This window comes from Sminthopsis crassicaudata, chromosome 6 (genome assembly GCF_048593235.1).
Source record: "Sminthopsis crassicaudata isolate SCR6 chromosome 6, ASM4859323v1, whole genome shotgun sequence".
Lineage (NCBI taxonomy): Eukaryota > Metazoa > Chordata > Mammalia > Dasyuromorphia > Dasyuridae > Sminthopsis > Sminthopsis crassicaudata.
Window position 1 is genome coordinate 111,242,603 of NC_133622.1, and position 72,089 is coordinate 111,314,691.

The following is a 72,089-nucleotide window of genomic DNA, read 5'->3' on the forward strand; positions in this document are numbered from 1 at the left end:
CAAAATATAATTGTATCTATATGTTTATACATATTTTAAGTCCCAAAGCATGTTGCTATTGGACTTTATCCTAATGGTGAAAATAAATGCCCTGTTCTGTATTAGAGATACTTCAGAATTGGGGAGTGTGACTACCTTGGCACTTATTCAAGCTTTAATTCATTTTAGATCTTGTAAGCACTTCAAGCCCTTTTGGTTTCTAGCTTCAAGGCTGGAAAAGATTGTTAAGACAATCTAAACTTATTACATGTTACTGAAACAGGTGAGGCAGAGGAACTTTGAAAATACATGAAAGAAGCTGAAGATCTCCACCATGACCCTATTAACAAATCTCTCTCTCTCTCTCTCTCTCTCTCTCTCTCTCTCTCTCTCTCTCTCTCTCTCTCTCTCTCTCTCTCTCTCTCTCTCTCTTACTATTAGCTCATTCTCAGTGGCATAGTTCCTTCCCTGTTAACTTGCCTGTTATATATTCTCCTTTTCATACCTTCCTTAATTTGTTTTGCTGCCAATTTGGATATATTTTTATTTTGCATATTTACCTTGTATTCACATATGTGCATATTTATATGTGTTCATTATAGAACTGGTATTTGGTGTGAAAGGGTTGTCAAACTTTAGACATAAATATATAAAGATATATTTCTCTAGCATTTGACACCAATATAAACATACACACAAAATAACAAAGTATTCTGTGAGGACTTGAAGGTGTACTACTGACTAAGAATTATAAGAAAGTCTTCCTAGAGAAGGCAGATTTTGAGAAGTTTTCAAAACTGGAAAAGTTGTTACATAGGTCAAAACAAAACAAACAAATAGAGAATCAAATTGATCTGTCCCACTGGGAATGCCTGTAGTTTCAGTTACAGATTTATTCTATGACTTCCAACTGAAGATGATGTGGTTCCCATGTTCAAAGAAGACACTCCTGACAATGGTCACATTATGTATATTTGCAGATTGAGACAGTTAATAATTCTGTGTGTGACCAGATTTTTTTCTTCTTATATGCATGAAAACATGATTATAGCTATATTCTTAGATTAAAGTCTATTGATATTTTTCAGGCTTTATATCTGATAGCCATTCTCTGAGTCATTAAAGAATAAAAATAAATAAAAAATAAAGGCCATAAGTTACCCCATATCTTGCTTTACATCATTAATATGTCTGTTTTAAATTTTATCCACCATTTTATGGCCATGATGTCTTTAGTTTAAAGACATGCTTCAATAAATCTTTACCGTCTTTTTTTCTACCCAAATGCTGATGTGCTGCATATAGTGTTATTCAATGAACCTTCAACCATTCACCTTCCATACATGCATACTCTCATATTGCCTAAAGAAAGTTTGTTGCACAGATATCACTTACATGCTGGTGGAAACCCTGCCACCTAATTATCTCCTTAGAAATCAAGTTTTGTAATTTGCTATTAATTAAGCACATCTATTGACAACACATGCATGCAATTTTGTAAGTTTTCCTCCTCAGATGTACTTGCCAAGACAAATCCAAGAACACAGTTACAAAATACTTCTCATACAAATAAAGTCAGATCTAAATAATAGGAAAAATATCAATTGTTCTTGAATAGCTCAAGATAATATGACAAAAATGACAATTCTGACTAAATAGATCTACTTATTCAGTACCATACTTTTTTTGGAAATTGAACAAGAGAATAATTGCTAATGAAAAATAGAAGCCAATGAAACTGACAATGGTAGAATGTAAAAATAATTTTAATGGTTTAAGTCAGTAGCATGAAAAACTGTCGGCTTCACACTCAAGATTTCCCAAAGGTGCCACAAAACAAGTTGTTCTTGAGTGATGATGAGATTTAATTAAAAAAAAATTACACGAGTTAATTAAACTGCTGAAATAACTTTTTTATTTAACAGGAAAAAATTGTGTAGGCTGTATTTGGGGAATGTTAAGAGGGTACATCAGGAAGTTATCCACTTTGTGATCTCTGAGATAAAATATCCTGACAGGCAGCTGTGACCTCAAAAAAAAAATTAAAATAAAGTATTCTAACTACCTCTCATATCAGTACAGCTGCATGTTCTTTTGTTTTGAACTTAAGAACAAGCTACAAAATCTGGTCTTCAAAAGTTAACTTATTACATGACAATACTTTGAAATATTGGTGATTTCAATGACACTGATTTTAAATCAACCATCTCTATCTCTAGCACAGAAGCTAGGTAAGCACTGCTCAGCTGCGGTCATAGGAGCTTATGATTAGCTTCAATTCCTGTCTTTTCCCAGCCATTCTTTATTTCCTTGAGTTTAGTTCAATTCTCACAATCATTGGCTTGCCAATATTCCCTTGCTTGCCAAGAAAAGTTACCAACTATAGTAATGTTCCTTGACACATATATCTATATTTCTATGTAGAGATAGATTTGTATGTTTGTATACACACATGCACACACATACAAACAAATATATATACATATATATATATATTTATACATATACATATATGATGTACATTAATGAACAAAAATAATGTAGAAGTTGTCGTTTAAATATGTTTTTGTGCTCATCTGATTTTTTAAATTGAGTGACTGAGTTTAAAATAAGTGCATACATGTACAGATTTGTAAAACATAAGATCTGTAAAGTATTTTGTAGTATATATATATATATATTGACCTAGGTGAAAGAGGAGATCCTTTGCCTCATTGCTATCTAGCTTTAATCACTGAATGGGTGCAGCATCAGTTAAACTGAGAAGTATTGGCCAAGGTCTCCCATTTCATTCAGGACCATCTCCAGTTATCTTGATCTTGACCTTGCACAATTCCACCCCCGACATAAATCCAATTTACTTGCATGTCATAGTCCCACTTCCCTGGTGTCATGGTCCTCTTTGAGAATGAAGTACAGACAATATTTGCAAATAAATGTATGAATTGAAAAGGTTAGGTGTGATTTACTAAGCTTTTCTTTTCATTTTCACATTCCTTATACTCATATGGAGAATCTTCTTTCCATTTCCTTCACTGAACAGCCCTAATTTAAGGAGGCAATGAGATTGTATTAATTAAATCAGAAAGACTAAGTTTGAAAACAGCAACATATCACTATTAGATGATATGATTTAATGGAATGACTTATATGTACATTTGAATTGTCATTTGAACCAAGCATGATACTAATATCATATCATGTTCTATATTTCCTTCTTGCTAGCTAATAGATTAATTTATTTGGAACAGCAATGTTTTGCTGTAAATACTTATAAAACATCCTTTGTGGGCATACATCGCTTGATATTAGCATTGCCTATAGATGTTCTGCCATGCAAAAAAACAAATATAAAAAATTTAAATTAACAATATAAAGGAGTGTTTTGATGAAATTCTTTTTGTTGACTTTTGATGGACTCTTTTTGCTGGTCTCAGTGTGTATTCTTTTACATCTTGGCAAAGAGGCAATGAATGAAGAAATGAAGGTAAGGAACGAGGTGTATTTTCAGACAGTTAATATTTTGATATATTTTCCTTGAATAATACATAGTTTTATAATTAAGGGCTTCTTTTTTGGGAAGGGAGAGAAAGTAAATGAGTAGTGATAGAAATTCCCCAAACCAGAAAGCAAAGAGCATCAACAAAATATATAGTGGAAAAAAATAGAAGAAGACACAAAATAAGTGATTTTTCAATTGTTAAATTTTATATGCAAAAATTAATGGTTTAGTCTTTTGATTTTAATATGATAAACATACTTATTTTGATATTTATTGTGATTTTTTAAAAAAGCAGTCTCATTCAAATAAGCAAAAAAACCACTAATTAAAAGTTTAAATTTTAGTTAAATATTCTATTTCCAAAATTTCACAAGCAGGTATAAGAATTAGATTAGTTTAAGGGAAAACATAAAAATGAGAAAATGGTGTTTTTCTCTAGGTGGAAGGAAAAAAAAACAGAACAAAAGAAAAATCTCTGTGTGTATGTATATGCATGCGTGTGTGTGTGTGTGTGTGTGTGTGTGTGTGTGTGTGTGTCCTGAAAATATCAATAGGAGTTTGTGTATGCAGTGGAAAAAAATTAACCACACTTTCTAGATGATACTTATGGAATTGTATTAAGAAGCACAAATTCTGGGAATAAGGAATTAGATAATAATAAGTGAGAGCACTGCTATATTCTGACGTGATCAAACCATATTGGGAAAAATATTAGTTGAGATAAATTTTAGGAATGTCAATGAACAGAAAGGTTAGCAAAAAAAGATTAAGCGAGTAAATGACAAACTTGATTATCTATAATAAGGAGGATAATTAGTCAAGAAAAGATAGACTGTATTTAGGGAGGATGGTCATTATCACTGTCTTCATTTTTGAAAGGCTGACAAGTGGAAGATAAATTAGTTCTAGTCCTAGAAAGGATAAATTTAATATTTGTGTAAGGGGGAACAAATCTTCCATTAAAACTATACAAAAGTGCTTTGTACTAACTCAAAAAATACAATAAAAATACAATATGATCAAAAACTGTTAAGTGTGTTGTGGGGGAAATTATTCTTTTTCAGGAGTGATTTTTTGATGCTCTCCATACAGTGATCCATGACATTTCAATTCTTATTTCTGGGTCTTTCTTTTGTAGGGGTGGGGTGGGGTGAAGGGGGGTTGTTTTCTGTGCCTAGTATGTAATCTTGTTTCACATGTAAGTCTTGGAATCAACAGCCATCTTCAAAATATGAGTCAAATGTTACCTTTATTTGAGAACTTTACTGACCTTGCTTGATCTTTGCCTCCCACAAAAATAAAGAGCAAAACAGAATAACTCCCCCACAAAGAAACAATAACAACCCTCCCCTTCCTACAGGAAATGACTCTCCCATGATTCTGTATCTATTTTGTATATACTTCTATATAAGGCAACTAGGTATTTTGAGGGGTAAGCCTAGAAGCAAAAAGATTCAAAAGGTATAAAACAACAGTAATGAAAAAAAATGAAACAACTGAACAACAATAACTGAACAATAATGTTTCTATGTATATATGTGCCTTGAGAATTTCACGTTTTTGTTTTTGTATAAGTAGCATCAAAATTTAAAGGTTGTAGGCAGCTAATTAATGCTTCTTCTTCTTCTTCTTCTTCTTCTTCTTCTTCTTCTTCTTCTTCTTCTTCTTCTTCTTCTTCTTCTTCTTCTTCTTCTTTTTGACTGAGGCAATTGGGGTTAAGTGACTTGCATAGGTTCACATAGCTACGAAGTGTTAAGTGTCTAAGGCCACATTTAAATTCAGCTCTTCCTGAATTCAGGACTGTTATTCTATCCAATGCACCATCTAGGTGCCCCTAGTTAACATTTTTTAATAGTTTTTATTTACCAAATATATGCATGGGTAATTTTACAACATTGCCAATTGACAAACCTTTTGTTCTAATTATTCCCCTCCCTCCTCTACCCTCCAGATAGCAGGTTGACCAATTCATGTTAAATATGTCAATGTTAACATTTCTTTTAAAAACATAATAATAATTAAAAAATGCAATAGTTTTCAGCACTCATCCTTGCAAAATTTTGTGTTCTAAAACTTTCTTCCTCCCTCCACCTCCCCTATCTCCTAGGAAACAAGTAATAGAATATATGTTCAACATGTGAAATTCTTTTAAACAAATTTCTACATTTATCATGCTGCATAAGAAAAATCAGATCAAAAAACAAAAAAAAAAAGCAAGCAAGCAACAATAATAACAAAAGGTAAAAATACTGTGTTGTGATTTGCATTAAGATCCCATTGTCTTTTGTATGCAGATGGCTCACTCCATCACAAGGCTATTCTGGAATTGGCCTGAATCATATCATTGCTGAAAAGAACCAAGTCCATCAGAGTTGACCATTACCTAGTCTTGTTGCTTTATATAATGTCCTCTTAGTTCTGCTCACTTCATTAAATTAGTTTCATTTTGGAAGAACAATAATATTCCAATAGTCATATATCATAACTTATTTAGCTATTCCCCAATTGATATGCATCCACTCTGTTTCCAGTTCCTTGACACTACAAAAAGAGCTGCTACTAACATTTTCGCACATGTGGGTTCTTTTCCCTTTTTAGTGATCTCTTTGGGATACAGACCCAATAGAGACATTGATGAATGAAAATGTATGCATAGTTTATAGCCTAGTTTTTTTTTTTTCATTAAAATAGGTTTTTTAATCATTCATGTTGAAAATACCAGAACTGAATAGAAAAAAAATTCCAAATACAGGAACCAGAAGAAGCACAAGGAGGTAATCACGAATGTGATATCATAAGGGACTTAATATTTATCTGTTTACATCCTATATGGGAAGATGATACTTGTCACTCAAGAAATTTTCCACATTTATGGTAGTTAGAAGAAACATATACAAACAGATGATGCAGGTGTGAGTTGAATATGAAGGGATACTGTCTAAAAAATGAAATTTGTTAGGGGTGAATGTACTGGGAGAAAGGGAAAAGAAGAAGTGGAATGGTGTAGATTATTTGGCATGAAAGAGGAAAGAAAAAGCTTTTACAATGAAAGGGAAAGGGGGAAGGAGAGGATAAATGAGGGACTTTACATTCATCAGAATTGGCTCAAAGAGAAAATAACACATACTTAATATTGGTATAAAAATCTAATTTATTGTGCAGGAAAGTTGGACAGGAATGAGATATGGGAATGGAGAAGAGTGTTAAAAGAGAGGGTATATTAGGTGAAGGAATAGTTAGTAACAAATACTTTTGGGGGTGAACAGAATAAAAAAGAGAGAAAATATAATAAATTTGTGGAAAATCCAGTTAGCAATAGTAATTGCAAAAATAATTTTGACGCAAGTTTCTCTGATAAGGTCTCATTTATCATCCATGCCTCAATTGATAAATGATCAAGATTTATAATCTTCACATATGGGATCACACAATCCCAAAGGATCTTCATGCATATTCTTTGATTTAACAATACCATTATCAGGCATGAATATCCAAAGGGATTTTTTTTAAAGATATATATATATATATATATATATATATATATATATATATATTTTATAGCAGCTTTCCTCAGGGCATTTAGGTTTGAACACCACCTTTTGAAGTAATTCAAACTTTTTTCTCTCCTTTTAAAAATAAATAAGAACATAGATGTTGAGTGAAATGATTTGTGCCACCTATGATGATAGTCATATAGGGATTAAGTTTCAAAGAGCTCTCAAAACTTGGCCTCTCTTTTGACTCTAGGTCTGGCATTTGCATTCCTATATGACTTTCCTCTGCAAAGAGAAATGGTGGAAACTTTAGCTGGATTCTTTTCAAAACTTCATTCTTTGTAACAGTTTATTTTCAGTGACATCCTCAGGAAGGGGGAGAGATGTTGTTAAGGCCTATGAGTAAAGGCAAAATCACCCTGGAGAAGTTTTCATACTCAATGCTATGTTCTGTGTAGGCTGATTCCCCTTTTACCTTTAAAAATGAAAAACAAAAAAAAAATTATCTTTGTAGATTAAAATAGAATAGATTAAAACTTTCATATAGTAAAAAGAAAAAAAAACAAAAAAAAAAAACACCGGTCCAGCCTCTTTTTTTCCTCCATGAAGTTCAAATCCATTTTCATATTAACATACTTACAAAAGTCTTTTGAAGACCACCAGATACCACACATGTGCATATGCATAACACAGTGTTATGTAGACATAGATATAATCTTAAATTAATTTATTTTTAAAAAATAATTCATTTACAGAAAAAAATTTAAATTCTCAGCTCTCTCACTCTAGCTCTTTTGTCACACATTGAATAGGGAAGAATTTAATATTAACTATACCTATGGAAACAAATTAATTTCCTTATGTCATGTTGTGAAAAAAAATTAAAAGAAGGGAAAAAAATTAACTTCAATCTGCATGCAGAATTCACCAGTTCTCTCTCTCTTGGGGCTTTTCATCATGACTTTTTGGGCATTTATTAATTTGAGTAGGTAAACATTTCATAGTGATCAGTGTTATATTATTGTTGTTACTGTTATTGTTCTGCTCACTTCACTTTGCATGAATTTAAATAAGTTTTTTGAGATTTTCCTGGAACCATTCTAATCGTTATTTCTTATATTCCAAAGGTTTTCCACCATTATTAACTACCAAAATTTGTTCAGCTATTCCCTAGTTGATGGTTATAACATTAAATTCCAAATTTTGCCACCACAATACCTGTTACAAATCCATTTTTTTTCAGTAGAAATAAATCCCTCCCAAATCTCTTTGGGATCCAGATCTTTTAGTGGTATTGCTGGGTCAAAAGGAAAAAATATAATTTTTAAAGCTCTAGGCATGGTTCACAATCTAGGTTATACTGTAGCACATTTAATATGTATAGGATTGCCTGTCATCTAGGGGAGAGAGTAGAGGGAGGGAGGGGAAAATTTGGAAAAATTGAATACAAGGGATAATGTAAAAAAAAAATACCCATGCATACGTACTGTCAAAAAAATTAAAATTATAAAATTAATTTTAAAAAGTGCATTAGTGTCCTTTTTTAAAAACAAGATTCTGTATTTGTTCATTTCCTTTTCTTTCTTGTCAACCAATCTTGTAAGTGTGAGGTGGTATTTCAGAGTTGTTTTAATTTGTATTTTTGTAATCAGTATTGATTTCTGAAAACTGCCTGTTCATATCCTTTGATCATTTATCAACTGAGAAATAGCTCTTATTTTATAAATTTAGCTCAGTTCCCTATGTATTTCAGAAATCAAACTTTGATCAGAGAAATACACTATAATTTCCCCCTAGTTTCCTATTTACTTTCTAATTAGTGCAATATTAGATTTGTTTGTGCAAAAATTTCATATAATAACAATTATATATTTTCTTCCCATGGATTTCTCCATAGCTTGTTTGGTCATAAACTCTTCCCATATCTATTTATATGACAAATTCATTTTCCCATGCTCCCCTAATTTGCCTAAACAATATTCTCTAAATTGTTTATCTATTTTAACCTTATCTTAACATATGGTGCAAGATGTTGGTCTATTTCTAGTTTTGACCAAACTGCTTTCCTTTTTCCTCAGATAATTTTTTCTTAGATAATCAATTGAATTCCTGTTCACTAAACTTGAATATTTTTATTTATAACACACTGTATAAATATTGTTATTTATCACTGTGTATGATAGATTATTAACCTATTCCACTGATTCACTACTATATTTCTTAGTAATTACCAGTTTGTTTTCATGACTACTGCTTTGGAATATAATATTCAATATTAACATAACTTTTTCTCATTGATTCCTTTTTTAGTTATTAACTTTTTAAATATTCTTGATTTTTTATTCTTACATATGAATTCTTTGGAAGTTTTCCTAATATGACATTGAATAAGTTAATTACTGAGGTAAATTATAAATTATATTAAATATATGCTTGACCTTCTCATGAGCAATTGGTATTTTTCCAATTGTTTAGATTTATTTTTATTTGTGTAAAAAGTGTTCTATAATTGTGTTTTTATATCCTTGAATTTATCTTTGCAGGTAGACTCCTGAGTATTTTAAATTATCTGCAGTTATTTTAAATGAAATTTCTCTTTTCCCTCTATTATTGCTTGCTGTAGATGGTAATATATAGAAATGTTGATAATATGTTTTTAATTTCTATCCTTCAATTTTGTTGAAATTATTAATTGTTGGGGGGCGGAGCCAAGATGACAGAGAAGATACACGTGAATTTGTAAGCTCCTTTCTTCCGTCATTAACAATTAGTTAAATCAGCCTTAAAAATAGTGCTGGACTGATAGAAACCACAAGGATTAGAAGCACAACATACCAGCTGAAGAGAATTTAAAGGTTATACAGAAAAGGTCCTCTCCTTCCAAAGGGAGGAAGAAAAAAGGCCAGCACAGACAGTTAGGTGCTAGCACACTGTGCCTATCAGGCTGGTGAGAAATCTGGAATTAGAGAAGCCACTGAGATAGAGGAATCTGGCCCAGATTGTTAGCTCTTCTCTGCTTATAAAACAGCAGTTCAGAAGAGATATCAAGGCACTTTAAAATTTAAAGCTAGATCTTAGAACCACCCCAATCCGAAAGTGATTTAACAAATCTTGGTATGACTGTGAAGCCACCTTCTCCTGTCCAGGGCTTCATCTTGGGGTACTTAAGAGCTTGAAGAGTAGGGAAACAGCCCAGAGAAAGGGAATTCCCAGAGAAGCAGAAACTTTGAAGTAGGGACCTTAGTTTCAGGCAGACACTTCCAGTTTGAGCGCAGGAGCTTTTCAATTCATCTGCTGATATCCCATCAAATGGAGATGGATAACAGACTGGATCAAAAGTCAGAACCCTAAAATATGTTGTTTACAGGAAACATACTTAAAGCAGGGAGATACATACAGAGTAAAGGTAAAAGGTTGGAGCAGAATCTATTATGATTTCAGGTAAAGCCAAAAACGCAGGTGTAGCCATCCTTATCTCAGATCAAGAAAAAACGAAATTGATCTAATTAACAGAGATAAAGAAGGAAACTATATCCTGCTAAAAAGTAGCATAAACAATGAAGCCATATCAATACTAAACATATATGGATCAAGTGGTATAGCATTTAACTTTTTAAAGGAAAAGTTAAGCGAGTTGCAAGAAGAAATAGACAGTAAAACAATAATAGTGGGAGATCTCAACCTTGTACTCTCAGATTTAGATAAATCAAACCAGAAAACAAATAAGAAAGAAATTTAAAAAATAAATAGAGCATTTAAAAAACTAGGTATGATAGACCTTTGGAGAAAATTGAATGTTGATAGAAAGGAAAATACTTTCTTTGCAGCAGTTCATGGAAACTATACAAAAATAGACCATATATTAGGACATAAATAACTCAAAATTAAATGCAGTAAGGCAGAAATAATAAGTGCCTTCTGCTCAGATAACAATGCAATAAAAACTACATTCAGCAAGAAGTTAGGGGTAAATAGACCAAAAAGTAATTGGAAACTGAATAATCTCATCTTAAAGAATGACTGGGTGAAACAGCAAATTATAGACACAATTAATAATTTCACCCAAGATAATGACAATGATGAGACATCATAACAAAATCTGAGGGATACAGCTAAAGCGGTAATAAGGGGGAATTTTATATCTTTAGAGGCTTATTTGAACAAAATAGACAAAGAGAAGATTAATGAATTGGGCCTACAACTTAAAAAGCTTGACAAAGACCAAATTAAAAACACCCAACTAAAAATCAAACTAAAAATTAAAAAGGAGAAATCAATAATATTGAAAGTAAAAAAAAAAAACTATTGAATTAATAAATAAAACAAAGTGTTGGTTTTATGAAAAAGCCAATAAAATAGATAAACCTTTGGTAAATCTGATTAGAAAAAGGAAAGAGGAAAATCAAATTGTTAGTCTTACAAAAGAAAAGGGGGATCTTTGCACCAATGAAGAGGAAATTAGGGAAATAATAAGGAGTTACTTTGCCCAATTTTATGCCAATAAATTTGATAACTTAAGTGAAATGGATGACTTCCTCCAAAAATATAGGCTTCCTAGATTAACAGAGGAGAAAATTGCTTAAATAATCCCATTTCAGAAAAAGAAATAGAACAAGCTATTAATCAACTCCCCAGGAAAAAAATCTCCAGGACCTGATGGATTTACATGTGAATTCTACCAAACATTTAAAGAACAACTAGCCCCAATGTTATATAAAGTATTTGAAAAAATAGGGTATGAAGGAGTCCTACCAAACGCCTTTTATGACACAGACATAGTACTGATACCTAAACCAGGTAGATTGAAAACTGAGAAAGACAATTATAGACCAATTTCCTTAAAGAATATTGATGCTAAAATCTTAAATAAGATATTAGCAAAAAGACTTCAGAAAGTCATCCCCAAGATAATACACTATGCTCAAGTAGGATTTATACCAGCAATGCAGGGCTGCTTTAATATTAGTAAATCTATTAGTATTATTGACCATATTAATAATCAAATTAATAAATACCATATGATCATCTCAATAGATGTAGAAAAAGTATTTGATAAAATCCAACATCCATTCCTACTAAAAACTCTTGAGAGTATAGGAATGAATGGACTTTTCCTTAGAATAATCAGGAGCATATATTTACAACCTTCAGTAAGCATAATATGTAACGGAGATAAACTAGAACCTTTCCCAGTAAGATCAGGAGTGAAACAATGTTGTCCACTATCACCATTACTATTCAATATTGTATTAGAAATGTTAGCCTCGGCAATAAAAGTCGAAAATAAGATTAAAAGAATAAGAATAGGTAATGACATAATCAAACTGTTCCTCTTTGCAGATGATATGATGGTATACTTAGAAAACACCAGAGATTCTAATAAAAAGTCATTAGAAATAATTCACAACTTTAGCAAAGTTGCTGGATACAAAATAAATCCACATAAACCCTCAGCATTTTTATACATCACCAAGTAAGTGCAACAGCAAGAGATACAAAGAGAAATTCCCTTCCAATCAAATGCTGAGAGTACAAAATATTTGGGAATCCATCTAACAAAGAAAAGTCTGGAATTATGTGAGCAAAATTACAAAACACTTGCCACAAAAATAAAGTCAGATTTAAATAATTGGAAAGACATCCAGTGCTCTTGGATAGACCGAGCAAATATAATAAAGAAGACAATACTCCCCAAACTAATCTATTTCTTTAGTGCTATACCAATTAGCCTCCCAACAAACTATTTTAGTGATCTAGAAAAATAACAACAAAGCTCATATGGAAAAATAAAAGGTCAAGAATTTCAAGGGAATTAATGAAAAAAAAGCCAGATGAAGGTGGTCTAGGTATATGTGATCTAAAACTATATTATATAGCAGCAGTCACCAAAACCAGTTGGTATTGGCTAAGAAATAGACTGGTCGATCAGTGGAACAGATTAGATACAAAGGACAAAAAAGGGTACAACTACAGCAATCTAGTGTTTGATAAACCCAAACATACCAAAATTTGGGATAAAAATTCAATATTTGAAAAAAACTGTTGAGAAAACTGGAAATTAGTATTCCAGTAATTAGATATTGATCCACACTTAACACCATATACCAATATAAGATCAAAATGGGTCCATGATTTAGGCATAAAGAATGGGATCATAAACAGTTTAGACGAAGAGAGAATAGTCTATCTCTCAGACCTGTGGAGGAGGAAGGAATTTATGACCAGAGGAGAACTAGAGATCATTATTGATCACAAAATAGAAGATTTTGCTTACATCAAACTAAAATGTTTCTGTACAAACAATACTAATTCAAACAAGATTAGAAGGGAAGTAACAAATTGGGAAAATATTTTTATAGTTAAATGTTCTGATAAAGTCTCGTTTCTAAAATATATAGAGAATTGATCCTAATTTATAAGAAATCAAACCATTCTCCAATTGAAAAATGGTCAAAGGATATGAACAGATAATTCTCAGATAATGAAATTGAAATTATATCCACTCATATGAAAGAGTGTTCCAAATCACTACTGATCAGAGAAATGCAAATTAAGACAACTCTGAGATATCAATACATACCTGTCAGATTGCCTAAGATGACAGGAACAAATAATGATGAATGTTGGAGGGGATGTTGGAAAACTGGGACACTAATACATTGTTGGTGGAGTTGTGAAAGAATCTGGCCTTTTTGGAGAGCAATCTGGAACTATGCCCAAAAAGTTATCAAACTGTACCCTTTGATCCAGCAGTGCTACTACTGGGCTTATATCCCAAAGAAATACTAAAGAGTGGAATGGGACCTGTATGTGCCAAAATGTTTGTAGCAGCTCTTTTCATAGTGGCTAGAAACTGGAAGATGAATGGATTTCCATCAATTGGAGAATGGTTGGGTAAATTATGGTATATAAAGGCTATGGAATATTATTGCTCCGTAAGAAATGACCAGCAGGATGAATTCAGAAAGGCTTGGCAGACTTCCATGAACTGATGATGAGTGAAATGAGAGAAGGAACACTGAGCATTGAATGTAAAATATTAACACTACTGTCTATTTACCCAGGTTACTTATACCTTCAGAATCCAATACTTAATGTGCAACAAGAAAATTGGATTTACACACATATATTATATCTAGCTTATACTGTAACACATGTAAAACGTATGAGATTGCCTGTCATCTAGAAGAGGGAGTAGAGGGAGGGAGGGGAAAATCTGGAAAAATGAACACAAGGGATAATGTTATAAAAAATTACTCATGCATATATACTGTTAAAAATGTATAATTATAAAATTAATAAAAAATACAAATTATTAATTGTTGCTGCAAGTTTTTTGTATTTATTTATTTTATATTTTAATATTTTTTATTTATCAGATATGTGCCTGGGTAATTTTACAACATTTGCAATTGCCAAACCTTTTGTTCTAATTTTTTCACTCTTTCCCCCCTCCCAAGATGGCAGGTTGACCAATACATGTTAAATATGTTAGAGTATAAATTAAATACAATATATGTATACATGTCCATACACTTATTTTGCTTTTCAGAAAGAATGAGACTTTGAAATAGTGTACAATTAGCCTGTGAAGGAAATCCAAAATGCAGGTGGACAAAATTAGAAGGATTGGGAATTCTACATAGTGGTTCATAATCATCTCCAAGAGTTCTTTTGTGGGGTGTAGCTGGTTCATTTCATTAGTGCACTATTGGAACTGATTAGGTTCATGTCATTGTTGAAAATACTCATATCAATCAGAATTGATCATCATATAGTATTGTTCTTGAAGTATACAATGATTTCTTGGTCCTGCTCCTTTCATTCATTCTTTTGTTGTAAGATTTTAAACTGATTTGCTATGCTTCTCTAAGTATTATATCATGAAAGTGCAAAGAGCAAGTGCTAGTTTCATCCTCAATTGCCAATCTTATTCTGCCTCTTTCCTTCTCTCTTTTTCTTTCTTTTTCTTTTTTTTTTTTTTGATTTTTTTATTACTATAACTAGAAGTTTTTAAAAGTCACTGAACAATACTGGTGATAATGGACATCCTTGTTTTACTCTTACTTATTGGAGAAAATGCTTGCTGATGGTATTAGTTACTACTTTTCATTTTAAGAAAATTTTCATTTATTTGTATATATTTTGTATTTTGTCCCTTTTCAAAGGTCTGTTTTGTAGCTGATCACTCTTAAGTCACACTCTTTTTTTTATCACTACCCCCTTTCACTTTTATTCTTTCCCTCCTAGTTTCCTATTAGGTAAAACAGATATCTATATCCAACTTAATTTGTTTGTATATGTGTACATTTCCCTTTTGTAATCAATTCCAACATTAGTGTTGGAACAAGTATTACCTGAAATCCAAGGCATTTTTGACCCATTGTAAAAACTCTATGTTACAGGTATCAGGTATGTGAGATAATTTTCTCCATTTTTCTTGTCCCTTCCCCCTTTTCCCAGTACCTTTTTATTTGTCCTCTCTTGGTATGTTTGGAGTCATCTAAACATTATTGACTCACACAAATGTCATCTGTCTATGTAGACTCCTTCTGACTGCCCTAATAATGACAAAATCTATTTTACATTTATCACTTTTTTACAAAGTAATGAAAAAGATTTTAATCTTTCAAAACTCTTATACTTTCTTTTTTATGCTCACATTTTGATGCTTCTGCTGAATCTTCTATTTGAAAATTGTATTTTCTGGTATTTTTATTGGGATTGCTTCAAATTCTCTATTTCATTAAATGACCATTTTTTTTTACCTTGAAGAATTATGTTCATTTTTGCCCATTATATGATTCTTGGTTATAATCATTGCTCCTTTGCCCTCTAGAATTTCATATACTGTCTCTTCCAGTCTTTTAATGCAGAAGCTTCTAACTATGAGGGAATTTGAATTGTCTGCTCTTGCTGCTTACGAGATCTTTTTCTTGAACTTAGAGCTCTGAAGTTCAGCTACATTATTGCTGAGGATTTTCATTTTGGAATCCTTTCTTTTTTATTAATTTTATAATTATAATTTTTGATAGTACATATGCAGGGGTAATTTTTTTACAACATTATCCCTTGAATTCACTTTTCAAAATTTTCCCCTCCTTCCCTCTACTCCCTCCCCTAGATGACAGGCAATCCCATACATGTTAAATGTGTTACTGTATATCCTAGATACAATGTATATGTGTAAAACCAATTTTCTTGTTACACAATAAGAATTGGATTCCGAAGGTGAAAGTAACCTGGGTAGAAAGACCATAGTGCAAACACTTTACACTCAATTCCAAGTGTTTCTTGTACTGTTTCTGTCCATCATTGATCAACTGGAACTGAATTAGATCTTCTCTATGTTGAAGATATCCACTTCCCTCAGAATATATCTTCATAGAGTACCATTGGTGAAATGTATAGTGATCTCCTGGTTCTGCTCATTTCACTCAGCATCAATTCATGTAAGTCTCTCAAAGCCTCTCTGTATTCATCCTGCTGGTCATTTCTTACAGAGCAATAATATTCCATAGCATTCATATATCATAATTTACCCAACCATTCTCCAATTGATGGGCATCCATTCATTTTTCAATTTCTAGCCACTACAAAAATAGCTGCCACAAAATTTTTGGCACATACAGGTCCCTTTCCCTTCTTTAGTATTTTTTTGGGGGGGATATAAGCCCAGTGGTAGCACTGTTGGATCAAAGGGCATGCACAATTTGATAACTTTTTGGGGATAGTTCCAAGTTGCTCTCCAGAATAGCTGGATTCTTTCACAACTCCACCAACAATGTATTAGTGTCTTAGTTTTCCCACCATCCCCTCCAAAATTCATAATTATTTTTTCCTGTCATCTTAGCCAATCTGACAGGTATATAATGATATCTCAGCGTTGTCTTAATTTGCATTTCTCTTATCAGTAGTGATTTGGAACACTCTTTCCTACGAGTGGAAATAGTTTCACTTTCATCATCTGAGAATTGTCTGTTCATACCCTTTGATCATTTATAAATTAGAGAATGGTTTGATTTCTTATAAATTAGAGTCAGTTCTCTATATATTTTGGAAATGAGACCTTTATCAAAATCTTTAACTGTAAAAATATTTTCCCAATTTGTTACTTCCCTTATAATCTTGTTTGCATTAGTTTTGTTTCTACAAAAGCTTTTTTAATTTGATGTCATCAAAATTTTCTATTTTGTGATCAATAATCTCTAGTTTTTCTTTGGTCACCAAATCCTTCCTCCTCCACAAGTATGAGAGGTAAACTATCCTATGTTCCTCTAATCTATTTATGATCTCATTCTGTATGCCTCAACCATGGACCCATCTTCATCTTATCTTGGTATATGGTGTTAAGTGTGGGTCCATTTCTAATTTCTGCCACACTAATTTTAAGTTTTCCCAACAGGTTTTTTTTCTAACAATGAATTCTTATCCCAAATGTTGGTATCTTTGGGTTTGTAAAACACTAGATTGCTATAGTTGTACATTATTTTGTCTTGTGAATCTATCCTTTTCCACTGATCCACTAGTCTATTTCTTAGCCAATACCAAATGGTTTTTGGTGACTGCTGCTTTATAATATAGCTTTAGATAAGGTACAACTAGGCCATCTTCATCTGATGTTTTTTTTTTCATTAATTTTCTTGAAATTCTTGACTTTTGTTCTTCCATATGAATTTGGTTATATTTTCAAGGTCATTAAAACAGTTTCTTAGGAGTCTGATTGGTATAGCACTAAATAGATTAGTTTAGGGAGTATTGTCATTTTTATTATATTTGGTCAGCCTATCCAAGAACACTTAATGTCTTTCCAGTTATTTAAATCTGAGTTTATTTTTGTGGCAAGTGTTTTGTAATTTTGCTCACATAATTCCTGACTTTTCTGTGGTAGATGGATTCCCAAATATTTTATAGTCTTGACCATTGTTTTCATTGGAATTTCTCTTTGTATAACTTGCTGTTGCATTTTGTTGGTGATGTATAAAAATGCTGAGGATTTATGTGGATTTATTTTGTATCCTGCAACTTTGCTAAAGTTATGAATTATTTCTAATAACTCTTTATTAGACTCTCTGGGGTTCTGTAAGTATATCATTATATAATATATAAAGAGTGATAGTTTGATTTCCTCATTACCTACTCTTATTCCTTTCATTTCTTTCTCGAATCTTATAATAGAGACTAGTATTTCTAATACAATAGTGAATAGTAATGGTGATTGTGGGCAAACTTGTTTCACTCCTTATATTACTGGGAAAGGTTCCAGTTTATCCCCATTACATATTATGCTTACTGACGGTTTTAAATATATGTTCCTGACTATTTTAAGGAATAGTTCATTTATTCCTATACTCTCAAGTGTTTTAGTAGGAATGGATATTGGATTTTATCAAATGCTTTTTCTCCATCTATTGAGATGATCATATGGTTTTTGTTAATTTGATTATTAATATGGTCAATTATACTAATAGTTTTCCTAATGTTAAACCAGCCCTGCATTCCTGGTATAAATCCTGCTTGGTCATATTTTATTATCTTGGGGATGATTTTTATGACATCTTTTTGCTAATATCTTATTTAAGATTTCAGCATCAATATCCATTAAGGAGATTGGTCTACAGTTTTCTTTCTCAGTTTTTGATCTACCTGGTTTTAGGTAACAGACCATGTATGTTTCACAAAAGGAATTTGGTAGGACTCCTTCATCTCCTATTTTTTCAAATAGTTTATATTACATTGGGGATTCTAGTTCTTTAAATGCTTGGTAGAATTTAAATGTAAATCCATCTGCTCCTGAGATTATTTTCTTAGGGAGTTGGTTAATAGCTTGTTCTATTTCTTTTTTTTGAAATGTGACTATTTAAGCTATTTACATCCTCCTCTGTTAATCTAGGAAGCCTATATTATTGGAGGTAATTATCCATTTCACTTAAGTTATCAAATTTATTGGCATAAAGTTGGGCAAAATAACTCATTATTATTACTCTAATTTTGTCTCCATTGGTAGAAAGATTCCCTTTTCATTTTTCAGACTAACAATTTGATTTTCCTTTTTCTTTTTTCTGGTCATATTTACTAAAGGTTAATCTATTTTATTAGCTTTTTCATAAAACCAACTCTTAGTTTTATTTATTAATTCGACAGTTTTTTTTTTTTTTGTTGTTGTTGTTTTTGTACTTTCAATATTATTGATTTCTCCTTTTAATTCTAGAATTTCACATTTAGTATTTGGTTGGGTTTTTTAATTTGGCCTTTTCTAGCTTTTTAAGTTGCAGACCCAATTAATTGATCTTGCCTTTCTCTATTTTTTTCAAGTAAGCCTCTAAAGATATAAAATTTTCTTTTATTACCGCTTTAGATGCATCCCACTTATTTTGGTATGATGTCTCATTGTTAATATCTTGTGTGAAATTATTAATTGTTTCTTTAAGATGACATTATTTAGTTTCCAATTACTTTTTGGTCTATTTACCCATAACTTCTTGTTGAATGTAGTTTTTATTGCATTGTGATCTGAGAAGAAACATTTACTATTTCTGCCTTACTGGATTTAATTTTGAGATCTTTATTTCCTAATATATGGTCAATTTTTGTATAGGATCCATGAACTGCTGAGAAGAAAGTATACTCCTTTCTGTCACCATTCAGTTTTCTCTAAAGATCTATCATACCTAATTTTTTTAATGTTCTATTTACCTCCTTAATTTCTTTCTTATTTGTTTTGTGGTTTGATTTATCTAGTTCTGAGAGTTTAAGTTTGAGATCTTCCACTATTATTGTTTTGCTGTCTATTTCTTCTTGCAACTCTCTTAAGTTCTCCTTTAGGAATTTAGATGCTGTACCACTTGGTGTATATATGTTTAGTATTGATATGGCTACATTGTCTATGCTACCCTTTAGAAGAATATAGTTTCCTTCCTTATCTCTTTTAATTAGACCAATTTCTGCTTTTGTTTGATCTGAGATAAGGATGGCCACCCCTGCTTTTTTGACTTCACTTGAATCTAATAAATTCTGCTCCAGCCTTTTGCCTTTACTCTGTATGTATCTCCCTGCTTTAAGTGTGTTTCCTGTAAAAAAAAATATATTGTATGGTTCTGACTTTTGATCCAGTCTGCCATCCACCTCCACTTAATGGGAGAGTTCATCCCATTCACATTTACAGTTAAAATTACTAATTCTGTATTTCCTGCCATCATATTATCCCCTGATTATGATTTTTTCCCTTGTCCCCCCTGAATCCTTCCCCAATATTAAACTTGTGGGCCCCATTTGTATCACACAGCCCTCCTTATTTTTTATCGGTCCCCCCTCATTTTAAGTCCCTTCCCCTTTCTTGTACTCTTCCCTTATTACGCTTTTCTTTTTCCCTTTTCTTTTCCCCCCTTTTAATGAAGTGAGAGAGAAGTCTCTGAAAAAACAAATATGTCAATTATTAACTATTTGAGCCTACTCTGATGAGAGTAAGATTCACACAATGTTCTTCCCCCTCTCTTAATTCCCTCAGATATGGTAAATTTTCTTTGCCTCTTCCTGGTATGTAGTTTCCCTCTTTTCATCTCCCCTTTTCCCATTTTCTGATACTATCCCCTGTCCCTTTCTACTTCCCTTTTTTTAAATGTTATATCAGTAAAATCAAATTATATATGTGGAATTTCTGTATATCCACAACAAAAATACAGTTCTCAAGATTTCCTTTTATCTTTTTCTGCTTCTCTTGAGTCTTGTGGTTGGAGATCAAAGTTTTGTTTATATCTGTTTTTTTTGTTTTTTTGTTTTTCTTAGAAACAAAATGAATTCATGTGTTTCATTAAATGTCCATCATCTTCCATGGAAGAAAATGTTAAACTTAGCTGGGTAGTATTATTCTTGGCTGCATTCCAAGTTCTTTTGCCTTTCCGAATATCATATTCCAGGCCCTTCAATCCTTTAATGTGGATGTAGCCAGATTTTGAATGACCCTTATTGTGGCACCTCGATATTTAAGTTGCTTTTTTCCTGGTCTGCTTGCAATATTTTTCTCCTTACTCTCATAGTCCTGCAGCTTAGCCACAATTTTCCATGGAGTTTTTTTTTTTTTTTTTTTTGTTTGTTTGTTTGTTTTTGGTTTTGGTTTTTTGTATTTTTTAGGGTCTTTTCCAGAAGGTGTTCCATTAATTCTTTCAATGCCTATTTTCCCTTTTGTTTCTATTATCTCTGGAAAATTATTTTTGATGATTTCCTGTAAAATAGAATTTAGGCTCTTTTTTTCATCATAATTTTTTGGAAGTCCAATGATCTTCAGATTATCTCTCCTAGATCTATTTTCCAGGTCTATAGATTTTCCCAGGACATATTTGAAGTTATTCTCTAGCTTTTCATTTTTTTTTTTTTTTTGATTTTGCTTGAGTGATTCTTGGTGTCTCAATGAATCATTCATTTCTATTTGTTCAGTCCTGATTTTTAATTAGTTATTTTCTTCATTCACATTTTTTAGTTCTTTTTGTATATGTCCAATTGAGTTTTTAAATGAATTATTTAGCTCTGTGGAATTTTTTTCCATTTCACTAATTTTTATTTTTAGTGAGTTTTTTTCTTTTTCCAATTCACAAATCCTACTTTCTTGGGAATTCTTTCTCTTTTCCAATTCAGAACTCCTAATTTCCTGTGATTTTTTTTAACCTTTTCCAATTGTTTTCCTGCATTTCCTGTGAATTCTTTATCTTTTCCAATTCAAATTTCAGGACGTTGTTAGTCTCTAGCATAGTTTCTTTTTAATTTGCCCTCTTTTCAGGTTTTTAATAATTTCTTCTAGGAGAGAGTTATGTAATGCTGGCTAGGTAACATTCCCCTTCAGGTTATTATCTGGAGACTGTCTGCTTTCAGCCTCTTCAGGGTTAGAAACCTGCTCTTTTTCTATATAGAAGGTGTAAATAGTTCTCTTCAGTTTCTTACTCATTTTTAAAAACTTGTGGGATCTGCTTCCTGATTAAGGGGTTACCAGCTTTATCTACAGAACAGACATATGGAAGGCAGCTGTCTTGTGATTGGGCTGGAAAGGTCCAGGGTGCTCTGGGAGATAGTTCCTCCTCCCAGCGGAAGTGATTCAGTGCCGGGCTGTGGATGTGCCCAGTGAAGAACCCCTGCTGTGTAGCCTAGCGACTGCCCTAAGGCTAGAGGCTGAACAGTGAAATCGTCACAATCCCAGGCCAAAGTCTTCATGATGCTGTGAATATTAGCAGCTGCCTGGCAAATAGCCCTGGCACACAGACTGGAAGTGTCTCTCCCCCGGGAAGCACAGTAGCTGCTGTGGGAATTTCCCTGCTGTGGAAGTTCCACTGCCTCAGGCCAAGCCCCCCCACAGTGAGATTAGAGGCTGCCCTGGGCTGTGTCTTTCTCCCCCCCCCCCCCCCACTGCCTTGCAGGTTCTTAATTGCCCCAAGGAAAAGCCCTGGACAGCAGAAGGTGTACCATGATCTGTGCTGACTCACTTCTTGTTTGAGGGATCTATATGCAGTTTCTGGTGGGTTTTTTATTTTTTTTTCTTTCTTTTTTTTTTTTTTGCCAATGAGACATTTTATATTTTCTATTTTTTAAAAAATTAAACTTTGTTTTGTTGGCGATTTGTTTTATTGTTTTGAGATGCCTTTTTTGTTTTTGTTTTTTGTTTTTTTTTTGTTGTTGTTGTTGTTTTGTAGTTTCTACTTTCCCATTTCTAATTTTTAGGGAACTATTTTCTTCTGTGACCTTTTGTCCTTCCTTTTCAGTTTGGACTATTCTACTTTTTGAAGAGTTCTTTTATTATGTTTTATATTTTTATCATTTGAGTAATTCTGTTTTTAAGGTTTTGTTTACTTCAATATAGTTTTATGTTCTTTTATCAAGCTATTAATTTTTTTCATAATTTTCTTGCATTACTCATATTTACCCAGTTTTTAAACCTCATTCTTTAACTCTTTCAGAATTTATTTTTGTATATGTGTACAATTTCCATATTTTCTTCTAGGCTTTGCTTGTACTTATTTTCACATTGTCATCTTTTTCTGTTTTTTTTTTTTTTTTAATTTAATTTTTTTTTTTTCTGATCTCCTCTGTCATCATAGCAGTTTTCATGGGCAAGGTGTTTTTTGTTTGTTTTTCTTTTATCCTATTTTAAAATTATGAACTTTATGTTAAAATTGGTCTCTATTCATTTGGCTTTGGGGAAGCTTTGTGTAAAAGGATGAAACTATGAAAAGGTTAACTTGAATCAGACAACCAAACACTTAAGGCTAATTATCTATTCCATGAGATAATGACTCTATTAGCATATGTTTTGCATAAATGGCTCTTCTCACTGCTTGGTGCTTTCTCAGTGTTTGGTAATAAGATAATCATAGGCAAAGATTAGAGGGTGGGGTGAGACAAGTCAGAGTTACTTTGCAGCAGGCAAAGGAAGAGAGAATTTGGGGCTTTGGACTTGAGAAAACAGGAGCCTCTCCTTTACTTGTTCTCCTAAAGACCAAGGACTTTATTTTACCCTGACTCTGGGTGATCCTGAGGGATCCAGGGAGCTATCCTGGACTTAACATTTGGCACCCAATGTGTGAACCAAGGACCCTAATTTCACTGAACAAGTCCCTGTGTGAGTGTGAATATCTTAATAGCCAAACAGGGAACTTACTTTGTTAAGATCTAAACTAGAAACTCTCATTTTCTAGCTGAAATGGGGCAGATATTAGGAAAAGATTCTCTCTCATCTCCACCCCCCCCCAATCCTACCCTGAAGGATATCTACAGGAAGCATACTCAAACTGATAAAGAGGCAAAGTTTGATTGTAACTTGGGAACAGATTGATGGACTTGTGGATACATTAGAATGCATGTCCCCTTGGTTCTTCAAGGAAGAAGAAATAGAAGCAGATAATTGGAAACTAGTAGGAGATTAACTATGTGAATATTACAATGATAAAAGTCCTGATACAATTTCTTTCATTAGTTCCCTTGAAATTCTTGTCCTTTTGTTCTTCCATATGAATTTGGTTGTTATTTTTTCTAGTTCATTAAAATAGTTTCTTGGGAGTCTGAATGATATAGCACTAAATAAATAGAGTAATTTATGGAGTATTGTCATCTTTATTATAATCGCTCGGCCTATCCAAGAACACTTAATGTCTTTCCAATTATTTAAATCTGACTTTATTTTTGTGGCAAGTATTTTGTAATTTTTCTCATATACTACCTGAATTTCCTTTGGTAGATAGATTCCCAAATATTTTATGCTATCAACAATTATTTTCAATTTAATTTCCCTTTATATCTCTTGCTGTTAGATTTTGTTAGTGATGTATAAACATGCTAAGGATTTATGTGGATTTGTTTTGTATCCTGGAACATTGCTAAAGCTGTCTATTATTTCTAATAGTTTTTGAGTAGAGTCTCTGGGATTCTCTAAGTATACCATCATATCATCTGCAAAGAGTGATAATTTGGTTTCCTCATTACCTACTCTAATTCCTTTAATCTCTTTTTCCGAAGTTAGCATTTCTAATGCAATATTGAATAATAACGGTGATAGTGGACAATCTTCTTTCATTATTGATCTTACTTGGAATGGTTACAGTTTATCCTTATTATATATAATACTTACTGATGGTTTTAAATAAATCCTCCTGACTATTTTAAAGGAAAGTTCATTTATTCCTATACTCTCAAATGAATAGAGACCAATTTTAACATAAAGTTCATAATTTTAAAATAGTATAAAAGAAAAAGAAATAAACAAAAAATGAGGCTTAAAAATTGGGTAAATATGAGTTATGCAAGAAAATTATTATACCAAAAAATACCAAAAATTATGTTTTTATTAGCAATGGATGTTGGATTTTATCAAATGCTTTTTCCTGCATCTATTGAGATGATAATATGGGATTTGTTAATTTTGTTAAAACTGAAGGAATGAAGAAATATTTTGCATCAAGTGTAAAGGGCTGAAACTATGAAAAGGTGTGCTTTAATCAGACAACTGAGCACTTAAGGCTAATTACCTATTTGATATAACACAATGACTTTATTAGTGTATGTTTGGAAAAATGGCTCTTCTCATTGTTTGCTGCTTATTCAATGGTTGGTGTATACAGATAAATGTAGGCAAGGATTAGAGGATGGGGTGAGACAAGGCAGACCTCATTTGGCTGCAGGATTAAGAGGTGAAAGATGGAGATTCTGGCCACCAGAATTGAGAAGAGATATTTGGCAAACCTTCTGGCAGTTTGACTGTTTCTTTAACTTCTCCACCTAAAGACCAAGGACTTTTACTTATCTTGAGTCTGGCTGATTGAGATGCCTTTAAGGAGCAAGCTTGGACTTAATATTTTGGCACCCAAAGTGAACAAAGGACCCTGATTTCACCGAAGAAGTCCCAGTTACCAGGAAATATGGTGAGTATTTTAATAAACAGGGAACTTTGTTAAGAGCTAAACTAGTAACTCTCATTTTCTAGCTGAAATGGGACAGATATTAGGAAAAAAATCTCCCCCATTGCCATCCCCAACCAGACCCAGAGGGAGATCTATAGGAAGCACACTTAGACTAATTAAGAGGCAATGTTTGATTTTAACTTGGGAGCAGATTGATGGACTCATGGATATATTAAAATGCACATTCCCTTGCTTCTTCAAGGAAGAAGAAATAGAAGCAGGTAATTGGAAACTAGTAGGAGATCAGCTATGTGAATATTACAAAGATAATGGTCCTGATCCAATTTCTAAGGAAACATTCTATATGTACAACTTAATACAATTGGCCTTAAAAAATCCTGCAAGTTCTAGAAAAAAATAAAAGTTTTAAGAACAGCCAGATGAGGAAGTGTGAGGAGAAAGAAGAAGAGAAGGTGGAGATCAATGGAAATATCGCCAGAGGGCACTGGGAGTTAAATGAACTTGAAGGGCCTAGTGATTCTCACTCTCACAGCCCAACTTCAACTCCACCTACATTGGAGCAGGTTGTAGACTGTCCCCCATCCACTTCACTTTCCTTTGTAGAGGGAGGAGTGAGAAGGGCAGTGATATCACCAGCCCCTCCTCCCCAGCAATCATCCCCTTTTATGACTGGATTACAAAAGGCACTACTTAAAGCCAAAAAGGAAGGGCAGAATTGGCTAATTTGACAATAGAAATGTATCCTGTGATTGAACAGCTTAACTCTTCAGATCAAGAAAGGAGAAGATACACTTCTTTTGATATAGAAATCATCAAAGATCTGAAAAAGGCTTGCACCCTTTATGGGGCTACATTCTTTTATGTTAAGATGTTATTACAGAATTTGGCTTATGGAATTTTAAGCCCTAGTGACTGGAAATCTGTAGCAAGGACATGCTTAGAAGCTGGACAAAACTTGTTGTGGCTTTCTGAATATGGTGAGCTCTGTAGGATACAAGACTAATGAAATAGGCAAACTGAAGTTAATACTCCAATCACCTATATATGTAGGTTCTTATGCAGACACTAACAGGTGTGGGTTCTTATGAAGATACTTCAACACAGATTAATTACCCCCTATTAGTATATGAGCAAATTGCTTTTGCTGCTACCAAAGCATGGGGTTTTATCACAAGTACATAGGACACAGGAGAGGTCTTTAAAAAAAAAATAGCACAAAGGCCAAATGAACCCTTTACTGATTTTGTGGGAAGTCTTCAGACAGCTATCAGAGGAACTATTGGTAAAATTAAGACAACTCTGAGACATCATTACACACCTATCAGATTGACTAAGATGACAGGAACAAATATCGATGAATGTTGGAGGGGCTGTGGGAAAACTGGGACACTGATGCATTGTTGGTGGAGTTGTGAAAGAATCCAACCATTCTGGAGAGCAATCTGGAATTATGCCCAAAAAGTTAACAAAATGTGCATACCCTTTGACCCAGCCATACTACCACTGGGCTTATATCCCAAAGAAATACTAAAGAGTGGAAAGGGACCTGTATGTGCCAAAATGTTTGTGGCAGCCCTTTTCATAGTGGCTAGAAGCTGGAAGATGAATGGATGTCCATCAATTGGAGAATGGTTGGGTAAATTATGGTATATGAAGGTTATGGAATATTATTGTTCTGTAAGAAATGACCAACAGGAGAAATACAGAGAGGCTTGGAGAGACTTACATCAACTGATGCTAAGTGAAACGAGCAGAACCAGATCATTATACACTTCAACAATGATACTGTACGAGGATGTATGTGATGGAAGTGGATATCTTCAACATAGAGAAGAACTAATCCAATTCCAATTGATTAATGATGGACAGAATCAGCTACATCCAGAAAAGGAACACTGGGAAATGAGTGTAAACTGTTATTTTTACCTTCTGAATCCAATTCTTCCTGTGCAACAAGAAATTCAGTTCTACACACATATATTTTATTAGAATATACTGTAATATATTTAACATGTATAAGACTGCCTGCCATCTAGGGGAGGGGGTTGGGGGAGGAAGGGAAAAAATCTGAATAGAAGTAAGTGCAAGGGATAATGTTGTAAAAAATTACCCATGCATATGTACTGTCAAAAAAAAAAGTTATAATTATAAAATAAAATTAAAATTAAAAAAAAAATGTTGGCGTAGAGACAGAGTGAGAAAACAGAGTGGGAGAACAAGACCCAATACCCCATGTCCAAAATGCAACAGAGGCTTCCATTGGGCATCAGAATGTAGACTGATTCAGGGAAACAGGATCAGTGGCCAGCCCCAGGGCCCAAAACAAAAAAATACTTGGGGAATGATGGCAGCCAAGGCTACACCCAGAGAGTCTTTAGAAGTTCAGTACAAGACCAATCAGCCAAGAAACAACCTGATGAGAGAAAAATATTACATAAGAATTACATAATCAATCAACCAGGAAGCAACTTGATGGAAGAAAGGGATTACAATTGGGGAGAATAGAGTTGTATGCAGCTGGGACTAATGAAATACTCCCTGGAGAAGTGGAATCTCCAGCCTATGGATCCCTTGTCTCCAGGGACAGTAGGCTTGACCATTTCACCTCCTGAGAGTACTTACAAAACAGTGTTCATCCATACACTAATGTGGGAAACTGGGGAATGTGTAGATAATATCCCTATCACTAACACAGGTAGACAATGTGTGACTTATCAACCAGGAGAAGTAGTAGCATCAGGTTTAGTGATGCAGACTCCTAATAGGCAATCTGGTGATAGTTGCCCAGATTCTGACTCCAAGCACAGAATTCAGGAATATTCTAAACAGCAGCTGTGACAGCTGTCTAACCTATGATCATTATCTATATAAATGGCATACCATTAGAAGGGTTGGTAGACACAGGGGCAGATCATACAGTCATTGGAGGTGGCAATTGGCACAGACACTGGCCAAAGATTAAGGCAGCCACCTATATGTCTGCCAAAAAAGAATCAATAGTAGCTGAAGTTAGTGCTACCCCTTTGAGATGGACATTTGAAGGTGAAACAGCAGATGTTACTCTTTTTTAGTTGAAAAAATCCCCATCAATCTGTGAGGAAGAGACATTTTACAACAATTAGGATTACAAATGAGTACTTCGATTTTTTTAGACAGGACTGCTGTTGAAGGCCTGCCAACATTTTTACCTGTTGTTATTCAATGGAAACCTGATGCACCAGTGTGAATAAAACAGTGGCCTCTTAGCTAGCAATAAAATTCAGGCCTTATTAGATACAGTACAGGAGCAATTTGACCAAGAACACACAACCTTCTCAAAGTCCTTGGAATTAGCTTGTATTTGTTGTATGAAAGAAATCTGGAAAATAGAGGATGTTGACTGATTTAAGAAAACTAAATGAACAGAGGGAAACTATGGGAACTCTTCACCCTGGATTTCCATCTCCTACTCAATTGCCTAGAGAATGGCCTCTTTGGGTTATAGACATTAAAGATTGTTTCTATTCTGTCTCTCTAGATAAGGAGGATATGAAAAGATTTGCCTTTTCAGTGCCCAGCATTAGCTTTGTTGAGCCTTATAAAAGATATGAATGGACAGTTTTACCATAGGGAATGAAAAACAGCTCTACTATGAGTCAAATGTATGTTGCTGCTGCTCTTACTCCAGTAAGAAAAGCATTTTAATCAGTAATGTTATTGCATTGCATAGATGATATATTGGGATGTGCATCTGAAGAACAAATATTAGAAGCATGTCTACAAAAGACAATAAAAACACAAAGGAACTACAAATTGCATATAGCTCCAGAAAAAAAAGAAATTAAAAGACATGCTCCTTTTCAAAGTTTAAGATATGAAATATACCTTAAGATGTACAAAAATTTTCATTAAGAACAGAGAAGCTAAACACCTTAAATGACTTTCAGAAATTGATAGAAGATATCCAATGGATACATCCAGTGTTAGGCTTGACAACCTATCAATTGCAACCATTATATGATATTTTAAGGGGAGACAGTGCTTTAAACTCCCCACAACAGCTTAGAAAAGAAGCTTGAAAGGCTTTGAAAAAAGTTGAACTGGCTTTATCCAATGTGGCTCAAAGAGTCACTCAAAAATCCTTGAAAAAAATCATTTTTTTTTTTTTACAAAAGAGGCATCATACATCACCAATAAAATCCAACAGCAAAAGATACAAAGAGAAATTCCATTCAAAATAACTGTCAAAAGTATAAAATATTTGGGAATATATCTACCAAAGGAAAGTCAGGAATTATATGAGAAAAATTACAAAACACTTACCACAAAAATACAAATATTTGGAAAGACATTAAGTGCTCTTGGATAGGCCGAGTGCATATAATAAACATGGCAATACTCGTTACACTAATCTATTTATTTAGTGCTATACCAATCAGACTCCCAAGAAACTATTTTAATGACCTAGAAAAAATAACAACAAAATTCAAATGGAAGAATAAAACATTGAGAATTTCAAAGGAATTAATGAAAAAAAAAATCAAATGAAGGTGGCCTAGCTGTACCTGATCAAAAATTATATTATAAAGCAGCAGAAGGAACACTGGGGAATGAGTGTAAACTGTTTTCATTTTTTGTTTTTCTTCCCAGGTTATTTTTACCTTCCCAATCCAATTCTTCCTTTTCAACAGCAACAACAACAAAATTCGGTTCTGCACACATATATTGTATCTAGGATATACTATAACATATTCAATATATATGGGAATGCCTGCCATCTAGGGGAGAGGGTGAAGGGAAGGAGGGGAAAATTTGGAACAGAAGGGAGTACAAGGGATAATGTTGTAAAAAAATTACCTACGCATATGTACAAAAAATGTCATAATTATAAAATTAATAAAAAAATTTTTAAAAAAGAAAAGAAAATGGTATTGTAGAAACTACGCATAGACTATACTATGGCAAAAAGTGGGTTTATAGTATACCAAGATAAGGACAAATTGGATACATGATTCAGAAATGTCATACCATAATAAAGTTAGGTGAAAAAGGACTAGTTTATCTGCCATATTCATGAAAAAGTGAAGAATTTATGATCAAAAAAGTGATGTAGCCATTCATACAATACTAAATTGCCAATTTTTATTATATTAAATTAGTTTTTGTTTTTTTTTTTTTGAAAATAAAGCCAATGCAACCAAGATCAGAAGGAAAACAAAAAGAAGGAAACAATTTCTACAGTTGATATTTCTAATAAAGTCTCCCTTTCTAAAATAAACACAGAATAAGACAAATTTGTACCAGTATAAGTCATCTCCCAATTGATCAATAAACTGAGAAAGAATAAGTAGTTTTCATATAAAGAAATTAAAATTATTTACAATCATATAAAAAAGTGCTCTAAATCACTATTGAATAGACAAATACAAACTAAAACAATGCTCAGCTACTATTTCTTAGATCATTAGCTAACATGAAAGAAAAAGGAAAGGATTAATATTAGGGAGAGTGTGGGAAAATTGGAACACTAATACATTGTTGGAGTAATGAACAGATCAACCATTCTTGAAAGAAATGTGGAACAATGACTAATGGGTTATGAAATTCTTCATACTCTGACAGTAGATCTGTGTCCCAGAGAGATCAGTAAAAGGGGGAAAGGATCTCCCTGCTTAAAAGTATAGCATCTTTTATTTTTATTTTTTTTATTTTTTGCATTGTCAAGGAATTGGAAATTGAAGGAATGCTTATCAATTGAAAAATAACTGAACAAGTTTTGCTATGTGAATATAATAAAATACTGTTGTATTCTAAGAAATTATGTGCAGGTGTATGTCGGAAAATCTGAAAAGAATGAACCAATACTGAGTAAAGTGAGCAAAACCAGGAGAAAAATATACATAGCTACAACAACATTGTGTAATGATCATTTTTGATAAATTTACTCCTTCTTAGCAATACAATTCCAAAAGTATCACAGAAAATGAGGTTTTTCCATTTTGTTTTAATTCTTTAATTCTTTTAATTCTTCACAACATGACTGTGGAAATATCCTAAATGAGATTATACATTTATAATGTATATCAGATTACTTGCCATCTTGGTGAAGGGCAAAAGGAGGGAGGAAGAAAAAAATTGAATACAAATTCTTGTAAAAGTGAATATTGAAAATTATATTTACATGTAATACAGGAAATATTATTGCATAGGAAAAATCAAAAAATGAATAATGAAATGACCGGTTGAGAACAACTTGGGGAGACTTGTATAAATTCATAAAATATGAAATGAACTGATTCTGGATCTGCTAGTGTACAATAATAGTAATACTGTAACTATGATTAATTATTAGGCTTAATTACTCTGAGCAAAATAATGATCCATGATGTTTCAAATAACCCAGAATGAAAATTGGTATTTATTTCTAAAGAGAATTGATAATCTTTGGATGTGAATTGAAGCTTACTTTGCTTATTAATTTGTCTTGTTTTTTTCTCTTTTCTTTTGTTTCATGGTTAATACTGAAATATATTTTGCATGACATCACTTGTTTAATATAAAAGAAATATTAACCTTAATTACTTAAGTCAATTAATTGTCTTAATGTATTTTAATAGTTATTTTGTTATACTGATAATATATCCTGTAATTTTTTTCCTGCCTGAAATCAGAAAAATGCTACCTTTACTCAATAACTTTTCCTTCAAAAATTTTCTGAATTTAGTAAAAATCAAATTTATAAATCACAAGGTTAGAATACTATCATACTCATCATACTCTATACATATCATACTCTAGATGCCTTAATTTATAAGAAGAAAACATGACCCTACTAGATCTGACAGCTTGAGAAAATCACTCCCTCTGTGGCATTGTCTTTTGGAAAATATATAAATAGACACATTTTGTTTTGGTAAATTAACTTGCAAGTTACTTGCACAAAATCAATAAGTTCCAAATGAAAAATAATAAAGCAATAACTACACTCAGACTCTACCTGAAAAATGTAAAGAGATCAATATACTAAAAATGTTATATTCAAGTTGTCTTCAAAAAGAGGGACAGAAATGAATCAGTGACATGAAAGGGTCATTGTACCAGGTCAAAATCCTATTGCAAAATTAAACTCTAATATTAAACACTCATTTTTTCCATTTTTAATTTATTTCTGAGGCCTAAGAAATATAAACATTTTATTTTCAGTATTTAAAATAACCTTTCAGAGCTGAAATACATATCTATATATCTATATCTATCTATCTATGTAGATAGATAGATAGATATGTGTCTGTGTATGGGTGTGTGTGTGTGTGTGTGAGTGTGTGTGTGTGTGTGTGTGAGAGAGAGAGAGAGAGAGAGAGAGAGAGAGAGAGAGAGAGAGAGAGAGAGAGAGAGAGACATAGAAACAGAGACAGAGACAGTAACAGAGACAGAGATTCTATAATTCAGGCTTAAATGAAGAAAGCCTGAATGTATGGATTAATCCAAATTCATAATAAAGGGGTCAATTAAATCATAAATAACTTATTTAAAAAAGATTTGCTCAGGTTATGCCAGATTCAAAAACAGTGTGGACAAATTGCTATTGACTAGGACAAATACAATATATATATTTTTTAATTACCCCACTCAAAACACCTATGAAATAAATAACAATGAAAGCGTGACAAGAGAGTTGAGGGCCATGAAATGGCTTGGGGGCTAAATGAAGACAAAGACTTCTTTTTTTTTCATTTTTAAAAAAATTTTATAATTATAACATTTTTTGACAATACATATGCATAGGTATTTTTTTTTATAACATTATCCCTTGTAATACCTTCTGTTCATGAATTTTTCACCTCCTTCCCTCCATCCCTTCCCCTAGATGGCAGGCATTCCAATGCATATTAAATGTCTTATAGTATATACTTGGTACAATATATATGTGCAAAAACAAATTTTGTTGTTGTTGCAAAGGAAGAATTGTATTCAGAAGGTAAAATAATCTAGGAAGAAAAACAAAAACAAAACAAAACCAAAAAAAAAAAAATGATCACAGTTTACACTAATTTCCCAGTGTTCCTTTTGTGGGTGTAGCTGATTCTGTCCATCATTGATCAATTGGAATTGGATTAGCTCTTCTATATGTTGAAGATATCCATTTCCATCAGAATGCATCCTCATACAGTATCATTGTTGAAGTGTATAATGATCTCCTAGTTCTGCTTGTTTCCCTCAGCATCAGTTGATGTAAGTCTTTCCAAGCCTTTCTTTATTCCTCCTGTTGGTCATTTCTTTTTTTTTTTTTTTTTCAGGGAACACTTTTTAAGTTTATTTTTTTTTTAATTTTTTTATTATATATATATATATATTTTTTATAATATTATCCCTTGTATTCATTTTTCAAAATTACCCCCCCTCCCTCTATTCCCTCCCCCTGATAAGACAGGCAATCCCATACATTTTACATGTGTTACAATATAGTCTAGGTACAATACATGTGTGTGAATATAATTTTCTTGTTACACAATAAACATTAGAATCTGAAGGTACATGCAACCTGGGCAGACAGATATTAGTGCTAACAATTTACATTCACTTCCCAGTGTTTCTTCTCTGGGTATAGCTACCTCTGTCCATCATTGATCAACTGGAAGTGAGTTGGATCTTCTTTATGTTGAAGATTTCCACTTCCATCAGAATACATCCTCATACAGTATTGTTGTTGAAGTGTACAGTGATCTTCTGGTTCTGCTCATTTCACTCAGCATCAGTTGATTTAAGTCACTCCAGGCCTCTCTGTATTCCTCCTGCTGGTCATTTGTTACAGAGCAATAATATTCCATAACCTTCATATACCACAATTTACCCAACCATTCTCCAACTGATGGACATCCATTCATCTTCCAGTTTCTAGCTACAACAAAAAGAGTTGCCACAAACATTTTGGCACATACAGGTCTCTTTCCGCTCTTTAGTATTTCTTTGGGATATAATCCCAGTAGTAGCGCTGCTGGGTCAAAGGGTATGCAAAGTTTGATAACTTTTTGGGCATAATTCCAGATTGCTCTCCAGAATGGCTGGATTCTTTCGCAACTCCACCAGCAATGTATTAGTGTCCCAATTTCCCCACATCCCCTCCAACATTTATCATTATTTGTTCCTGTCATCTTAGCCAATCTGACAGATGTGTAGTGGTATCTCAAAGTGGTCTTAATTTGCATTTCTCTGATCAGTAGTGATTTGGAACACTCTTTCATGTGTGTGGATATAGTTTCAATTTCTTCATCTGAGAATTGTCTGTTCATATCCTTTGACCATTTATCAATTGGAGAATGGTTCGGTTTCTTATAAATTATGGTCAGTTCTCTATATATTTTGGAAATGAGACCTTTGTCAGAACCTTTGTTTTTAAAAATATTTTCCCAATTTGTTACTTCCCTTCTAATCTTGTTTGCATTAGTATTATTTGTACAGAAACTTTTTAGTTTGATGTAATCAAAATCTTCTATTTTGTGATCAATAATGATCTCTAGTTCTCCTCTGGTCATAAATTCCTTCCTCCTCCACAAGTCTGAGAGGTAGATTATCCTCTGTTCCTCTAATCTATTTATTATCTCCCTCTTTATGCCTAAATCATGGATCCATTTTGATCTTATCTTGGTATATGGTGTTAAGTGTGGATCCATATCTAATTTCTGCCATACTAATTTCCAGTTTTCCCAACAGTTTTTTTCCGAATAATGAATTTTTATCCCTAATGTTGGAATCTTTGGGTTTGTCAAAGATTAGATTGCTATAGATGTACCCTTTTTTGTCCTTTGTATCTAATCTGTTCCACTGATCTACCGGTCTATTTCTTAGCCAATACCAAATGGTTTTGGTGACTGCTGCTATATAATATAGCTTTAGATCAGGTACACTTAGACCACCTTCCTCTGAGTTTTTTTTCATTAGTTCTCTTGCAATTCTCGACCTTTTATTCTTCCATATGAATTTTGTTGTTATTTTTTCTAGGTCATTAAAATAGTTTCTTGGGAGTCTGATTGGTATAGCACTAAATAAGTAGATTAGTTTGGGGAGCATTGTCATCTTTTTATATTCGCTCAGCCTATCCAAGAGCACTGAATGTCTTTCCAATTATTTAAATCTGATTTTATTTTTGTGGCAAGTGTTTTGTAATTTTTCTCGTATAATTCCTGACTTTTCTTTGGTAGATGGATTCCCAAATATTTTATACTCTCAACATTTGTTTGGAATGGAATTTCTCTTTGTATCTCTTGCTGTTGCATTTTGTTAGTGATATATAAAATTGCCGAGGATTTATGTGGATTTATTTTGTATCCTGCCACTTTGCTGAAATTTTGAATTATTTCTAGTAGCTTTTTAGCAGAGTCTTTGGGGTTCTCTAAGTATACCATCATGTCATCTGCAAAAAGTGATAGTTTAATTTCCTCATTTCCTACTCTAATTCCTTGAATCTCTTTCTCGGCTCTTATTGCCGAGGCTAGCGTTTCTAGTACTATATTGAATAGTAATGGTGATAGTGGGCAACCTTGTTTCACTCCTGATCTTACTGGGAAAGGTTGCAGTTTATTTCTATTGCATATTATGCTTACTGAAGGTCTTAAATATATGCTCCTGATTATTCTAAGGAATAATCCATTTATTCCTATACTCTCAAGAGTTTTTAGTAGGAATGGATGTTGGATTTTGTCAAATGCTTTTTCTGCATCTATTGAGATGATCATATGGTCCTTATTAATTTGATTATTAATATGGTCAATTATATTAATAGTTTTCCTAATATTAAACCAGCCCTGCATTCCTGGAATAAATCCTACTTGATCATAGTGTATTATCTTGGAGATGATTTTCTGAAGTCTTTTTGCTAATATCTTATTTAAGATTTTAGCATCAATATTCATTAAGGAGATTGGTCTATAATTTTCTTTCTCAGTTTTCGATCTACCAGGTTTAGGTATCAGTACCATGTCTGTGTCATAAAAGGAGTTTGGTAGGACTCCTTCATCCCCTATTTTTTCAAATAATTTATATAACATTGGGGCTAATTGCTCTGTAAATGTTTGGTAGAATTCACTTGTGAATCCATCTGGCACTGGGGATTTTTTCCTGGGGAGTTGATTAATAGCTTGTTCTATTTCTTTTTCTGAAATGGGACTATTTAAGCAATTTATCTCCTCCTCTGTTAATCTAGGGAGCCTATATTTTTGGAGGAAGTCATCCATTTCACTTAAGTTATCAAATTTATTGGCATAAAGTTGGGCAAAGTAACTCCTTATTATTTCTCTAATTTCCTCTTCATTGGTGGAAAGATCCCCCTTTTCATTTGTAAGACTATCAATTTGATTTTCCTCTTTCTTTTTTTTGATCAAATTTACCAAAGGTTTATCTATTTTATTGGCTTTTTCATAAAACCAACTCTTGGTTTTATTTATTAATTCAATAGTTTTTTTACTTTCAATTTTATTGATTTCTCCTTTTAATTTTTGTATTTCAAGTTTAATTTTTGGTTGGGGGTTTATAATTTGGTCTTTTTCTAGCCTTTTAAGTTGTAAGCCCAATTCGTTAATCTTCTCTTTCTCAATTTTCTTCAAATAAGCCTGTAAAGATGTAAAATTTCCCCTTATTACTGCTTTAGCTGCATCCCAAAGATTTTGATATGATGTCTCATCATTGTCATTATCTTGGGTGAAATTGCTAATTGTTTCTATAATTTGCTCTTTCACCCAGTCATTCTTTAAGATGAGATTATTCAGTTTCCAATTACTTTTTGGTCTATTTACCCCTAACTTTTTACTGAATGTAGCTTTTATTGCATTGTGATCTGAGAAGAAGGCATTTATTATTTCTGCCTTCCTACATTTAATTTTGTGATCTTTATGTCCTAATATATGGTCAATTTTTGTATAGGATCCATGAACTGCTGAGAAGAAAGTATATTCCTTTCTATTGCCATTCAGTTTTCTCCAAAGGTCTATCATACCTAGTTTTTCTAATATTCTATTTACTTTTTTAATTTCTTTCTTGTTTGTTTTGTGGTTTGATTTGTCTAAATCTGAGAGTGCAAGGTTAAGATCTCCCACTATTATAGTTTTACTGTCTACTTCTTCTTGCAGTTCTCTTAACTTTTCCTTTAGAAAGTTAGATGCTATACCACTTGGTGCATATATGTTTAGTATTGATATGGCTTCATTATTTATGCTACCTTTCAGCAGGATATAGTTTCCTTCCTTATCTTTTTTAACGAGATCTACTTCTGCTTTTGCTTGATCTGAGATAAGGATAGCTACCCCTGCTTTTTTGGCTTTACCTGAAGCATAATAGGCTCTGTTCCAACCTTTTACCTTTATTCTGTATGTATCTCCCTGCTTTAAGTGTGTTTCCTATAGACAACATATTGTAGGGTTCTGCTTTTTGATCCAATCTGCTATCCGTCTCTGTTTGATGGGATCGTTCATCCCATTTACATTTACATTTAAAATTACTAATTCTGTATTTCCTGCCATCGTATTATCCCCAGATTATGCTTTTTTCCCTTGACCCCCCTGATCCCCCTCCCCGATATTTAATTTACAGACCCCCCTTGTGACGCGCAACCCTCCCTCTTTTTTTGGGGGGGATCCCTCCCCCCTCCCCCCTCCCTCCAAGTCCCTTCACTTATTCTCCTTTTCCTTTTCCCTTTTAATGAGGTGAGAGAAAATTCTCTGAAAAACAAATATGTTAATTATTTACTCTTTGAGCCTCTCCTGATGAGAGTAAGATTCACACAATGATTCTCCCCCTCACTAAGTTCCCTCAGATATGGTGTATTTTCTATGCCTCTTCCTGGGATGTAGTTTCCCTCTTTTTATCACTCCTTCCCCTTTTTCTGAACCGACCTCCTTCCCTTTACTACACCCCCCTTTTTTTCTTTTATATCAGTAAAATCAAATTATCCTTGAGTATTTTTTATATACCCACAACAGAGTTACAGTTCTCAAGGGTTCTGTGTACCTTTTTCTGTTTCTCTTCAGTCTTGTGGATGTAGATCAAATTTTTTGTTTAAGTCTGGTTTTTTTCTTAGAAACATATAGAATTCCTCTGTTTCATTGAATGACCATCTTCCTCCATGGAAAAAGATGCTAAACTTAGCTAGGTAGTTCATTCTTGGTTGCAGTCCTTGATCTTTTGCCTTACGGAATATTAGGTTCCAGGCCCTTCTATCTTTTAATGTGGAGGCAGCCAGATCTTGGGTGACCCTTATTGTGGCACCTTGGTATTTAAATTGTTTTTTTCTAGCTGCTTGCAGGATTTTCTCCTTTGTGTGGTAATTCTGCAGCTTAGCCACTATATTCCGTGGTGTTCTTATTTAGGGTCTATTTCAGAAGTTGTTCGATGAATTCTTTCCACATCTACTTTCCCTTCTGTTTCTATTATCTCTGGACAGTTCTCCTTGATAATTTCCTGTAAAATAGAATCTAGGCTCTTTTTTTGGTCATAGTTTTCTGGAAGTCCAATAATCCGCAGATTATCTCTCCTAGATCTATTTTCCAGGTCTATAGATTTTCCCAGTAAGTATTTGACGTTGTTCTCCAGCTTCTCATTTTTTTTGTTTTGTTTGACTGATTCTTGGGTTCTCTGTGAATCATTCATTTCTATTTGTTCCATCCTGACTTTTAAGGAGTTATTTTCTTCTTTCACAGTTTTTAGTTCTTTTTGTAAATGCCCAATTTCGTTTTTAAATGAATTATTTTCCTCTATTGAATTTTTTTCCATTTCCCTAATTTTTTTTTTGAGAATTATTTTCTTTTTCCAATTCAGAAATTCTATTTTCTTGAGACTTTTTTATCTTTTCCAATTCAGAAATCCTACTTTCCTGTGTTTTTTTAACCTTTTCTAATTCATAAATTTTGTTTCCCTGCATCTCCTGTGAATTCTTTATTTTTTCCAACTCCAATTTCAGGACGTTGTTATTCTCTATCATAGCTTCCCTTTCCTTTCCCCATTGTTCTTCAATCTCCCTCAATTTTTTAAGAGTTTCTTCTAGGAGAGAGTTATGTGATAGGGGGCAGGAATCGTTCCCCTTTAGGTTGTTATCTGCTGTCTCTCTGCTGTTAACTTCCTCGGGGTTGGATACCCGCTCTTTCTCTGTATAGAAGGAATCTATGGTTTTTCTAGCTTTTTTGCTCATACTTAAAAAATCTTTTGGGGTCTGTCCCTGGGGTAGGAAATTATTTATTTACTTCTTTACCAGCTTCCTCCCAGACCGGATGGATGCAGCAGCTCCTGCGCCTGAGCTAAGATAGAGCTCTGGGAGAGAGTTCCCCACCCCCTCCCTGGAAGTGCCTCAGAGGTGATTAGAACTGCTGTGCCCCGAGGGCGTAGAATAGTAAAGACAGCACAAAGCCCAGCCTATGTGTCCGGGTGGGGAGTGGATGTCTGCAGCAGGTGACCTGAAAAGCCCCTGTGCTCAAACTGGAAGTGTCTGCCAGAAACCGCGGTCCCTAGTTCAAAGGTTCCGCTTCTCTGGGACTTCCTGGAGCTGAGTTCCACTCCCTCCAGCTAAGCTAGGCAGTGTGTGTTGCCTTGGGCCGTATCTACCCACTTGTCAATCTCTTAACTATTCTCAGGAGGTAGCTGAGGCCACACGCCCTGGTGCCGAGATCGGCTGAGTCACCTCCAGGGTCAGGGGAAAATCTAATCTGAGTTTTAAAATATTTTGATTTTCTCTTCTGAACTGCTAAATAATTAGCAGAGAAGAGCTAACAGCCTGTGCCAGATTCCTTTACCTCAGTGGCTTCTCTGATCCCAGAGCCCTTCCCAGCGCAATGGGCGCAGTGTGCCACTACCCCACCGTCTGTGCTGGTCTCTCTTATTCCTCCCCTGAGAACTGACCTTTCCTGTTGAAACTCCAGATGCTCTTCAGCTGGTAAGTCGTGCTTCCAGTCCTTATGGTATCTATCAGTCCTGAGCTAATTCTGAGACTTAATTTATCGAATTGGTTGTGAGGGAGTGAGGACGTTCACTGAGTCGTGTGTTTCTTCTCCGCCATCTTGGCTCCGCCCCACTGTTGGTCATTTCTTACAGAAAAATAATATTCCATAACATTCCTATACCATAATTTACCAACCATTCTCCAATTGATGGACATCCATTCATTTTCCAGTTTCTAGCCAATACAAAAAGGGCTGCCACAAACATTTTGGCACATACAGGTCCCTTTCCCTTCTTTAGTATTTCCTTGGGATATAAGCCCAGTGGTAGTATGGCTGGGTCAAAGGGTAGGCACATTTTGATAAGTTTTGGGCATAATTCCAGATTGCTCTCCAGAATGGTTGGATTAAATATTTTCCCAATTTGTACTTCCCTTCTAATCTTGTTTACATTACTTTTGTTTGTGCAGAAAATTTTTAATTTGGTGTAATCAAAATTTTCTGTTTTGTGATCAATAATGGTCTCTAGTTCTCCTTTGGACACAAATTCCTTCCTCCTCCACAAGTCTGAGAGGTAGACTATCCTATGTTCCTCTAATTTATTTATGATCTCGTTCTTTATGCCTAAATGTTAGAACCATTTTGATCTTATCTTAGTATGTGGTGTTAAATGTGGGTCCATGCCTAGTTTCTGCCATACTAATTTCCAGTTTTCCCAGCAGTTTTTGTTAAATAATGAATTCTTATCCCAAAAGTTGGGATCTTTGGGTTTGTCAAACTCTAGATTGCTATTTTTATTCACTATCTTGCCCTGCGGACCTAACATTTTCCACTGATCAACTAGTCTATTTCTTAGCCAATACCAAATGGTTTTGGTGACTGTTGCTTTATAATATAGTTCTAGATCAGGTACACCTAGACCACCTTCATTTAATTATTTTTTTCATTACTTCCCTTGAAATTCTCGACATTTTTTTTTTCCATATGAATTCTGTTGATATTTTTTCTAGGTCATTAAAATAGTTTCTTGGGAGTCTGATTGGTATAGCACTAAATAAATAGATTAGTTTAGGGAGTATTGTCATCTTAATTATATTCACTCGGCCTATCCAAGAGCACTGAATGCCTTTCCAATTATTTAAATCTGATTTTATTTTTGTGGCAAGTGTTTCATAATTTTGCTCATATAATTACTGACTTTTCTTTGGTAGATATATCCCCAAATCTTTTATACTATCAACTGTTATTTTGAATGGAATTTCTCTTTGTATCTCTTGCTGTTGGATTGTGTTGGTAATGTATAAAAATGCTGAGGATTTATGTGGATGTATTTTGTATCCGGCAACTTTGCTAAAGATCTGAATTACTTCTAGTAGCTTTTAAGCAAAGTGTTTGGGGTTCTCTAAGTATACCATCATGTCATCTGCAAAGAGTGATACTTTGATTTCCTCATTTCTTACTTTATTCCTTTAATCTCTTTCTCGGCACTTATTGCTGAAGCTAGTGTTTCTGGTACTATATTGAATAGTAATGGTGATAGTGGGCAACCTTGTTTCACTCCTAATCTTAAAGGGAAAGGTTCTAGTTTATCGCCATTACATATGATGTTTACTGAAGGTTTTAAATATATGCTCCTTATTATTTTAAGGAATAGTCCATTTATTCCTATACTCTCAAGCGTTTTTATTAATTTGATTATTAATAAGGTCAATTATACTAATAGTTTTCCCAATATTAAACCAGCCCTGCACTTGGTCATAGTGTATTATCCTAGGGATGATTTTCTGAAGTCTATTTGCTAATATCTTAGATTTTAGCATCAATATTCATTAAGGAGATTGGTCTATAGTTTTCTTTCTCAGTTTTCCATCTATCTGGTTTAGGTATCAGTACAATGTCTTTATCATAAAAGGAATTTGGTAGAACTCCTTCAGTCCCTATTATTTTCAAATAATTTATATAGCATTGGAGTTAGTTGTTCTTTAAATGTTTGATAGAATTCAAATGTAAATCCATCTGTTCCTGGGAATTTTTTCTTAGGGAGTTGGTTAATAGCTTGTTCTATTTCTTTTTCTGAAATGGGACTATTTAGACTACTTACTTCTTCCTCTGTTAATCTGGGCAAGCTATATTTTTGAAGATATTCTTCCATTTCATTTAAGTTATCACATTTATTGGAAAAAATTGAGCAAAGTAGCTCCTAACTATTGTTCTAATTTCCTCTTCATTAGTGGTGAGTTCTCCCTTTTCATTTTCAAGACTAACAACTTGCTTTTTCTCTTTGCTTTTTTTAATCAGATTTACTAAGAGTTTGTCTATTTTGTTGGTTTTTTCATAAAATCAACTCTTAGTTTTATTAATTAATTAATGAGTTTTTTTTTTTTTTTTTTACTTTCAATTTTATTCATCTCACTTGTATTTTTAAAATTTCAAGTTTTGTGTTTGTCTGGGTTTTTTTTTTGTTTGTTTGTTTTTGTTGTTCCTTTTCTAGCAATTTTAATTGTAAGCCCAATTTATTTGAAGATCAAACATTTTGTATAGATCTGTTTTTTTCATCAAGAATAGGTGGAATTCATTTATTTCGTTAAATGTCCATCTTCTTCCCTGGAAAACGATGCTCATTTTTGCTGGGTAAGTTATTCTTGGCTGCATACCAAGTTCCTTAGCCTTTTGGAATATCATATTCCAGGCCCTTTGTTCTTTTAATGTGAAAGCTGCTAGATCCTGGATTATACTTATTGTGGCTCCTCCATATCTGAATTGATTTTTTTCTAGCAGCTTCCAGTATTTTTTCTTTCATCTGATGTTACTTGAATTTGGCCAGTATATTTCTTGGCGTTTTGATTTTAGGGTCCCTTTCAGTAGGTGATCGATGCACTTTTTCAATGTTTATTTTACCCTCTGTTTCCAAAATGTCTGGGCAGTTCTCTTCGATAATTTCCTCGAAAATAGTGTCCAGGCTCTTTTTTTCCTCACATTTTTCAGGGAGTCCCAATTATTCTCAAATTGTCTCTCCTGGATCTGTTTCCCAGGTCTGTTGTCTTTCCAATAAGGTACTTGACATTCTTTTCAATTGTTTCATTTTTCCGGTTTTGCTTGACTACTTCTTGGTTTCTCCTTGAGTCATTCATTTCTACTTGTTCCATTCTAATTTTCAATGATATGTTTTCTTCACTCACTTTTTTTAATATCTTTTTGTAATTGCAATTGAGTTTTTATCTTCTATGGAATTTTTTTTCCATTTTATCCATTTTATTTTTTAGAGAGCTGTTTTCTTTTTCCAGCTCACTAATCCTGTTTTCTTTAGAGTTGTTTACCTTTTCTAATTCACTAATTTTATTTCTCAGTGATTTGTTTTCTTTATCCACTCTGTCTTTAAATGCCTGGGATGACTTCTCCAGACTCTCTTGCCAAGCTTCACTTTCCTTTTCCCATTTCTCTTCTAGCTCTCTTGTGAGAGCCTTTTTTATTTCCTCTATGAGATTCTTTTGTATTCAGGAGCAGATCATATCTACCTTAGGTGATTCCTCTGGAGACAGTCTGCTTTTAGTCTTCTCAGGGTTTGACGTCTCCTTTCTCTCCATAGAGAAGCTGTCAATGATTAGAGCCCTTTTACATTTTTTGTTCATTTTGAGAGAATGGGAATCGAAGAAAACAAATTGACAAGAGAAACAGTTCGTCTGTTTTGGGGGGCATCGGGCTGGATGGTGTTAATGAGCTTCCTCTGAAGATTGAGGGACACAGTAGCGAGGCACTTACAGGACAGGGATGGCTGTGCTGTATCTGAGCTCTGAGGCTCAGAGAAGGGGCTGAGTCACTCTGGGTGGGGTGGGGGTGGCCCGTGGGAGAGACACTAGCTTTCTGGGGTTTTATTCTTTATCTGTTTACACTTTCTCCCTGCTCCTGTCTTGCTGCCAAGACAGAGTAGCTGCACTGAGGTAAAAGTCTTTTTGCAGAAAGGGCAGAGATCGCATCCCTCCCCACTCTGGTCTGAGCTGTGTGAGCTGCCTGCCTTGCTCTTGCTGTCTGCCTTCAGTCTGCACCCAGTCTGTTCGTCCCCTCCCTGAGTAAACACAGACTTTCTCTGGCAAATTTCAAGGATTTCTTTTGTTGGTGATTATTTGTGGGTTTCTTTTCTGGTTAAGCATTAATTCTGAGGATTGTCATGAAGTAAGTCCTGAGAGAAAACGCAGAGCTCAAGCAGCTGTCTGGTTCCACACCACCATCTTGGCCGGAAGTTAGACAAAGACTTCTTTTCCAGTTTTTAGTTTATTTCTGAGGCCTGGGAAATATAAACCTTTTATTTTCAGTATTTAAAATAATCCTTTCAGAGCTGAAAATACATATCTATATATCTATATCTATATCTATCTATCTATCTATCTATCTATCTGTAGATAGATATGAGAGAGAAAGAGAGAGAGAGACATAGAGACAGAGAGAGAGAGAGAAAGAGAGAGAGAGAGAGAGAGAGAGAGAGAGAGAGAGAGAGAGAGAGAGAGAGAAAGACAAAGGCAGAGATACAGAAACAGAGACAAAAAGAGACAGAGAAAGAAACAGACAGAGATTCTATTATTCAGGGTTAAATGAAAGCTGGACTACATGGATTAATCCAAATTCATGATAATGGGGTCAATTAAAGCATAAAAAATATGTCAGAAACTTGGGATAGACCTACATCTCACACCTTATATCAACATATGGTCAAAATGAATATATGATTTAGGCACAAAGGGTGAAACCATAAGCATATTACGAGCAAAGAGTATTTTACTTATCAATATTTGGAGAAGGAAAGAAATTATGAGCAAAGAAGAACTAGAGAAAATTATAAAATGCAAAATTGATAACTTTAATTATATTAAATTAAAAAGATTTTGCACAAAAAAGATTGAAGGGAAGTACAGAGCCGTGAAAAAAATATTACAGCGAGTGTTTCTGATAAGTTTTTCATTTTAAAAATATATAAATAATTGTTTCAAAGTTATAATAATGCAAGTAATTCCCCAATTAATAATTGGTTAAAGGGTATTTATCAGATTGAATCATTCAAATCAATTCAATGGAGAAGTCTACAGGCATACTTGCATAAAATAGAGAAAAAGAGGGCCAAATGAATTGGGCATACAACTAAAATTGCTAGAAAAGGAACAAATTAAAAACCCCCAGACAAACACAAAACTTGAAATTCTAAAAATAAAAGGTGAGATTAATAAAATTGAAAGTTAAAAAACTATTGAATTAATTAATAAAACTAAGAGTTGCTATTATGAAAAAAACAACAAAACAGACAAACCCTTAGTAAACCTGATTAAAAAAAGGAAAGAGAAAAAGCAAGTTGTTAGTCTTGAAAAGGAAAAGGGAGAACTCACCACTAATGAAGAGGAAATTAGAACAATAGTTAGGAGCTACTTTGCTCAACTTTATGCCAACAAATTCGAAGTAACTTAAATGAAATGGAAGAATACTTTCAAAAATATAGCTTGCCCAGATTAACAGAGGAAGAAGTAAATAGTCTAAATAGTCCCATCTCAGAAAAAGAAATAGAACAATCTATTAACCAACTTCCTAAGAAAAAGTCCCCAGGCCCAGATGGATTTACATGTGAATTCTACCAAATATTTAAAGAACAACTAACTCCAATGCTATGTAAACTACTTGAAAAAATTGGGATTTATCTTGGAGATGATTTTCTGAAGTCTTTTTGCTAATATCTTATTTAAGATTTTAGCATCAATATTCATTAAGGAGATTGGTCTATAATTTTCTTTCTCAGTTTTTGATCTACCAGGTTTAGGTATCAGTACCATGTCTGTGTCATAAAAGGAGTTTGGTAGGACTCCTTCATCCCCTATTTTTTCAAATAATTTATATAACATTGGGGCTAATTGTTCTTTAAATGTTTGGTAGAATTCACATGTGAATCCATCTGGCCCTGGGGATTTTTTCCTGGGGAGTTGATTAATAGCTTGTTCTATTTCTTTTTCTGAAATGGGACTATTTAAGCAATTTATCTCCTCCTCTGTTAATCTAGGGAGCCTATATTTTTGGAGAAAGTCATCCATTTCACTTAAGTTATCAAATTTATTGGCATAAAGTTGGGCAAAGTAACTCCTTATTATTTCTCTAATTTCCTCTTCATTGGTGGAAAGATCCCCCTTTTCATTTGTAAGACTATCAATTTGATTTTCCTCTTTCTTTTTTTTGATCAAATTTACCAAAGGTTTATCTATTTTATTGGCTTTTTCATAAAACCAACTCTTGGTTTTATTTATTAATTCAATAGTTTTTTTTTACTTTCAATAGGGCTGGTTTAATATTAGGAAAACTATTAATATAATTGACCATATTAATAATCAAATTAATAAGAACCATATGATCATCTCAATAGATGCAGAAAAAGCATTTGACAAAATCCAACATCCATTCCTACTAAAAACTCTTGAGAGTATAGGAATAAATGGATTATTCCTTAGAATAATCAGGAGTATATATTTAAGACCTTCAGTAAGCATAATATGCAATAGAAATAAACTGCAACCTTTCCCACTAAGATCAGGAGTGAAACAAGGTTGCCCACTATCACCATTACTATTCAATATAGTACTAGAAATGCTAGCCTCGGCAATAAGAGCCGAGAAAGAGATTCAAGGAATTAGAATAGGAAATGAGGAAATCAAACTATCCCTCTTTGCAGATGACATGATGGTATACTTAGAGAACCCCAAAGACTCTGCTAAAAAGCTACTAGAAATAATTCAAAATTTCAGCAAAGTGGCAGGATACAAAATAAATCCACATAAATCCTCGGCATTTTTATATATCACTAACAAAATGCAACAGCAAGAGATACAAAGAGAAATTCCATTCCAAACAAATGTTGATAGTATAAAATATTTGGGAATCCATCTACCAAAGAAAAGTCAGGAATTATACGAGAAAAATTACAAAACACTTGCCACAAAAATAAAATCAGATTTAAATAATTGGAAAGACATTCAGTGCTCTTGTATAGGCCGAGCGAATATAATAAAGATGACAATACTCCCCAAACTCATCTATTTATTTAGTGCTATACCAATCAGACTCCCAAGAAACTATTTTAATGACCTAGAAAAAATAACAACAAAATTCATATGGAAGAATAAAAGGTTAAGAATTGCAAGGGAACTAATGAAAAAAAACTCAGAGGAAGGTGGTCTAAGTGTACCTGATCTAAAGCTATATTATATAGCAGCAGTCAACAAAACCATTTGGTATTGGCTAAGAAATAGACCGGTAGATCAGTGGAACAGATTAGATACAAAGGACAAAAAAGGGTACATCTATAGCAATCTAATCTTTGACAAACCCAAAGATTCCAACATTAGGGATAAAAATTCATTATTCGGAAAAAAACTGTTGGGAAAACTGGAAATTAGTATGGCAGAAATTAGATATGGATCCATACTTAACACCATATACCAAGATAAGATCAAAATGGGTCCATGATTTAGGCATAAAGAGGGAGATAATAAATAGATTAGAGGAACAGAGGATAATCTACCTCTCAGACTTGTGGAGGAGGAAGGAATTTATGACCAGAGGAGAACTAGAGATCATTATTGATCACAAAATAGAAGATTTTGATTACATCAAACTAAAAAGTTTCTGTACAAATAATACTAATGCAAACAAGATTAGAAGGGAAGTAACAAATTGGGAAAATATTTTTAAAAACAAAGGTTCTGACAAAGGTCTCATTTCCAAAATATATAGAGAACTGACCATAATTTATAAGAAACAGAACCATTCTCCAATTGATAAATGGTCAAAGGATATGAACAGACAATTCTCAGAGGAAGAAATTGAAACTATATCCACTCACATGAAAAAGTGTTCCAAATCACTACTGATCAGAGAAATGCAAATTAAGACCCCTCTGAGATACCACTACACACCTGTCAGATTGGCTAAGATGACAGGAACAAATAATGACAAATGTTGGAGGGGATGTGGGGAAACTGGGACATTAATACATTGCTGGTGGAGTTGTGAAAGAATCCAGCCATTCTGGAGAGCAATCTGGAATTATGCCCAAAAAGTTATCAAACTGTGCATACCCTTTGACCCAGCAGCGCTACTACTGGGATTATATCCCAAAGAAATACTAAAGAGCGGAAAGAGACATATATGTGCCAAAATGTTTGTGGCAGCTCTTTTTGTTGTAGCTAGAAACTGGAAGATGAATGGATGTCCATCAGTTGGAGAATGGTTGGGTAAATTGTGGTATATGAAGGTTATGGAATATTATTGCTCGGTAAGAAATGACCAGCAGGAGGAATATAGAGAGGCCTGGAGAGACTTAAATCAACTGATGCTGAGTGAAATGAGCAGAACCAGAAGATCACTGTACACTTCAACAACATTACTGTATGAGGATGTATTCTGATGGAAGTGGAAATCTTCAACATAAAGAAGCTCCAACTCACTTCCAGTTGATCAATGATGGACAGAGGTAGCTACACCCAGAGAAGAAACACTGGGAGGGGAATGAAAATTGTTAGCACTAATATCTGTCTGCCCAGGTTGCATGTACCTTCGGATTCTAATGTTTATTGTGCAACAAGAAAATGATATTCACACACATGTATTGTAGCTAGACTATATTGTAACACATGTAAAATGTATGGTATTGCCTGTCGTCGGGGGGAGGGAATAGAGGGAGGGGGGGTAATTTGGAAAAATGAATACAAGGGATAATATTATAAATATATATATATATATATATATATATATATATATATATATATATAATAAAAAAAATAAAAAATATAAAAAAAAAAATAGGGATTTAAGGAGTCCTACCAAATTCCTTCTATGACACAGACATGGTACTGATACTTAAACCAGGTAGATTGAAAACTGAGAAAGAAAACTATAGACCAATCTCCTTAATGAATATTGATGCTAAAATCTTAAATAAGATATTAGCAAATACACTTCACAAAATCATCCCCAGGATAATAAACTATGACCAAGTGGGATTTATACCAGGAATGCAGGGCTGGTTTAATATTAGGAAAACTATTAGTATAATTGACCATATTAATAATCAAATTAATAAAATCCATCTGATCATCTCAATAGATGCAGAAAAAGCATTTGATAAAATCCAACATCCATTCCTACTAAAAATGCTTAAGAGAATAGGAATAAATGGACTATTACTTAAACTAATAATGATCATATATTTAAAACCATCAGTAAACATCATATGTAATGGCGATAAACTAGAACCTTTCCCTGCAAGATCAGGAGTGAAACAACTTTGCCCATTATCACCATTACTATTCAATATAGTACTAGAAACGCTAGCCTCAGCAATAAGAGCCAAGAAAGAGATTCAAGGAATTAGAGTAGGAAATGAGGAAATCAAATTATCACTCTTTGCAGATAACCCCAAATACTCTACTAAACAGCTATTAGAAATTATTCAGAATTTTAGCAAAGTTGCAGGATACAAAATAAATCTACATAAATCCTAAGCATTTTTAAACATTACCAAGGCAATCCAACAGCATGATATACAATGAGAAATTCCATTCAAAATAACGATTGATAGTATAAAATATTTGGGAATATATCTACCAAAGTAAAGTCAGGAATTATATGAGCAAAATTATGAAATACTTGCCACAAAAATAAAGTCAGATTTAAATAACTGGAAAGACATTCAGTGCCTAAATCTTGGACCCATTTTGATCTAATCTTAGTATGTGGTGTTAAATGTGGGTCCATGCCTAGTTTCTGCCATACTAATTTCCAGTTTTCCCAGCAGTTTTTGTCAAATAATGAATTCTTATCCCAAAAGTTGGGATCTTTGGGTTTGGCAAACACTAGATTGCTATTTTATTCACTATCTTGCCCTGTGAACCTAACCTATGCCACTGATCAACTAGTCTATTTCTTAGCCAATACCAAATGGTTTTGGTGACTGTTGCTTTATAATATAGTTCTAGATCAGGTACACCTAGACCACCTTCATTTAATTATTTTTTTCATTACTTCCCTTGAAATTCTTGACATTTTTTTGTTCCATATGAATTCTGTTGTTATTTTTTCTAGGTCATTAAAATAGTTTCTTAAAAGTCTGATTGGTATAGCACTAAATAAATACATTAGTTTAGGGAGTATTGTCATCTTAATTATATTAACTCGGCCTATCCAAGAGCACTGAATGTCTTTCCAATTATTTAAATCTGATTTTATTTTTGTGGCAAGTGTTTTGTAATTTTGCTCATATAATTCCTGACTCTCCTTTGGTAGATATATTCCCAAATATTTTATACTATCGACCGTTATTTTGAATGGAATTTCTCTTTGTATCTCTTGCTGTTGGGTTGTGTTGTTAATGTATAAAAATGTTGAGGATTTATGTGGATTTATTTTGTATCCTGCAACTTTGCTAAAATTCTGAATTATTTCTAATAGCTTTTTAGCAGAGTCTTTGGGGTTCTCTAAGTATACCATCATGTCATCTGCGAAAAGTGATAATTTGATTTCCTCATTTCCTACTCTAATTCCTTGAATCTCTTTCTCGGCTCTTATTGCTGAGGCTAGAGTTTCTAGTAATATATTGAAAAGTAATGGTGATAGTGGGCAACCTTGTTTCACTCCTGAACTTAAAGGGAAAGGTTCTAGTTTATCGCCATTACATATGATGTTTACTGAAGGTTTTAAATATATGCTCCTGATTATTTTAAGGAATAGTCAATTTATTCCTAAACTCTCAAGCGTTTTTAGTAGGAATGGATGTTGGATTTTATCAAATGCTTTTTCTGCATCTATTGAGATGATCATATGGATTTTATTAATTTGATTATTAATATGGTCAATTATACTAATAGTTTTCCTAATATTAAACCAGCCCTGTATTCCTGGTATAAATCCCACTTGGTTATAGTGTATTATCCTGGGGATGATTTTCTGATGTCTATTTGCTAATATCTTATTTAAGATTTTAGCATCAATATTCATTAAGGAAATTGGTCTATAGTTTTCTTTCTCAGTTTTCAATCTACCTGGTTTAGGTATCAGTACCATGTCTGTGTCATAGAAGGAATTTGGTAGGACTCCTTCAATCCCTATTTTTTCAAATAGTTTACATAGCATTGGAGTTAGTTGTTCTTTAAATGTTTGGTAGAATTCACATGTAAATCCATCTGGTCCTGGGGACTTTTTCTTAGGAAGTTGGTTAATAGCTTGTTCTATTTCTTTTTCTGAGATGGGACTATTTAGACTACTTACTTCTTCCTCTGTTAATCTGGGCAAGCTATTTTTTGAATATATTTTTTGAATATATTTTTGAAGGTATTCTTCCATTTCATTTAAGTGATCGAATTTATTGGCATAAAGCTGAGCAAAGTAGCTCCTAACTATTGTTCTAATTTCCTCTTCATTAGTGGTGAGTTCACCCTTTTCATTTTCAAGACTAACAATTTGCTTTTTCTCTTTCCTTTTTTTAATCAGGTTTACTAAGGGTTTGTCTATTTTGTTGGTTTCTTCATAAAACCAACTCTTAGTTTTATTAATTAATTCAATATTTTTTTTTAGTTTCAATTTTATTAATCTCACCTTTTATTTTTAGAATTTCAAGTTTTGTGTTTGTCTGGGGATTTTTAATTTGTTCCTTTTTTCAGTTGTAAGCCCAATTCGTAATTTAGTTGTAACCCCTTTCTTTCTCTATTTTATGTAAGTAGGCCTGTAGAGATATAAAACTTCCCCTTATTACTGCTTTGGCTGTATCCCACACATTTTGGTATGATGTCTCATTATTGTCATTTTCTTGGGTGAAGTTATTAATTATGTCTATGATTTGCTGTTTTACCCAATCATTCTTTAGTATAAGATTATTTAGTTTCCAATTATTTTTTGGTCTATTTTCCCCTGGCTTTTTATTGAATGTAATTTTGATTGCATTGTGGTCTGAAAAGGATGCATTTACTATTTCTGCCTTACTGCATTTGATTTTGAGGTTTTTATGTCCTAGTATATGGTCAATTTTTGTATAGGTTCCATGAACTGCTGAGAAGAAAGTATACTCCTTTCTGTCTCCATTTAGCTTTCGCCAAAGACCTATCATATCAAACTTTTCTAGTATTCTATTTACCTCTTTGACTTCTTTCTTATTTATTTTGTGGTTTTATTTATCTAATTCTGAGAGTGCAAGGTTGAGATCCCCCACTATTATAGTTGTGCTATCTATTTCCTTTTGCAGCTCTCTTAATTTCTCTTTTATGAATTTAGATGCTGCACTACTTGGTGCATATATGTTTAATATTGATACTGCTTCATTATTGATACTGCCCTTTAGCAGGATATAATGCCCTTCCTTATCTTGTTTAATGAGATTAATTTTTGTTTTTGCTTGATCTGAGATGAGGATGGCTACTCCTGCTTTTTTAGTTTTGCCTGAAGCATAATAGATTCTCCTCCACCCTTTTACTTTTAGTTTGAATGTCTCACCCTGTTTCAGGTGTATTTCCTGTAAACAACATATAATAAGATTCTGACTTTTAATCCAGTCTGCTAACTGCTTCCTCTTTATGAGGCAGTTTGCCCCATTCACATTTATGGTTAGAATTACTAATTCTATATTGCTTGCAGTCCTATTAACCCCTGCTTATGCTTTTCCCCTTTCCTTCCCTCTTACCTCCCTACCCAGTATTAAACTGGTGAACACCACTTGCTTTTCACAGCTCTCCCTTGTTAGGATCCTTCCCCCACCTTAAAGATCCTCCCCTTATTTTACCCCTTTTCCTCGAAATTACTGTATTCTCTTCCCCTTAGCTTACTCCTTCCCTTTCACTTTTCAATGAAGTGGAAGAAGTTTCACCATAAATCAATTATGTCTATTGATACAGGCTATGTTCATCTCCCTCCTTTCTTTCTCTCAGATATAATAGGTTACCTTTGCCTCTTCATGAGATGTAGTACCACCACTTTACACTTTATGATATAATTTCCTTTCCACCTCCAGTTTCTGAGACAAATTGTACATATGTTCTTTACATATTTTTTGGCAGAATATAGTTCTCAAGATTTCTTTTTACCTTTTTAGAAATCTCTTGAGTTCTGTATTTGAAGATCAAACTTTTTATGTAGGTCTGTTTTTTTCATCAAAAATAGATGGAAATCATTTATTTCGTTAAATGTCCATCTTCTTCCCTGGAAAATGATGCTCAGTCTTACTGGGTAAGTTATTCTTGGCTGCACACCAAGTTCCTTAGCCTTTTGGAATATCATGTTCCAGGCCCTTCGTTCTTTTAATGTGGACGCTGCCAGAACCTGGGTTATTCTTATTGTGTCATCCTCCATATCTGAATTGATTTTTTCTAGCAGCTTCCAATATCTTTTCCTTTGTCTGATGGTTCTTGAACTTGGCCACTATATTTCTTGGCATTTTGATTTTAAGGTCCCTTTCATTAGGTGATTGATGAATTTTTTTCAATGTCTATTTTACCCTCTGTTTCCAGAACATCTGGGCAGTTCTCTTTGATTATTTCCTCGAAAATGGTGTCCAAGCTCTTTTTTTCCTCACATTTTTCAGGGAGTCCAATTATTCTCAAATTGTCTCTCCTGGATCTGTTTTCCAGGTCTGTTGTCTTTCTAGTAAGGTACTTGACATTCTTTTCAATTGTTTCATTTCTCTGGTTTTGCTTGACTACCTCTTGGTTTCTCCTTGAGTCATTCATTTCTACTTGTTCCAGTCTAATTTTCAATGATGTATTTTCTTCACTCTTTTTTTATATCTCTTTGTAATTGTCCAATTGAGTTTTTATCTTCTATGGAGTGTTTTTTCCATTGTATCCATTTTATTTTTCAGGGAGCTGTTTTCTTTTTCCAGCTCACTAATCCTGTTTTCCTTGGAGTTGTTTACCTTTTCCAGATCACTAATCTTGTTTCTCAATAATTTGATTTCTTTATCCACTCTGTCTTTGAATGCATGGGATGACTTCTCCAGGCTCTCTTGCCAAGCTTCCCTTTCTTTTTCCCATTTCTCTTCCAGCTCTTTTGTGAGAGCCTTTTTGATTTCCTCTATGAGATTCTTTTGTATTGAGGAGCAGCTCATATCCCTCTTAGGGGATTCATCTGGGGACAGTCTGTTTTTAGACTCCTCAGTGTTTGAAGTCTGCTCTCTCTTCACACAAAAGCTGTCAATGGTTAGAGCCCTTTTGAATTTTTTGTTCATTTTGTCAAGAGTGGAATCGAAGAAAACAAACTGACGAGAAACAATTGGTCTGTTTTGCGGGGGATGGGGCTGGATGGTATTAATAGGCTTCCTCTACAGACTGGGGGTCGGGCAGCAGAGAGCCACTAACAGAACCGTGATGATTGTACTGAGTCTGCACTCTGAGGCTCTGAGAACGCACTGAGTCAGTCCAGGTGGGGGTTGGGGGTGGCAGGGTTCTGAGAGACGCTGTCTTTTGGGGGTTTTAATCTTCACCTCCGGTGTTTACACCCTCTCCCTGCTCCTGGCTTGCTGCCAAGACAGAGTATCCACTCTGGGGAAAAAGTCTTTTTTCAGAAACGGCAGAGATCCCCCTCCCCCTCAGGTCTGAGCTGTGTGAGCTGCCTGTCTCACTCTGGCTTGCCTGCCCTCAGTCTGTGCCCAGTCTGATTGACCCTCCCCAGAGCAAACACAGACCTTTTCTGGCAACTTTCAAGGATGTCTTCTCTTGGTGATTATTTGTGGATTTCTTTCTGGGTCAAGTATTAAGTCTGAGGCTTGTCATGAAGTAAGTTCTGAGAGAAAACGAGGAGCTCAAGCAGCTGTCTGCCTCCCCGCCGCCATCTTGGCCGGAAGTCTGTGTCTTCTGTTTTTTAAGGAGTTATTTTTTTTTCCATTTCACGAAATCTATTTTGTACTGCGATTTCTTTAGATGATTTCTGTATTACCAATATTTGTGGATTCTGCTAGTCCAGAACTAATTCAGAGGCTGGATTTGCTAATCCAGGATTGTGGCAGAAGATCAGAAGAAAATGTTCCTCCTTTCCACAATCTTGGCTCCACCTCTTTAGATTTTTATCTCTATTATGTTCATACTTAAAGGTTGCAAGTATAATTTGATTTTATTGTGATGACTTAAAAAAAATTCTAGGAGAAAAGGGAATTCTACTGGATGTCAAGGAAAATAAAGTTGAAATGGGGTAAATTTCATGTCATGGAGAGGCAAAAAAGAACTATTAACATTGAACAAAAGAAGGGAGGGGGATGAGCATTGTTTGAATGTTACCCTCATCAGATCTGGCTCAAAGAGAGAATATCAGACATATTTAGCTTCACAGAGAAACTTGTCTTATGCTATAGAGAAAGAGGAGGGGAAAGGGTAAAAGAAAGGGGTTGCTAATGGAAGAGATAAGAGAAGTACATGGGGAAGGGTATAAGAAAGGGTGAAGGTATGTAAAAGAGGAGGACTATTTGAGTGAAGTAAAACTCAGAAGCAAATTACAGGTGAGGAAGGAAAAAGAAAATGAAATAAAAAGTAAAACTTGGAGGTGACATTGAAGAAAATGGTAAGTTTAATTGGGAATGTGAATGAGATGAAAATAGAAGTGGAAAGTGACAGAATTAAAAGCCAGAATATTACATTATGTTGATTACAAGGAACTCATTTAAAGTAGAGTGATACATTAAGAGTAAAGGTAATGCTAGAGGAGAATGACAATACTCCCCATACTAATCTATTTATTTAGTGCTATACCAATCAGACTCCAAAGAAACTATTTTAATGACCTAGAAAAATAACAACAGAATTCATATGGAACAACTAAAAGTCGAGAATTTCTTTTTTTTTTTTTTTAATTTTTAAATTTTATTTATTTATTTATTTATTTATTTATTTATTCATTTATTTATTTATTTATTTTATTCATTTTTCCTAATTATCCCCTCCCTCCCTCCACTCTCCCCCCACCCCATGGCAGGTAATCCCATACATTTTACATGTGTTACAATATAACCTAGATACACTATATGTGTGTAAATACCATTTTCTTGTTGCACATTAATTATTAGCTTCCAAAGGTATAAGTAACCTGAGTAGATAGAAAGTAGTGCTAACAATTTACATTCGCTTCCTAGTGTTCCTTCTCTGGGTATAGTTATTTCTGTCCGTCATTGATCAACTGGAAGTGAGTTGGATCTTCTTTATGTTGAAGATTTCCACTTCCATCAGAATACATCCTCATACAGTATTGTTGTTGAAGTGTATAATGATCTTCTGCTTCTGCTCATTTCACTCAGCAACAGTTGATTTAAGTCTCTCCAAGCCTCTCTGTATTCCTCCTGCTGGTCATTTCTTACAGAGCAATAATATTCCATAACCTTCATATACCACAATTTACCCAACCATTCTCCAATTGATGGACTTCCATTCGACTTCCACTTTCTAGCTACAACATAATTTTTTGTGAAAATAGAATTGCTTCGAGGAAAGAAAAATATTTCGTTCTGTATAGGACCTGTGAGCTATAAAAAGTCCTGTTGCTCAAGTCTAAATACACCTTAGAGTGATGTTTAACACTTTGTTAGTTATTTTATTATACAGAAGGTTGACAGGTTGATTAGACCTGCAGCAAACTAAGTAGCTAGCAAGGCTGATGCTTTATCCACTGCACCACCTAGCTGTCCCCAACTTTACTTCTTTAAATCAGAAGCATGAAGAAAAGGGGCTTCCTTTGCCTTCACTTATAGGAGGGAATTTAGCTAGTACTAGACCTACAACTATATTATAAAGCAGCAGTCATGAAAACCATGTGGTACTGTGCCAGAGCCCTTCACCCAGACATCTACAAACCATTTTAAGATTAGATAAAAGTCTTGGCCCCAAAGGAATGTCCTGGATGTGTAAGAACTCCCTGCCCCAAGGTTTTTCTGACCCAAGCATTAACTGTCAAAAACATGACGAATGTTCCAACCGCAAATCGTCACATATTGCCTTGACTTTCTGATATATGGTCAACAAATGTTATATCTTTTGTTCTATGTTACTTTGCTACGTGGCATTCGCTCCACAACATATAAAAACCCTTTGCTTTGCCTCAATAAACGAGCTATTCTGTCACTACACAGAGTAGTTTCCATTCTTTCTTTCTTTTCAGCCCATTCCCAGGCAAACGCCTTCCCCAGCCTCCGGCTTACAGACTGATGTGTGACTTCAGCCGTCCCTAGTTCGAGACCCGCAGGCCGGGTCAAATTGGCGCCCGAACGTGGGACATGAAGATCCATATCAGCCCGACGGATTGACGAAGAGAAGGAGAGATGAACCGCCTGGCCAGGCCCCCGTCTAAGGACCCCAAAGAGAATCTTCACATACAGTGTAAGTGAACCAATCCGTCGAAATCATGGGCTCCCACCTTTCTAAAGAACAGACTTTCGTTAAAGATCTTAAAGAGAGTTTTAGGGAACGAGGAATTAAGGTTAAAAGGAAAGATCTTAAAAGAAAGCTTTAGAGAAAGAGGCTTAAAAGTTAAGAAAAATAGAGCTCTGTGTCTGTCTGTGTATGTTTGTCTGCTTTGAATTTTTTGTTCTGTGTTAAAAGTTAGCAAGCTCATAAGAGATAAGGATTCAGCCTCTGTGTTACAGGCTTAGAAAAATAACAGGCTGAATTGTGGAAATTGGAATTCATTCAGAATAGTAATTCTTTCAGAGTGGTCTTAAATCATGGAATATCTAGGCATTCCCTGTGAAGGCAGAGAAGTGCATTAAAATGGGCTTTGAAGTTTAGAGAAACTCTGTTTGGATTCCGGGAGGGAAGAATGTTCAAGGTGAAACAAACTTCTCTCTGGCAGCGGGAGTCCTAGGAAAAGCCTCTAGTTTGCTTTGGTGATTTAAGAGCTTTGTTAAGTTTTAAAAACAATGATTAAGAAATTTGGGAATTGATTATTTTAATGTTACTTAATATAAAAGTGTTTGTGATTTTAAACTTTTTAACCTGTTGTACCAATTTGTAAGTAAAACAAAAGAAAAAACTTGACTATTTTCAAAGCCTGCTAAAGGGGAGTAACAGCATTACAATCTTATCTGCTTAATACCATACCGCCTGAGAAGCTTCTACTAGTGGCCTTGAAGCACTCAGACAGAGAAAAAAAAAAAAAAAAAAAAAAAAAAACTATTTGGTTTGCTTCTGAAACATTGGGTAATTTGTTATCATTATGGGTTATGAATCTTAAAGTTTAAAGTTTAAAAAAAAAGGTGATTAAAGAAAAGGGACAAGAGAGATTGATTTGCAAAATTAATTAATAGTTTAAATGAAGCATCTAGTCAGAAGAGTTATTGGTTTGGAAGTGTTTAAAGTATGTCAGAGAAAGTTTGAGCAAGTAGGCATTGGGAAGAGAAAGACAGAGAGATGGGACAGGAGAATGAAGGTGATTTAAGAAGGATTGATTAGTGGGAGCAAAAAGATTTCAAGAAGAAATCAGTGGGGAAAAGAAGGAACTAGTTGGAAAGGGGAGTCACGGAGAGATGACTGTGAGTCAGGATGTGTTTTTACAGGGGGAGAACAGCAGTAGGAAGCTGCAGCTGTTTTTGGTTGAAGAAAGCAAACTGATAAAAGGGTCAAGCCACTCTTACAAGATGTTAATTGAGTGAACATTTGTTTCTAAAATACATAATGGTTTTTGTGTTTAAAGAATATGATCAGAAATGTGATATATAGTCTGAAAGGGTTATTTATAAAAAAAAAATGTTTAATTGATGTTTTTAAGAATTTTTCAGATTCCTTTATGTGAAAATAGAAGTTTTAATTAATTGTATTGATTCCAATTATTTACAGGGACTCCAAGTATAATAGTTCTTGCCTTTGTCCTTTTGAAAATGTTTTTGTTATGGCAATATGTAATTTGGGATTTTTCTGTGTATTGGGTATTTTAAAAACAAAATAATTGGTACAATGTTCAACTTATAAAACATCTACTTGGGTATATAAGAATTGTGTGAACATTCTGGGATAAATTTCTTATTGTTAAAAGTCTTACAAAATGTAGATGATCTTTTTGTGTAAAAAAAAAAAAAAAAAAAAAAAAAAAAAAAAAAAAAAAAAAGTGACCTTGTCCAAGTCACTATCAGTTTGTTAAATTATTTAGGAGCACAGGGATTGAGAATTTCTTAAAACAAATTTCAATTTGTGAAACATGAGGTAAAATATAAATACAGTAAACAATGTGGCTTTAGGAGTGTTATCAGCCACAGCACTTTTGGTACAAGAAAAGTCAGAAATTAACCTTTGGGAATAGTTTAATAGTGAATGTCCTGCACCAGGTTCAATCAATTCTGAATCAAAGAGGCCAGGAGGTGGCTAATTGATTCAAGGATTTTAAAATATGAAGCAATACTATTGGAAAGAGATGATTTGGCACTCTCACCAGATCATAACTTTAATCCAGCCATGTTCTTATCTGCTTCCCCTGGGAAACATGTGTCCCTTGAACATGATTGTCCAAATGTGATTGATTACCAAACTAAGGTTAGGGAAGATTTGTAGGAAGTCCCTTTGTTGAAAGGCACTGAATAGTTCATAGATGGTTCTTCACAAATAGTTAATGGGAAAAGGAAAAATGGTTATGCTATTGTTAATGGGAAGATTTGACTCTGGTTCAAGCTGGATTCTTGCCAAAAGAATGGTCAGCTCAAAATTTGTGAATTATATGCAATAAATCAAGCCCTAAAATTGCTTGAAGGACTGATTCAAAATATGCTTGGGGAATTGTTCATATATTTGGGAAATATGGGAAGAAAGGGGAATGGTAAACAGTAAAGGAAAGGGATTGGCACACAGGGCATTGGTCACTGAAATTTTGACTAATCTTATGTTACCTAAGAATGCTGCAGTGATTCATGTGCAGGGGCACTAAAGAGGAATTCATTTGAGATAAGGAGAAACTGCTTTGTAGATGAGGAAGCAAAGCGGCCTGGAGAAGAGGAATCTGTAAGTACAGAGGAGATGGTGGAGCAGGCAGATTTAGGCCAAAGCACCTGTTTCACAGCTAAGATCCTCCAATCTGTGGCCCAAGCTATAGCATCCTCCCTCATCATGTAAAATGGAAAGGGTGAATAAGGAAATTAAACAACAATTGAGTGAATTGGCATTAGAGACACAATTGCCCTGGACCAAGTGCCTTCCCCTTGCCTTATTAAGAATTAAAACAAAACCCCTGAAGAGATGTGGAATTGTCACCTTATGAATTATTGTATGGTCACCCTTATCCAAAAGGGATTCAAAATTCTTACTTGTATCCAATATTTGAAACCAAGGATTTGTTTTTAAGGAAATATGTTATGTCTTTACTGTAACATCTGAAAACTTTGCAACTAAACAGGCTTATTGCTCAGACTCCTCCCTTAGGATTTCAACAGTGCATGAGTTCTAGCTTGGAGATGGGGTCCTGGTTCAGACATGGAAGGAGGACAAGCTGACCCTGAGATGGAAAGGACTGTTCCAGATCCTCTTGACATCAGATACAGCAGTGCTACACAGGAAAGAGAGTGGACTCAACATACCAGAATTAAAGGACTGGTGGACTCCGAGGGTGTGGACTTCCCAACTGAATGCAGAGAACAAACTGAGACCAACATTGAAAAACAACTGATGAACTGTGCATGTAAAATCTTGATAGCAGTATTGAAGCCTCACTAGATAAAATATCTATTACTGACACCTCTCCCATTTTTCCCTGGTGTCTTTCCAAGACTTGGTCTCAATCATGTCCTACCCCATTTCTTATGTAAGCTGTGACTGAGCCCATGACGGGATTAGTGTGACCCCGGGTGGTGGATGATTTGAGGTTTGACTTATTATTTCCAGAACCATGGCAGTAAGACCACGCAATTGCCATGACGGGCAACCTCGAGAGGTCTGTTTCCCACCCACTTAAGATAGAATCTGGTATAATATACCCTCGAGTTGGTGTGATTGACCCCGATGACCTAAGACAGCATTTGGTGGCATGCTATTGACATAGATCAAATGCTCACTCCCCACAACCGGAGGCAGGTCACATAGCCTAAGACAGGCCTGTCACCTTACAAATGAAAAAAGGGGGACATGCCAGAGCCCTTCACCCAGACATCTACAAACCATTTTAAGATTAGATAAAAGTCTTGGCCCCAAAGGAATGTCCTGGATGTGTAAGAACTCCCTGCCCCAAGGTTTTTCTGACCCAAGCATTAACTGTCAAAAACATGACGAATGTTCCAACCGCAAATCGTCACATATTGCCTTGACTTTCTGATATATGGTCAACAAATGTTATATCTTTTGTTCTATGGAAATTTACTTTGCTACGTGGCATTCGCTCCACAACATATAAAAACCCTTTGCTTTGCCTCAATAAACGAGCTATTCTGTCACTACACAGAGTAGTTTCCATTCTTTCTTTCTTTTCAGCCCATTCCCAGGCAAACGCCTTCCCCAGCCTCCGGCTTACAGACTGATGTGTGACTTCAGCCGTCCCTAGTTCGAGACCCGCAGGCCGGGTCAGTACTGGCTAAGAAATAAAGTCACAAATCATTGGAATATGTTAGATATACATGACCCAATAATCAAGGGATATAATAATCTAGTATTTGATAAACTCCCAAACTCCAGCTTCTGCCATAACAGCTCACTATTTGACAAAAATTGTTGGGAAAACTGGAAAATAATATGTAAAAAAATTGGCATAGGCCTTCATCTCACATCCCAAAGCAAAATAAGGTCAAAATGGGTACATAGTTTGGGTTAAATGGTGATTGTTTAAGCAAATTAGGGAGCAAGGGATAATTTACCTACCATATCTTTGGAGAAGGGAGAAAAATATGACCAACGAAAAACTAGAGAACATTATCAAAGACAAAATGGACAACTGATTTTATTAATTTGAATTTTTTGCATAAGCAAAACTAACAGAAACAAGATTGAAAGAGAAGTACAAAGCTGGGGGAAAAACTTTACAGTATTTCTGATAAAGGTCTCATTTCTAAAATATATAAAGAACTGTGTCAAATTTACAACAAGTCATTCTCCAATTGATAAATGGTCAAAGGATATAAAGAAATAATAAAATTAAAAATAAAATTAAAGCCATTTTAGTTATATGAAAAAATGCTCTAATTCATTATTGATTAGAGAAACATGAATTAAAAAAACTCTGAGGTACCACCTCACACCTCTCAGATTGGCTAAGATGACAGGAAAAGTTAGTGAAAAATGTTGGAGAGGATGTAGGAAAACTGGGACATTATTACAATATGGGGTGAGTTGTGAAATGATCTAACCATTCTGGAGAGCAATGTGGAAGTATATTCAAAGGGCTATAAAACTATGCACATCCTTTGATTCAGCAATGCCATTACTAGGTCTATATTCCAAGGAAATCATAAAGGATAAAAAAGGACCCACATGTGCAAAAATTTTGTAATTTTTTTTGTAGTAGCAAAGAATTGGAAAAAGAGCAGATGCCCATCAGCTGCTGAATGGCTGAACAAACTGTGGTACATGAAGGTAATGGAATATTATTGTACTATAAAAATGATGAACAAGTTGTTTATAGAAAGACTTGAAAAGATTTCTATGAATTGATGCTGAGTGAAACAGGAATACATTTTATAGACTAACAATAAGAATGGGCAATGATCAACTATGAAAAGCTTGGTTCTTCTCAGTCATTCAGTGATTCAAAGAAATTCCAATAGACTTTGTTCAGAAAATGCCATCTGTGGGGCGGAGCCAAGATGGTGGAGAAGATACACGCAATCCTGTAAGCTCCTTTCTTCCCACACTACCAATTAGATAAATTAGCCTCAAAAATAGCGCTGGACTGATAGAAACCACAAGGACTGGAAGCACAACTTACCAGCTGAAGAGAATCTGGAGTTTCAACAGAAAAGGTCAGTTCCCAGGGGAGGAAGAAGAAAGACCAGCACAGACGGTTGGGTGGTGGCACACAGCGCCAATCACGCTGGGTTGGGCTCTGGGATCAGAGAAGCCACTGAAATAGAAGAATCTGGCACAGGCTGTTAGCTCTTCTCTGCTTATAAAATAGCAGTTTAGAAGAGAAATTAAGCCACTTTAAAATATAAGCTAGATACTAGAACCTCCCCAACCCGGAAGTGACTCAGCAGATCTTGGCACTGTGGGTGTGGCTGACTTCAGTTATCTGGGCTTTCACCTGGGGGTAGTTTAGAGATTGAAAAGCGGGTGCACACAGCCCAAGGTAACTCATAGTGCCTTGCTCAGCTGGAGGCTGTGGAACTCAGCCCTGGAAGTCCCAGGGAGGCAGAACCTTTGAACTAGGGACCAAGGTTTCAGGGCAGACACTTCCAGTTTGAGCCCAGGGGCTTTTAACATCACCTGCTGCTGACATCCATGCCCCACTGGGACGCATAGGCTGGGCTTTGTGTCACCTTTACTGTTCAGTCTTAAAACTCAGGAAAGTCCTCACAGCTCAGTCCTGCTAATCACCTCCAAGGCACTTCGACAGAGGGGGTGGGGAACTCTCTCCCAGATCTCTATCTTAGCTCAGGCGCAGGAGCCGCTGCATCCCTCCAGTCTGGGAGGAAGCTGGTAAATAAATAAATAAATAATTTCCTACCCCAGGGACAGACCCCAAAAGATTTTTTAAATATGAGTAAAAAGCAAAGAAAAACTATTGAGTCTTTCTACACAGTGAAAGAGCAGGTATCCAACCCCGAGGAAGTTAACAGCAGAGAGTCAGCAGATAACAGCCTAAAGGGGAACAATTCCTGCCCCCCATCACATAACTCTCTCCTAGAAAGGACTATTAAAAAGTTAGGAGAGTTTGAAGAAAAATGGGGAAAGGAAAGAGAAGCTATGATAGAGAATAACAACGTTCTGAAATTGTAGTTGGAAAAAATAAAGAATTCACAGGAGATGCAGGGAAACAAAATTTGTGAATTAGAAAAGGTTAAAAAATCACAGGAAAGTAGGATTTCTGAATTGGAAAAGATGAAAAAGTCTCAAGAAAATAGATTTCTGATTTGGAAAAAGAAAACAATTCTCAAAAAAAATTAGGGAAATGGAAAAACATACAATAGAGCAAAATAATTCATTTAAAAATGAAATTGGGCATTTACAAAAAGAACTAAAAAGTGTGAATGAAGAAAATAACTCCTTAAAATTCAGGATGGAACAAATAGAAATGAAGGATTCATTGAGAACCCAAGAATAAGTCAAACAAAACAAAACAAAAAAAAAAATGAAAAGCTGGAGAATAACGTCAAATACTTACTGGGAAAATCTATAGACCTGGAAAATAGATCTAGGAGAGATAATCTACGTATCATTGGACTTCCTGAAAACTATGACCAAAAAAAAAGCCTTGATTCTATTTAAAGGAAATTATCAAAGAGAACTGTCCAGAGATAAGAGAAACAGAAGGGAAAGTAGATGTCAAAATAATTCATTGAACTCCTTCTGAAATAGATCCTAAAAAAAGAACACCACGCAATATTGTAGCTAAGCTGCAGAATTACCACACAAAGGAGACAATCTTGCAAGCAGCTAGAAAAAAACAACTTAAATAACATGGTGCCACAATAAGGGTCACATAAGATCTGGCTGCCTCCACATTAAAAGATAGGAGAACATGTTTTCTGAAAGGCAAAATATCAAGGATTGCAACCAAGAATAAACTACCCAGCTAAGTTTAGCATCTTTTTCCATGGAAGAAGATGGTCATTCAATGAAAAAGAGGAATTCCATATGTTTCTCAGAAAAAAACCTGACTTAAACAAAAAATTTGATCTACATCCACAAGACTGAAAGGAAACAGAAAAAGGTAAATAGAACCCATGAGAACTGTATCTCTGTTGTGGATATATACAAAATACCCATGGGTAATTTGATTTTACGAATATAAAAGAAAAAAAGAGGGGTTGTAGTAAAGGGAAGGGGGTAGTATCAGAAAAAGGGGAAGGAGTGATAAAAAGAAGGAAATTACATCCCAGGAAGAGGCATAGAAAATACACAATATCTGAGGGAATTTAGAGAGGGGGAGAAATATTGTGTGAATCTTATTCTCATCATAAGAGGCATAAAGAGTAAATAATTGACATATTTGTTTTTCAGAGAATTCTCTCACACCTCATTAAAAGGGGGGAGAGGAAAAGGGAAAAGGAAAAGGAGAATAAGGGAAGGGACTTGGAGGGAGTGGGGAAGGGTACTAAAAAAAGGGAGGGCTGCACATCACAAGTGGAGTCTATAAATTAAATATCGGGGAAGGAGTTCAGGGGGGTCAAGGGAAAAAACATAATCTGGGGATAATATGATGGCAAGAAATACAGAATTAATAATTTTAACTGTAAATGTGAATGGGATGAATGCTCCCATCAAACGGAGACGGATAGCAGACTGGATCATAAATCAGAACCCTACAATATGTTGTTTACAGGAAACACACTAAAAGCAGGGACATACATACAGAGTAAAGGTAAAAGGTTGGAGCAGAATCTATTATGCTTCAGGTAAAGCCAAAAAAGCAGGGGTAGCTATCCTTATCTCAGATCAAGCAAAACCAGAAATTGATCTAGTTAAAAGAGATAAGGAAGGAAACTATATCCTGCTGAAAGGTAGCATAAATAATGAAGCCATATCAATACTAAGCATATATGCACCAAGTGGCATAGCATCTGGGAGGGGAATGGAAATTGTTAGCACTACTATCTATCTACCCAGGTTACTTATACCTTCAGAATCTAATACTTAATGTGCAACAAGAAAATGGTATTTACACATATATATTGTATCTAGGTTTTATTGTAACACATGTAAAATGCATGGGATTACCTGTAATCGGGGGGAGGAAGTGGAGGGAGGGGGGGATAATTTGGAAAAATGAATACAAGGGATAATATTATAAAAAAAAAGATAATTGTATAAATGTTTACATATATTGAGTATTGTAGAGCATATATTGGATTGCTTACTATCTAGGAGAAAGGGTGGGGGAGGAGGGGGAAATTTGGAACACAAGGCTATGCAACTGTCAATGTTAAAAAATAATGCATGCATATTTTTTAAAAATAAAAAGTTTTGAGGGGGGCGGAGCCAAGATGGCGGAGAAGAAACACACTACTCAGTGAACGTCCTCACTCCCTCACAACCAATTAGATAAATTAAGTCTCAAAATTAGCTCAGGACTGATAGATACCACAAGGACTGGAAGCACGACTTACCAGCTGAAGAGAATCTGGAGTTTCAACAGGAAAGGTCAGTTCTCAGGGGAGGAATAAGAAAGACCAGCACAGACGGTGGGGTAGGGGCACACTGCGCCCATTGCGCTGGGAGGGGCTCTGGGATCAGAGAAGCCACTGAGGTAAAGGAATCTGGCACAGGCTGTTAGCTCTTCTCTGCTAATTATTTAGCAGTTCAGAAGAGAAAGCCAAAATATTTTAAAACTCAGATTAGATTTCCCCCCCCCGCCCCCAACCTGGGGGTGACTCAGGAGACTCAGCACCAGGGGGTGTGGCCTCAGCTACCTCCTGAGAATAGTTAAGAGACTGACAAGTGGGTGGATACGGCCCAAGGCAACACACACGGCCTAGCTTAGCTGGAGGGAGTGGAACTCAGCTCCAGGAAGTCCCAGAGAAGCGGAACCTTTGAACTAGGGACCGCGGTTTCTGGCAGACACTTCCAGTTTGAGCACAGGGGCTTCTCACGTCACCTGCTGCAGACATCCACTCCCCACCCGGACACATAGGCTGAGCTTCTTGCTGTCTTCACTATTCTACGCCCTCAAAGCACAGCAGTGCTAATCACCTCTGAGGCGCTTCCAGGGAGGGGGTGGGGAACTCTCTCCCAGAGCTCTCTCTTAGCAGGGGCGCAGGGGCCGCTGCATCCATCCGGTCTGGGAGGAAGCTGGTAAAGAAGTAAATAATTTCCTACCCCAGGGACAGACCCCAAAACATTTTTTAAGTATGAGCAAAAAAGCTAGAAAAACTATAGATTCCTTCTATACAGAGAAAGAGCGGGTACCCAACCCCGAGGAAGTTAACAGCAAAGATTCAGAAGATAACAACCTAAAGGGGAACGATTCCTGCCCCCCATCACATAACTCTCTCCTAGAAGAAGCTCTTAAGAAATTGAGGGAGATCGAAGAAAAATGGGGCAAGGAAAGGGAAGTTATGATAGAGAATAACAACGTCCTGAAATTGGAGTTGGAAAAAATAAAGAATTCACAGGAGATGCAGGGAAACAAAATTAGTGAATTAGAAAAGGTTAAAAAAACACAGGAAAGTAGGATTTCTGAATTGGAAAAGATAAAAAAGTCTCAAGAAAATAGAATTTCTGAATTGGAAAAAGAAAATAATTCTCAAAAAAAAAAAATTAGGGAAATGGAAAAAAATTCAATAGAGCAAAATAATTCATTTAAAAACGAAATTGGGCATTTACAAAAAGAACTAAAAACTGTGAAAGAAGAAAATAACTCCTTAAAAGTCAGGATGGAACAAATAGAAATGAATGATTCACAGAGAACCCAAGAATCAGTCAAACAAAACAAAAAAAATGAGAAGCTGGAGAACAACGTCAAATACTTACTGGGAAAATCTATAGACCTGGAAAATAGATCTAGGAGAGATAATCTGCGAATTATTGGACTTCCAGAAAACTATGACCAAAAAAAGAGCCTAGATTCTATTTTACAGGAAATTATCAAAGAGAACTGTCCAGAGATAATAGAAACAGAAGGGAAAGTAGATGTGGAAAGAATTCATCGAACTCCTTCTGAAATAGACCCTAAAAAAAGAACACCACGGAATATTGTGGCTAAGCTGCAGAATTACCACACAAAGGAGAAAATCCTGCAAGCAGCTAGAAAAAAACAATTTAAATACCAAGGTGCCACAATAAGGGTCACCCAAGATCTGGCTGCCTCCACATTAAAAGATAGAAGGGCCTGGAACCTGATATTCCATAAGGCAAAAGATCAAGGACTGCAACCAAGAATGAACTACCCAGCTAAGTTTAGCATCTTTTTCCACGGAAGAAGATGGTCATTCAATGAAACAGAGGAATTCTATATGTTTCTAAGAAAAAAACCAGACTTAAACAAAAAATTTGATCTACATCCACAAGACTGAAGAGAAACAGAAAAAGGTACACAGAACCCTTGAGAACTGTAACTCTGTTGTGGGTATATAAAAAATACTCAAGGATAATTTGATTTTACTGATATAAAAGAAAAAAAGGGGGGTGTAGTAAAGGGAAGGAGGTCGGTTCAGAAAAAGGGGAAGGAGTGATAAAAAGAGGGAAACTACATCCCAGGAAGAGATATAGAAAATACACCATATCTGAGGGAACTTAGTGAGGGGGAGAATCATTGTGTGAATCTTACTCTCATCAGAAGAGGCTCAAAGAGTAAATAATTAACATATTTGTTTTTCAGAGAATTTTCTCTCACCTCATTAAAAGGGGGGAGAGGAAAAGGGAAAAGGAAAAGGGGAATAAGTGAAGGGACTTGGAGGGAGGGGGGAGGGATCCTAAAAAAAAAAAAAAAAAAAAAAAAAAGAGGGAGGGTTGCGCGTCACAAGGGGGGTCTGTAAATTAAATATCGGGGAGGGGGATCAGGGGGGTCAAGGGAAAAAAGCATAATCTGGGGATAATACGATGGCAGGAAATACAGAATTAGTAATTTTAACTGTAAATGTAAATGGGATGAACGATCCCATCAAACGGAGACGGATAGTAGATTGGATCAAAAAGCAGAACCCTACAATATGTTGCCTACAGGAAACACACTTAAAGCAGGGAGATACATACAGAGTAAAGGTAAAAGGTTGGAACAGAGCCTATTATGCTTCAGGTAAAGCCAAAAAAGCAGGGGTAGCTATCCTTATCTCAGATCAAGCAAAAGCAGAAGTAGATCTCGTTAAAAAAGATAAGGAAGGAAACTATATCCTGCTGAAAGGTAGCATAAATAATGAAGCCATATCAATACTAAACATATATGCACCAAGTGGTATAGCATCTAACTTTCTAAAGGAAAAGTTAAGAGAACTGCAAGAAGAAATAGACAGTAAAACTATAATAGTGGGAGATCTCAACCTTGCACTCTCAGATTTAGACAAATCAAACCACAAAACAAACAAGAAAGAAATTAAAAAAGTAAATAGAACATTAGAAAAACTAGGTATGATAGACCTTTGGAGAAAACTGAATGGCAATAGGAAGGAATATACTTTCTTCTCAGCAGTTCATGGATCCTATACAAAAATTGACCATATACTAGGACATAAAGATCTCAAAATTAAATGTAGGAAGGCAGAAATAATAAATGCCTTCTTCTCAGATCACAATGCAATAAAAGCTACATTCAGTAAAAAGTTAGGGGTAAATAGACCAAAAAGTAATTGGAAACTGAATAATCTCATCTTAAAGAATGACTGGGTGAAAGAGCAAATTATAGAAACAATTAACAATTTCACCCAAGATAATGATAATGATGAGACATCATATCAAAATCTTTGGGATGCAGCTAAAGCGGTAATAAGGGGAAATTTTATATCTTTAGAGGCTTATTTGAAGAAAATTGAGAAAGAGAAGATTAACGAATTGGGCTTACAACTTAAAAGGCTAGAAAAAGACCAAATTATAAACCCCCAACCAAAAATTAAACTCGAAATACAAAAATTAAAAGGAGAAATCAATAAAATTGAAAGTAAAAAAACTATTGAATTAATAAATAAAACCAAGATTTGGTTTTATGAAAAAGCCAATAAAATAGATAAACCTTTGGTAAATTTGATCAAAAAAAAGAAAGAGGAAAATCAAATTGATAGTCTTACAAATGAAAAGGGGGATCTTTCCACCAATGAAGAGGAAATTAGAGAAATAATAAGGAGTTACTTTGCCCAACTTTATGCCAATAAATTTGATAACTTAAGTGAAATGGATGACTTCCTCCAAAAATATAGGCTCCCTAGATTAATAGAGGAGGAGATAAATTGCTTAAATAGTCCCATTTCAGAAAAAGAAATAGAACAAGCTATTAATCAACTCCCCAGGAAAAAATCCCCAGGGCCAGATGGATTCACATGTGAATTCTACCAAACATTTAAAGAACAATTAGCCCCAATGTTATATAAATTATTTGAAAAAATAGGGGATGAAGGAGTCCTACCAAATTCCTTTTATGACACAGACATGGTACTGATACCTAAACCTGGTAGATCGAAAACTGAGAAAGAAAATTATAGACCAATCTCCTTAATGAATATTGATGCTAAAATCTTAAATAAGATATTAGCAAAAAGACTTCAGAAAATCATCTCCAAGATAATACACTATGATCAAGTAGGATTTATTCCAGGAATGCAGGGCTGGTTTAATATTAGGAAAACTATTAATATAATTGACCATATTAATAATCAAATTAATAAGAACCATATGATCATCTCAATAGATGCAGAAAAAACATTTGATAAAATCCAACATCCATTCCTTCTAAAAAATCTTGAGAGTATAGGAATAAATGGACTATTCCTTAGAATAATCAGGAGCATATATTTAAGACCGTCAGTAAGCATAATATGCAATAGAAATAAACTGCAACCTTTCCCAGTAAGATCAGGAGTGAAACAAGGTTGCCCACTATCACCATTACTATTCAATATAGTACTAGAAACGCTAACCTCGGCAATAAGAGCCGAGAAAGAGATTCAAGGAATTAGAGTAGGAAATGAGGAAATTAAACTATCACTTTTTGCAGATGACATGATGGTATACTTAGAGAACCCCAAAGACTCTGCTAAAAAGCTACTAGAAATAATTCAAAATTTCAGCAAAGTGGCAGGATACAAAATAAATCCACATAAATCCTCGGCATTTTTATATATCACTAACAAAATGCAACAGCAAGAGATACAAAGAGAAATTCCATTCCAAACAAATGTTGATAGTATAAAATATTTGGGAATCCATCTACCAAAGAAAAGTCAGGAATTATATGAGAAAAATTACAAAACACTTGCCACAAAAATAAAATCAGATTTAAATAATTGGAAAGACATTCAGTGCTCTTGGATAGGCCGAGCGAATATAATAAAGATGACAATACTCCCCAAACTAATCTATTTATTTAGTGCTATACCAATCAGACTCCCAAGAAACTATTTTAATGACCTAGAAAAAATAACAACAAAATTCATATGGAAGAATAAAAGGTCAAGAATTGCAAGGGAACTAATGAAAAAAAAATCAGAGGAAGGTGGTCTAAGTGTACCTGATCTAAAGCTATATTATATAGCAGCAGTCACCAAAACCATTTGGTATTGGCTAAGAAATAGACCGGTAGATCAGTGGAACAGATTAGATACAAAGGACAAAAAAAGGTACATCTATAGCAATCTAATCTTTGACAAACCCAAAGATTCCAACATTAGGGATAAAAATTCATTATTTGGAAAAAACTGTTGGGAAAACTGGAAATTAGTATGGCAGAAATTAGATATGGATCCACACTTAACACCATATACCAAGATAAGATCAAAATGGGTCCATGATTTAGGCATAAAGAGGGAGATAATAAATAGATTAGAGGAACAGAGGATAATCTACCTCTCAGACTTGTGGAGGAGGAAGGAATTTATGACCAGAGGAGAACTAGAGATCATTATTGATCACAAAATAGAAGATTTTAATTACATCAAACTAAAAAGTTTCTGTACAAATAATACTAATGCAAACAAGATTAGAAGGGAAGTAACAAATTGGGAAAATATTTTTAAAAACAAAGGTTCTGACAAAGGTCTCATTTCCAAAATATATAGAGAACTGACCAT